At 36.3% G+C, this 72,089-nt stretch overlaps 2 protein-coding genes, 1 long non-coding RNA gene and 1 pseudogene across 8 annotated transcripts; 3 read left to right on the top strand and 1 right to left on the bottom strand.

Annotated features, from left to right (window-relative positions):
- The first annotated feature begins 16,337 nt into the window (after window positions 1–16,337).
- Window positions 16,338–28,520, top strand: LOC141665239 (uncharacterized; annotated as a pseudogene).
- Window positions 28,521–50,429: 21,909 nt separating this feature from the next.
- LOC141663654 (protein CDI-like) lies at window positions 50,430–51,618 on the top strand. The gene is made up of 2 exons (XM_074469444.1): window positions 50,430–50,577; window positions 50,672–51,618. Exon 2 carries the CDS (start codon window positions 50,691–50,693, stop codon window positions 51,453–51,455), a length of 765 nt encoding a protein of 254 aa, XP_074325545.1. The 5' UTR covers window positions 50,430–50,577; window positions 50,672–50,690; the 3' UTR covers window positions 51,456–51,618.
- Window positions 51,619–51,780: 162 nt separating this feature from the next.
- On the bottom strand, window positions 51,781–58,521 carry LOC141668852 (cyclin-A2-4). Of its 6 annotated transcripts, none has more exons than XM_074475875.1 (12): window positions 58,384–58,521; window positions 57,071–57,424; window positions 56,146–56,410; window positions 55,437–55,570; window positions 54,780–54,872; window positions 53,819–53,952; window positions 53,470–53,545; window positions 52,930–53,006; window positions 52,800–52,833; window positions 52,556–52,705; window positions 52,326–52,460; window positions 51,781–52,222 (listed from the first exon to the last, which is right to left on the bottom strand). In XM_074475875.1, exons 2-12 carry the CDS (start codon window positions 57,362–57,364, stop codon window positions 52,166–52,168), a joined length of 1,449 nt encoding a protein of 482 aa, XP_074331976.1. In that variant the 5' UTR covers window positions 57,365–57,424; window positions 58,384–58,521; the 3' UTR covers window positions 51,781–52,165. The 6 variants fall into 6 exon arrangements, with proteins under 6 accessions (XP_074331976.1, XP_074331981.1, XP_074331978.1 ...); XM_074475880.1 differs by having other exon boundaries at window positions 51,781–52,219; XM_074475877.1 differs by having other exon boundaries at window positions 57,071–57,475; window positions 58,384–58,503.
- A 7,271-nt stretch (window positions 58,522–65,792) lies between these two features.
- On the top strand, window positions 65,793–66,477 carry LOC141666563 (uncharacterized). Its single transcript, XR_012552288.1, has 3 exons — window positions 65,793–65,886; window positions 65,966–66,087; window positions 66,165–66,477. It is a non-coding gene; the product is annotated as an uncharacterized LOC141666563 (long non-coding RNA).
- Window positions 66,478–72,089: the final 5,612 nt, after the last annotated feature.

Genomic DNA, 72,089 nt, shown 5'->3' with positions numbered 1-72,089 from the left:
AAAAAGGAATTAGGGTTAGGGTTTCTGTGAAGAACAGGGTAGCATAATCAAAGGCGATTTTGATCGTGATTCCGGAGTCCAAATCGAGAGTGTGAGTATTCGTTTTGAAGCTTATGATCTGTAGTTTTCAATTATGTGATTCTTTTTAACGTTTGATTGATCGAATTGAAAGTTGTTATTTTCGGGTTTTAATCGCGAATTCGGGTTTGATTTTCTGTGTGTTGTTTGATGTTTTGGTTGTTAGAGTCGTTTAGATCGTTGATTTTGGAGTCGATTGACACCAGTTTCGTCAAATTTGGTTAACGTTTGGAGGAACTCGGTTTTCCGATGAAGTTCATCGGAGAACTTCGACTTGTGGTCGGAGATGGCGGAGGGGGGATTCTCTGATGGTGGTGACGCTGTGGGGCGACGGCTGAAACTCTAGGGAATCGAACGGAGTCAAAAAGGAGGAGAAACGATGATCAGGAGGCTCGTTTTTCGCCTCGCCGGAACCCGTCGCCGTCGCCGGATTCTGGGACGGTGACGGCTGTTCTTCGTGACCCGATAACCCGAGGTCGACCCGGTTTACAACCCGGAAACGACCCGGGTTTGATCCCCAAAACCTGAAACCAATTCCCTGAATTGTGTTTTTGATTTATTAATTATTTATTTATATTTTAGTAAATCAAAATCAGATTTTAAAAATTCTAATAATTAATTAAAAATTAGTTTTAAATTCTGAAAAATAGTATTATTAATTTCTAAATTATTTTATTAATTTATAAATTCGAATTTAATTATTTAATTAATTATTTAATTATTTATCTAATTATTTATTAGTTATCTAATTAATTAATAATTAGGTAATTAATTAATAATTAGGTAATTAATTAATAATTAGGTAATTAATTAAGAAATAAGGATTAAAAATAATTAAATAATATGATTAATAATTCGATAATTAGTTATTATTACGAGTAATGATTCGATAATGAGAATTATTATTCGAGCGATAGTTATTCGAATAATATTGTAGTGATTATTTGTATCGTATAATTAAATACCGATAATTAATTGATTAACGAATCGTATAAGTTTCAGTAATAATGTAATAAGTTCGATAATTATATGAGGATGGCGAGTAGCTCGTATTTATACGAGTAAGTAATCGTTGAGTTAGATTATAATTCGAGCACATAGTAGATATTCGATAAATAGCGTATCTGTTAATAGAATCGATCGATTATTTGTAAATAATCGATCTAATCGAATAAATATCGATACGTTATAAATATTATAATAAATTGTGATTAATCCTGATAATTAGAGATTTATTATTTTAGATTATTCAATAAGCAATTATTAATTATTTATTAGTTATTTATTTATTCAATATTTAAAAAGTGATTAATTATTTCGATAATTAATCACATAATTTTCAATAAACCGTAACTTCTTCATTTTAACTCCAAAAATTATAAAAAAAATTATTTTTGACTTTGATTTTTATTAAATAATTATTTAAAAATTATTTTAGGATTTAAAAGGTTGTAATAATTATCTATATTGAATAATAAATTGAATTATCAGTGTTTAATTCATAACAATTCAACCGTTAGTCCGATTTAAGTGAAACGAAGACCTCTAGACTCAGAAAAATGAGACGAATCCAATAAAAATAGTTGTAAGTTATAATTTATTCTGAAAAAGAGTGGTTTGGTGATAACTGATAGTTCGTAGGTCCTAGTAGGGATATCATTGAGCCGAATAAATCCCGAAAAATTATAATAAAATCAGATAAGACTAGTTATGCAGGTATAAGCCCAGAATTGATTCTAAAAATAATTATAAATCTAGAAATTAATTATGTGCTTTACGTGTTACGTGTTATATGTGATTATGTGCATAAATGTGTTGTGTAAATATATGTATATATATGCGAGTCAGATAGAAACGCATGGGTAGACTGATAAGGTTGCGTGATATCAATTAAAGATACACGTATGTAGTAAGTTATCTAAACACCTATATTTCCATGATTGTTCAGTGTTAGCAAGGCAGAGCAAGCTAGGGTCAGAAGGCAGTGAATTAAACCAGGTTAAGTACGCGCAAGGCAAGTTTTTCCCCTATTCTAAATTCAGAATAGTGATTTATATTTCCTTTCTATCGTATCAATTCTCTTTGATAATTATTGTTCATATACACTGTTACCCATTTATTATCACTTGTTCCATTTCATTTCAATTCTTGATTTACCCAATTTATTGAATTCCCTGTTCATATTTCAATTCCTTTACCCTACATATATTCTGGTATATCCTGGTGTTGGGATATATCAATAGCATACCGATTGTTCCGGATGCTCAGCCTTGGACTGGATGGTTACTATAAAGGCTGGGTTTTTCCCAGACCATTAATTAATAGGCCATAGTTGCCTGAGTACTCCTTATGTTGGTTGGGTCTATGCAGTTGGGTATAGATCCGCACTATATTCTGACTGATCAGCAGATTATAGTGCATATGTTGGTTCTTGTTTCCAGTCTTGTTCATTTGGCACTCGCCATCATTGGCAAATTATTATCATATACAGATACAGATGGTTGTTCAAACCAGCAGCTTATTGGTTCATTTATTTCTCTTTATTTCTCTCTCTTTATAATATATATATATAAATTGTTGCAGGCTTGTTGAGCAATTTTGGCTCATTTCTTTTATTGTCACTCCTATTGTTTTACAGTTAAGGTAGAGAATGAAACCCATCAGGACCCGCATAGTCAAGAAGCGAGTCAAGCAGCGGGACCCTCTTATACCAAGAGTGTTCCTTCCTATTCCCGAAGAGAGCTTTGAATTGCCAGATCAGGTGTAGCAGGATAAGTAGTAATGTTGGGTTGAATAAAAGTTTTGTGTAGTTTGAATAAAAGATTGCGTAGTGAAACTGTAGATAGAATAAAGTTTTGTAATAAAGAGAGTTCTTGAGACAGGTTTTATTTAGTTGGGTTTGTAATAAAGTGTAGTGCATGATTCTTGTTTCCAACCTCAACCCTTAAAAGATCCTGAGTAGTGATAGTTCGGGGTAATTATTATATTAATATTCCGCTTGTGCAGGTATAGTTGGTAATTGTTGTTAATAATGCCCCAAATCTATACCCCGGATTTGGAGGGTGTTATAAATCTGACATGGGAGAATCTCTTGACAATTTGGGCCATTGACTCGTCTTCCAATTGCTCCAGCTCTTCCAAGGAATAAAAATCATCACTTGATTGATTTGTAGTAGGAGGATCATATTCTGCTACTAACATATTTTCCTCAGCCTTGGAACACTGTACCATTCTCTCCAATTGTTGAGATTGCTGTTGTTGTTGACCTTCAGCTACAAGTGCAGTAGATGTGCTGACCATTCTATCCTTCCCGTAGACTTCCTTCTGTTGAATCTGCTCCAACTCATAGGTTTTTAACACTCCATAGAGCCTGTCCAAAGAAATCTCACTTAGATCTCTAGCTTCTCTAATGGCAGTGATTCTATGTTCAAGATGAGTTGGCAGTGTTAAAAGGAACTTTTTGTTGACCTCCCTGATTGAATAATATTTCCCATTTATGTTCAGGTTGTTGATCAACGCATTGTACCTCTCAAACACTTCAGTAATTCCTTCTCCTGGATTTGATTTAAAATATTCATACTCAGAGGTTAGGATCTCCAACTTGTTCTCCCTAACTTCCTCTGTGCCTTCATTAATCACCTCAATAGTTTCCCACATGTGTTTGGAATTTTTACAGTTCATCACATGTCTGTTCATCAGGGGATCAAGGGAATCAATTAAAATTAACTGAAGGCTGGCATCTAAGGAGGCTTCTTCCTTCTCAGCAAGAGAAAAATCCTCAGGATCTTTAGGATAGGTTCTGGCTTTGGTGATCACAACATCATCTACTATCACCTCCGGTTCAATAACCATCGGAGTTCTTATCCCCTTCTTTAACAAGTTTGAATATTTGGGATTTGCCACTTGTAAAAATAAGAGCATCTTCTTCTTCCACATAATATAATTCTCTTTATCAAATTGTGGAATTTTAACGGTTCCAACTTTTTGTGAAGTCATTATGAATTTTTGAATGAATAAAAATTCAAGGAGTTGAAAAATCACAAAAGTCTAGGATCTTGATTTGTTCGTTAATCAGAAGGCTCTGATACCAATTGTTAGGTCCCAATGTGTTTGTAGAAGGGGGGGTTGAATACAAACAGTACCGAATAATAGAATAAATGCGGAATAAAAAATATGAAACAAAATTCAAGTTAAATAAAAATATTATTAAACTTGAAAGGTGTTACAACAACTGTATCGATTACAAGGAATTAATCTCAAATTAATTATCACAAATCTAGAATAAATTCGACATGAACTTTTTCTATTTTTGTAATAAAAAGATTCAAATGCTAAACGCAATTTGAGATTAAGTTCTAGGGATTTTGATCCGCTAGATTGTTACACAAGAACAAGAGAATGATTTCTAGTTGATTGGATTTAACATTACAAACTAGAAATTGTGATCTTGAATTAGCAGATAAGATGAAATATTTGGCTGCTTTTTCTCTCTGTATGTTCTTGACTTCTTTTCTGTTGAATTATTAATTCTTGAATGGCTACTTCTGTCTTTTTAATCAATCGACAGAATGGAATGAACTGGAATGACAATCCCATAGCTGGTAGGACTTTCGGTGAGACTATCCTTTGAACTAGCAAGACAATCTCAACAGCTAGCAAGACTTTCGGTATGACAATCAAATGAACTAGCAAGACTATCAGAATGAACTAGCAAGACAATCTCCTCTCAGTGTAACTTTCGGTGAGACTATTGAAAATGGCCTTGCATGACAATCGGTATGACAATCCTGATTGTCATGCTAGTTCATTTTCAATTGTCTTGCTGATTTAATGTAGATTTTAATCCAATTAAAATTCTGAAAAACCTTAATATTAATTCAGAATTAATTAATCAATTAATTCAATTAATCAATAAATTAATCTTTGCAGATATAATTTATTTTCTTAATTAAATTATATGACTTAATTAATTAATAGAGAATTAATACTAATCTTGAGCAGCAACCATTCTTCTGAAAATCTTCTGAAAATCACTATCAATTATGAATCAATTCCACCACTTCAATGTTGACACTCGATGTACTGTCTGGTTCATGAGTGACTACTTCCGTGACGTTTCTTCATGTCTTGACTTTGACACTTTGATTTTCTTCAGATTAAATCCTTGTAATTATCTGATACCCTGACGAGATCTCTGTCACTTGATTAAATCCACAATCTTGATTTGCATCACTGAGGCTTGATCAATTTCTTGAACTTCTTCCAGTGAATTAATTCCTCAAGTCTGTAGATGAACCTTGTCTCTGAATCCTTTGACAGATATTACTTTGCGAGATTTCTTTGACGGTAGATCCACTATTTACTTATTACATTCTTATTTGAGTTGAGTTGAATCCTCGAATATACAAATAGGCTATGACATATGACTTACATTGTCCCTTAATAATAATACTCGACTAGGGACCTTTAGGAATATTGATACTATTCTCATAATCTCATTTCTAAGTCACGTACTTAGAGATATAGAATTCAAATCATATTTTAAGTATATTTATTATTCTAACATTTATATCACAGTAAATTAAGACATAATAAATTATAAAGAGAATAATCGATAGAACATAAACATTAATGATCCAAATATCTTAAACTAAAACATTATAGTGTTGTCTCCAGGGCACAAACAATAACAAACAACAGGACATCAAGTCCCTAATAGAGTCTCAAAAGTATTTTCAGATGCATACATGTGTGTCCATTAGAGCTATTATGGGTGCTTTGAATGTACCCCTTCAGGAAACACCTCAATTGGTAAGTGCCCAGATCCCTCAACATTCAACCTTGCCTGCTACCAAGCCTAAGGGGGAGATAATGGAGCCCAAGCTAAAATCCAGCCAACTATCAAGCAAAAATGAAGATGATATTGGACTTAAAAGATTCAAGATGGCAGCTGAAGACCCTTGCCTTAATAAGGAGTTTGCTGAGTTTTTAAAAGCCCGGAGAGTCTCCCTCAACTTCAATCACTTCACATATAAAAAGGTTGTGGATAAAATATTAATTTCCTGAGGGTGGCATTGGTGACAAGATAGAACTTTAAAGAACAGAGGGTGATTTCGAATGTCAATGATTTAGGAGTTGACAGATGTATGCAGGTGTCCCTTTCTTTCCTACAATCAAGAATGGAATCTGAGCTGGACATATTCATCAACAAAGTCAAGGTGATGAGTCCATAGGACACTCTTTTGCTATATGAGCTTAAAAATGGACAAATAGCTGCTTTTCGTGAGGCCTATCTACACCCAAGCAGAGGAGTGGCCTACATTTGTTCCACCACTAAAAGATGCAAGCACTAACAACTACCCAGGCATTGTGTCATGGCGAATAGAAAGTTGATGAAGACTTTGGAGACTGAGCTGAAGACAAAGAAAAACAAAACTCATGAGTATGTGGAGATGATCAAGATTCTTGCCATATTTTTGAAGAATGCTAAAACTATGCTACCAATGACATAAATTAATCAAAAAGATGACTTGGATGATGATGAGTAGAAGAAAGATGAACATAAATCTTTTGGCTCAAATTCAAGTCAATCTAGCAAAGGTAGTGGTAGTCATGTGGATGAGAAACAGAAAGGGAAGGATGAAAAGAAGGGAAATGATGATAACAAACAAAAGGAAATATGGAGGAGATGGGACGGATACTAGAAGACATTATTCACTCAAATATTCAAAACCTTACCAATCCAAACACAAACACCTAGCCAAACACAATCTCACACTATCCAAACCTCCAAGACCAAGTACCTGTTTAAACCAACTGTAAATTCTCTACTCAAAATCCCTATCATAGCAAGCCAAACCTTTCTAAAAAAAATTCAAACCACCTTCGTTCAAAACTCCAACTAAAACTCACTTCAAGTCTGCGGGAAGAAAGCCAATCAAAAATCAAGTTGAAGCTGGTGCACTTTGGGATTGCTTTAATCAAGACGACTTTCTACCAATTTTAGAAAATATCAGATGATGACTACAACAAGAAGCTAGCTGAAGAAATAGTCAAAGTCTGTGTTGTTTCTTTAGGATAAGACATGATCTACTTCAAAGATAGCATCTTCAACTTGTTGAATAGAGAAATTATTGAGAACTACTCAATTGTAGAACTTGAAAGGGTGATAAGTTTGATCAATGCAAGAGATTCTTTTACAAAGATGAGGAAGGATGAGTTGGTTGGGAGGTTGAGAGAGAGAAATATAAGACATGTAGGGGAAAAGGTTGTAAGGGAGAAAAATGAAAGAAAGTATGCTCGGGAGACTGATATGTTTGAGGAAAGGTCAAATGAACTGAAAGCTAAAGGATTGAGTAGGGTTTCTCCTAATGGTTTATTTCTGCATGTAAAAACTCGTAAGTTATCAAGGTACGAAATCAACTATCTTGACAGTTACTCATTGGATGAATGGCTCGAGTTAAGAGGAACATAAATCAGAGAAGAACTTGAAGTCCTGGTTAGACTTAAAGATCTAATTAGAGAACAATCAGGCTATGAAAAGTTTAGATAATCATGTAATTCAATTTTGAATGTAACTGCAAGAATGTATAAAAAATATACTTTATAAATTTGTTAGTCTCGTTTTATTTATTTTTATTTTGGGATTAGTCTTATTATCAAGCATGAATTTGTGACAAGTAATCTTCTCACAAATTGGGGGAGATTGTTCTGCAAGACATGTCTGTACATAATAAGACTAAGTCATCTTGACAACCCTAAGTATAAGTTGTAAGATAATCTAATTTTGTATTTTGTAATTGTATTAATTGAGTCTGTAAAAATATTAAGTGGATTAGACTGAAGGATTTTTCTGTGAACAGCCATCGAGATAAGGAATAAACTCTGGAAGAAAATCAAATCATGATCATATCTCAGAGCGAAGTGTAGTAGCTTGGATTTGAATAACACTGATCCAGTAAAAATGTTTTAAGTCGGATATCAACAAGTCACTGATCAAGGAATATCGAGAAGTCTGTCGAGAAGTCCAAAATGACTTGTAGAGAAGTCCCAAGAGATATTGATAAGTCAATATGCATTTAGAGATCTCAAATATCGACAAGTCAAAAAGTACATGTAGAGAACTGCAGATATCGACAAGTTATTTCTTCATGTAGAGATTTAGAGATATCGACAAGTCAAATCTACTTGTAAAGAATTAAAGATATCGACAAGTCAAAAGCTTGTGTATATTATTGGAGATATCAACAAGTCATTCTACAAGTAGAAAACTAGAGACCTCAATAAGTCATTAACACATGTAGAGAACTCAAGATATCGATAAGTCATTATACTTATCGATATGTGACATCTCTACATAATAAAAGAGATCTCGACAAACTACTTCATAATTCAGAATGCAGACAACTTAAAGATTCAAGATTATCATTCAACAAATAATTCTATCACCGAATTAGAAAGACTACAAATGTAGTTTGAAGAATACAAGATCAAGGGTCAAGAATCACTGGACAAAGGAGGGTCACAAACCTATTAGATTCTGCATAAATTTGCTAACACTGGAAATGAAAAATATACAAAGTAGCTTTAAAAACTGTGCCAGTCCATTTTAGTGCAAGTTCTGTAATCCCGTGCATGTTGATCTATAAAGAATGTCACGGGTCCTTTGTTGAGTAGTAACAAACAGATCTAGAAAATATCTTGTATTCTCTCTCAAGAATGACAACTGAGTTCTTATCTTTAAGAACACAGATTTTTAGCAAAACAAAATTGATTTTAATAAATCAAGTGAGTTTTTGATATTTGCTTGTGTGTTTCGCATTAGTACCTCTACAAATGCATAAAAACCGTTTTTTCCATAAGCAAGAAAGATAATTCAAATTTAAGAAAACACATTCACCCCCCCCCCCCGGTATTGCATTTCATACCTAACAAAGACCTATTTGTGATGACGAATGATTGTAATATTTTTTTTAAAATATTTTTAATTTATTTTGAGTTTTATTAGTTTTATGACAAAAAAAAAGATTATTATAAATATCAATTAACTTGACCAAATGCATCCTTAATCAGTGATGCTGACTTCTCTTCTTTAAAATTGTAAGTTATTTATTTAATTATTTATTTGATTCAGTTGGTTAATTTATTTATTTTTTTCGAGTTCTTTTATTTTTTACGATAAATTATTATAAATATTACTTATTTTTTTTGCATAATGTTGAATTTTAAATCAACAGCATGGTTGAACTTTGTGATTTTATTTTTACATGTATATGTTAGTTTTCTCATTTATATTTTAAAAAAGTCACACATTTATTTTTTGAACTCCATAGATTTAAAATCCTAGACTCGTCCCTAATAGAAGCAATTTTTTTAAAATAGAGCAATAAAAGTTGATAACTTTTTTGAAAATTTTATATTTTGACCAATATTTAAAATATTAGTATAAATTATGGCGACAATTATGATATTTAGTCTATTATAAAACAAAAAATAATAACACATATAACACTTATAAATATCACTAATATTCGGAAATTTTTTTCGGTTTTCTTTTTTCCAATTTTCTAAATTTTTCTCACATTTCTATTTCTAAAAAAACTATTAAAAATGAGAAAATATGTTCCAAATTAATTTAAACAAAAAAATATAATATATATGAATACTAATCAATTTGAATTATATAATTCTTTTATTTAATTAATGAACAATTGTAATTACTATTATTGTTAACAAAAATTATATTATGAAAACTTGTTTTTAAATTATTTAATTATATTTATATAGTTTTCAATATTTCTATTTTATATCAACTTTTATGTATTATTATGTTAATAATTTATTTGTGATTACTTGATTAATATAAAAAATTTAAATTTAAAGCGAGTTTATTTTGTCTTTATTTTAAAACAAATATATTAATATTAATAATATTAATTATATTACTATTAGTAATATTCATGTATGACTCATAAAAAAGTAATATATTAATATATTATGCATACCTTAAATAAAAAGTTAGTGAAAAAAAGGTATTGAATGTGTGTATATTAGGGTTAGAATGTGGTGAATATTGGGTATAAGATATTAGGTTAGAACGTGGTTGTTTTCTCTTTTCTTATATTAGAAAATTAAAAAAAAAACTGTTTTCCAAATTTTTCTCATTCCTAGTTATAAATCAGATTACGGTATTTTCCATTTTTCCACATATTCAAATTATTCTACTTTTTAAGAAAAAAATTCTAAAAAACTGGTGAAGTAAGTAAACAACCCCTAATTATAATAAAATATGTGGTATGTAACATTCACCCGAGTTAAATTAGTAAATTAGATTGTTTATATATACACAACTATGCAATGAAACTAATCAATTACTCAAACTACGGAGCCTCGCGGTGGAGCTGCACAAACTGGAAAGGAGTGGAGAGGCAGTATGAGTGTGCGTGTAACGTGTTGTGGGTTCAAAACGTATGGGGGATCCGTGTGTGTGCGTATATTTATTTGTGTGCGTGTTGGTTGGTGTTTTGTTGGCGACGGAGAAGCCGCCACCACAAAGGTAATGGCGAGTCGGCGGAAAAAACAAATAGGGAGAGAGATCGAGTACGAGGGAGAAGGGGAAAGGCGTGAACGAGAGTTGAGTTCGATGATATTGAGTTGTAGAGAGAGAGAAGGAGATTTTCCCCGGAATTTAAGTTGGAGTTTAAATTTTACAAAATGGAGAAGGTAGGGACGTAGATCGGGCCTAGGGGAGTAAGAAATAAGAAGAGAAATCAAGAATGAAGCTCGTCGGAATATGGCCAGAGCTCCGGCCGGCTGGCGGCCGCCACTGGCGGTGATGATGATGGACTGGGTGAAAGAATTAATAAATGGGTATTTAATCATTAATTGAATGTAAATAAAATGGTATTGTTTGGTTGAGGGTGAGTCGAACTCGGCAAGAAATCTGGGGTTCTGAGTTTGCCGGAATTTCACCGGCCGGCGGTGACGGCCGGTTGCTATCATGAAAGCTGGTGAGTGGTTGGGTGGGGACGAGGAAGGAGGTGGAGGAAGATTGAGGGCAAGATAGTCAATTGTAATTAATTTTTAAATTGATTTAATAATTAATCAATCAATTATTCGATTTAATAGATAATTTTAATGAGTGTCTTGATTGAAGGTTTTTACATGTATTTTTATTTTGGCCTTTTAGAGGAAATAATGTGCCAATTTATTTGGGTTCTCTTGGCCTTTTAGAGGAAATTGTGTGCCAATTTATTGGATTTGTTTTTGTCTAACTAAAGTTTTCTTTGGTTATATTTTATTTTATACATTATACGTATATTTATTTTATAATAAATTTTATAATCTTATAGAGTATTCTTTTTCATTATTTTTAATATTTCTTTTTGTCTCATTTGTTTTTGGGTAATACTTTAGTGGCATAATATTTGGCATTTCAGAGGTTATTGAGTGTCAACTAACTAAAGGAATTCCCTTTGGTTAGATTTTTACATAAATGTTAATATTTCTACCTATCATATAACTATGTTATTAAATTGAATTTCGGTATTAATTGAATCTATATCTCTGACTGAAAATATTTAAGTGATTAAATTATTTTTGTTTATTTTAATTCAGGTGTGATCTTTGAATAAAATGCTTGATAGACTAGATTCAAAAGTCAAAGATTTGGATTAATGTAAAAGTAGTCTGATCGAGCATATACTTCAGGTGGGTAATTTCAACGGGACGATTGATGGACGAGGTACGGAAATCAAAATGTTGGATCTCTCAACAAGCAATCTACTGGAGCAAAGATTTTAGATAAGTATTCGTATTTTATTTTATTTTATTTTTTAAGTGTTCTCTCTTCAGGCCTTAAGGCGTTATTGTCTAAGTTTCTGAGGCCGTCATACATGACATTTGGCTAGATGATAAACTTTATTGTATGAAGAAAACTCCTTTCTCTCTTTTATATCTCGGTACAATCTATATTCGAGATTACATATCTCACCGACAAAAAAAATAATCTATGGAATGAAACTAAAAAACCCTTTTAGAAGGTCTGTGATAACAATTTCTTGTTACGCATTGAGTTATAAACTCGGGCCTGAGTGTTCATGAAAAATCCTGTCACAGGGTGAGTTCATACACTTCGCAGTTCATACTATAAATATAAATGAAAACAAGTATTTAATATTAGTGGATTCAGGATCCGCGTTAAGGGCAGTACACAATATTTTTCATAGTTTAATATTTTTCATTTGTCGGTCCCAATTTTTCTATGGCCCTATTTATGCATTAGCAAAACAGTGCATTGATAAAAGAAAATCAAGTAGGGTTAAATGGAGAAGTACAATTTTAACCTATATTTCATAAATTAAAATTATTTTACACTTTATCAGTACAAATATTATTTTTATATAAAATTAAAAATAATAATTATTTTATGAAATTTGGCCATCTTTAATTGTTGGGATACATTGGAATATCTTGTGTATATATCGGGATGAACATCGGGTAATTTCGTGGTCGAGTAGTTTTATCCCCGGCCCCGATCTCTGATTCCTAACACACTCCCCGAACCCGCCTTGATCCCTAAACAGGGATTATTTTGCTCACGATTCTTGTACCGAACGGGGAACGACGATCCCTGCGAATAATCAGGAATTTTAATATTATTTAATCAAATAAAATTTTAATTATATTTAACACATTTTTAATAAAAATGGATTAGTAAATCATGGTACATAAATATGATTTAAATTTAATATTATATTTTTAAATACCAATTCAAATTTAAATGCATATAATAATTTATATAATTAAAACTATTTTAATATAACATATTCCATAATGAAAAATTAATATTTTAAAAAAATTTAACTTTAAGAATTTATATGTTATATTTACATATTAAATTTAACTTATATATATATATTATTTATATTAAATATAATAATCGACGATACCTTAATCCCCGACCACGCCTGATCCCCGAAACTTTTACTCGTTCCCCGTCCTGAACCTGACAAATTTCACGAATCCCCGATCAGAAGTGGCAGGGATCGTAGTAGGGTAGGCGGTTAGAACAGGGGTGGTGTGGGTGAAATGCTCGTATATCTAGAATACCTATTGTTGGTTATAGGCCCACCAAGGCCCATCGAACGAAGGCCCAATATGCGATTGAGCTACTGGGCCGAAGGACCTACAGGCCCGCGAGACGAAGGCCCACGGAAGCTCAAGCCAAGGCCCGCTGCTCGCAGACCGTTGGAAAGAACAAGGGACATAACGCCCCCTTTTCACTCTTGCCTTAATGATTGGTAACGGCTGAACATTCATGGCAGAATTGGGTATAAAAACGCTTGTGAAGTAAGACAAAACACACACATTCTCGCATACACTCTGCTTTTCTTGTATTATTACCACACCCTTACTACCAGATTCTTATTCTCACACCGGAGGTGAATCAGGGGTACAAACCATCACATTCTCTTCACTTTCAGGTATCAGCCGAAGCAACCTTCAAGGCACCCGAAGCCTGTTCAAACTCCCGAAGGAATCTGGGCGTAACATTTGGCGCCGTCTGTGGGAAGTACGAAAGTTACAAGCTGAGAATGAGAACATGACAGAAACATTTCACGAGCATTCACCACTGCCTGGTTTTACCGACAAACGACAACCATCCTCCCTAGTGGACGAGGACGGGGTTATTACACTAACTCCTGAAGAAGAGGCCTTACTCCTAAAGATCCGGGCAGAAAAGGCCGCGGAGAAGGGCAAGGCCAAAATTGATCAAGTCGACAAGGAAGCGGAAGCGCGAGCAAAGAAAAGAGAAGCTGATGCGCTCCGATTGAAGGCCCTGCAGCTCCCAAGGGAGGAAATTGAACTGCAAGAACAAGCCCTACGTGAAGAAATGCAGGCCGAAAAGCATGGCAGAACGAATAAGGATAGAAGAGAACATCGGGCGCATGACGAAGAAGATGAGTCAGACTCTGATTCGCATCCCCGAAGGAAAAGGACTAAGCAGCCCTTTTCTTCTGATTTGGATGAGGAGCCCTATAGATCCAGGCTCTCTCTTTAGCCCTATGTCTCTTATCCTCAGGCTCAATCGCCAAGAAAAGGCCCTGTTCAGTAATAGAAGGCCCGATCGTGAACCGGTCGTGACACAAGAAATCGAGCATTACCGACCCCCCCCCGGCGAAGAAAGACAATTCCCTAAGATGAGCGAGTTCAATGGAAAAGGGGACCCCGAGGACCACTGTAAAAATATGAACTCCTGATGGTTGGGATGGGCCACAATGATATTATGTTGTGCAAAATGTTCAAGACTTATCTCAAAGGGTCTGCGTCCATTTGGTACAAGTCCCTCAAGCCCCGGTCCATCGGGTCCTACGAGCAGTTGAAGAGGAAGTTTTTGAAGTACTACTCGCACCTATGCCGAAAGGCGAAGGATACTGAAGCCCTGGTCCACTACAGACAGAGGGCGAACGAAGAGCTAGGGGATTATCTCGCTCGGTTCAAGGAAGAAGCTGGGATGGTCACTAACTTGGACAAAATCAAAGCAACGGACTTCCTAACGGCGGGGCTGGACCCCTATAAAGGTAAAAAGCTTCGCTCATCTCTTTACGATTTTCCCCCGAAATCCCTGAATGATATATATGTAAGAGGCGAGAATATTCGCCGAAAGATGGAAAGTATTGTGGGGTATAAAGATTCAAGAAGAGACGACCGATCAAAGTGAGCCGACAGATATAAAGGCTCGAGATCAGGCTCTGACCGACGGGATAGCAGGAAAGAAGGAAGGAAAGAAACGGAACGTGGGGCCGAACGGCGACGAGATAGAGATTCGGCCGTATTCACCCCTTTGAATGCGCCGATCTCCAAGATTCTCCATGAGATCAAGGGCAAGCCAGGATTTATGCACCCCGCCAAAATGAAGGTCCCAAACCACAAGAAGAACCCTGATAAATACTGCGACTATCACAGGGACAAGGGGCATAACACCGATGAGTGATATCACCTCAAAAAGTTCATTGAGCGCATGATCAAAGACGGCGAGCTTAATCAGTTCGTCCGAGATCTGAGAGATAGGTTAGGGCCGAAGGAGAACCAAGAGGAGGAGGTAGATGCCGATGAGCCAGAGTGGTGGGACAAGATAAGGGGCGAGGTAAAAACTATATCTGGGGGAACCATCCTGGATAAGGATAGTAAGATAGCAAAGAAGAAGTATGCCCGACAAGTGTACAATCTGTATCAGTTCGGACAGGAAAAGCCCCATATGCCCATGACCTTCAGTACTGAAGACTACGAGGATGTCATTCACCCACACGAGGACCCTCTAATCATCAATCCCATCATCGGGCAAAACAAGATATGGAAAGTGATGGTGGATACAGGTAGCTCAGCCAACATACTTTTCCATAAAACCTACTGTAAAATGAACTTGGCTGGAGAGCAACTAGAGCCCTGCAACGAGGCTCCCCTTTATGCCATCGGAGGGCATCCCATTCAGTTCGAAGGAATGATTACTCTACCGGTCCTCCTAGGCAAGTTGCCGTATACCGTCGAAAAGCTGGTGAAGTTCTATATAGTTCGGATCGAAAGCCCGTACAATGCAATATTTGGCAGGCCCTTCTTATCAACCTTTGAAGCAGTGGAGTCTATACCTCACCTTAAACTCAAGTTCCCCATTGAAAAGGGGTAGGAGAAATGAGGGGCGATCAGAAAACCGCCCGAATCATAATGCTCGAAGACCTTGAGAAGGATCAGGAATATGAAGGACCGGACGGAACCGGGAAGAGGAAGCGGGTAGAGTCCGAACCCAGCGAAAGCCTGGAAACATTGAACATTGAGTTGGAGAAATTCGGGGCCGATCTCTCGAGCCCGATCGCCGAACCCGCCGCGGAGACCGAAGAAGTGGAATTATACGCGGGCCATTCGGGAAAGATAGTTCGGATTGGAAAAAACATGGGGTGGATCTGAAGACGAAGGTAATAGCTGTCATTCGGCAATACCATGATGTGTTCGCCTGGGGACCGGAAGACATGCCCGGATTGGATCCCAAGACGGCAAAGCACTGCTTGAATGTGCAGCCCGAGGCCAAGCCGGTAAAGCAGAAGAAGAGGACATTTGCAGTCGAACGACAGAAGGTCATAGAGGCCGAAGTGGAAAAATTGTTGGAAGCCAAATTTATCGAGGAAATTGAGTATCCCGGCTGGCTAGCCAATGTAGTGGTTGTCAAGAAGTGAAATGGGAAATGGAGGATGTGCGTGGATTACATGGACCTCAATAAAGCATGTCCGAAGGATCACTACCCATTGCCTAGCATCGACCAACTGATAGACGCCACAGCAGGATATGAGGTACTTAGTTTTTTGGATGCTTTTTCTGGTTATCATCAAATTGCTATGAATGATAAGGATATGCCCAAGACAGCGTTCATAACTCCGAAGGGGACTTATGCTTATATTAAAATGCCCTTCGGACTAAAGAATGTTGGAGCTACATTCCAGCGAATGGTGAACAAAGTTTTTAAAGAGCATATCGGAAGGAATATAGAAGCATATGTGGATGATATGATTGTAAAATCACTGTTCCAAGATCATGCCGAAGACTTAAAAGAGTGCTTCGAAATGCTCCGAAAGAACAACATGAGAATCAATCCGAACAAATGTACCTTCGGAGTCTCTAGTGGCAAGTTTCTTGGCTACATGGTCAGTGCCCGGGGAATAGAGGTGAACCCAGAGAAGATCGAGGCAGTTATTAATATGGAACCTCCCAGATGCATCAGAGACATCCAGAAATTGACAGGCCGGCTCGCCGCCCTTCGGCGTTTCATTTCCCGGTCAGCCGAGAAGGCACTCCCCTTCTTCGCCGTGCTCAAAAGGTCAAAGAATTTTGAGTGGAGGCCTGAATGTCAAAAGGGATTTGAAGAAGTAAAAGAATATCTTACAAAGACGCTACTCTTGATGAGGCCCGATCCGAAAGAAACCCTTCAGCTTTATCTAGCCATGTCCGACAGAACTCTGGGGGCAGTACTTGTGAAAAACTATGAGGGCAATCAGCATCCCGTGTTCTACGTGTCCCATGTCCTCAAGGATGCAGAGACAAGGTACCCCAATGCCGAAAAATTCGCATATGGGTTGGTTATGGCTTCCCGAAAATTGTAACATTATTTCCAACACCGGACGATCCAAGTTGTTATCATCCAACCTCTGAAGAAGATTTTAACAAGGCCCGAAGCCTCTGGAAGAATCGTAGCATGGTCCATCAAACTCGGGGAGTTTGATCTCGAGTACGTTCCCCGAACGACAATTAAGGCTCAGGCTTTGGCCGACTTCATGGTTGAATGCACATTCTCGGGTCCGAAGGATCTTACACCCGACGAACAATTAATCCGGATCCCAGGGAAGTGGAAACTTTTTGTAGATGGTTCGGTAGCCAGAAAAAAGTATGGGGCCGGCTTAATCCTTTAAAGCCCCGAAGGATTCGAGATATGCCAAGCCATAAGATTCGACTTTCCTTTGACAAATAATGAATCCAAATACGAGGCACTCCTCGCAGGAATGGAGCTGGCCCGATATAATACCCCATATTTTATTTGGTGCATTATTTGGTGCATTAATTAGTAGATATTTTATTAGTAAAGTTTTGAATTTTGAAATATGGATATTATTTAACTTAGATAAGTGTTTATCTACAATTTGAATTTTTAAGATATCTGTTAGTTTTTAAATTTTGAAAGTTACATGATAAGTTGGATAAGAAGTTATTTTACCTGGACGTGGAGAAACTAGTGGGCATTAGTTATAAGTCGTGGAGTCACTTGTTATATAAATAGATTTGCACTCTAGTGTCATGTACACAACTTATGTCATATAACTCCACAAATAAAAATGATCTATATTAGTTGTAGAACAACATACACTTATACATAGCTTAAGACGGGTTGAAAATCAAGAGTGGATACCAAGAGGTTGTGGTCTAGCATAGCAGGATAATCTATCATCTTGTCTGGGGGAGATTAATCGGTCAATTTATCTCTGGATTCTTATCAAAGGTGTTGGGTTTGGCAGTTTAGCTGTGTGCATGTTATTCAATATCCAGTCCATACATTTAGTTCTGACTATATATATAAAGGTGTGCAACTACTCTTTATTTTTATTTATATTTAGACATGTATAAATAGTTAACTTTTCATATTTATTATTATATTTGTTTTAGCATGTACCAGATTAGTTAGTTGTTATCATCCTCATGTTTATAATTTATGTGTAGTTTCAGTGCATTTTAGTTAGTTTTGAATGTTTTATGAGTACATAATATAATTATGGTGAGAAGGTGTGTTGATTACATGTGTTGCTAATAACATGATCTATTTTTATAAATTTGGCCATTTGTTCCTTATTGAGATTAAGTGATATATTTGATTTGATGGGTGTGTATATTGTTACTAAGTTATCATTTGTTTACGTGTAACATAGATTTTGAATGTAAAAATAAAAAATAAAATTTTAAGTTTCTATTTTAAATGTACAAAGTAAGTCATAATTTAATTATTTGAATCAATACTATGATTTCATCAAATTTGTAACAATATGAATATGTACTTCTTTTTATAAATTATTTATTCATATTAAGTAGGTGAGTTTTAATAATATAAATTTTGATAAATTAATGATATCATGATTAATTGAGTATCATTCTAGTATATGATTAATTATAATTTTATTTTATCACTTAAGTTATAAGGAAATTGTGTAAAAATAAATTGGTGTTAAATAATTATATTAACTGATGAAATATGAGGCATTAGTTTAATTATAATTATGCATGTGTTAAAGTACATGAGAATCTCAATTATTAATTAAGATTTATAGAATTTTTATTATTAAATAATTAGGTTAGTCATATAATTATTGTTGTAATAATTATTATTATTATGTTGCATTTTCCTTAAAAGTAATAAGTGCATTTTAGTGTTACGTTAAAATTCTTATACTTTATTGTCACTGTTACAAAATTTACAAATATATGAAATTGTTTTTATAAACTATTTAGTTATTACTTTACATATTTAATTAAGTATTATTAATATGTAGTCATTGTCACAACATTGAGCATACATATATAATTATATTTTTATATTGCTAAGCATTTAGAAAGATAGTGAGCATCTATTTATAAATATATTTTTTTATTATAGATTGATTTGGAGGTTGAATTGGAGTTGTGTCAGCATTATTAAATATTCTAGATTGATTTCAGGTACGGATATCTATTCCCTTTCTTTTTATTAAATTCTATACATTTTCCATTATACTCCTCAGTTATATTTCTATAAACTGTGACTTTTTGCTACACCTTGTATACCCCTCCATCATATATTTTCCTTGAGATTATAGCTGACTCTTTGTTTATTTATTGGATCCATCTCATTCTGACTACTTGGAAAACAACTTTGTAACCTATTTGTTAGGGCTCTTAAACTTATCTGTGTGGGTAAATCACAGACGAGACACATGGAGTTTTTGCAGTCTTTGGTGCTCTCGGCACTAACTCGTATAAGTGCTATGAGTATACGAGCATGTCTCTGGGGTATGAGGCATGATTAAGATCATGATCATTTTGTTTGTTTGGAAAATGTTTTATACATTTCATTTTATCCTTCTTGTGGATAACCGGAGAAGGAACTGTTTGCACTGTGCTTTGCTTGTTGTTTACTAGCAAGCAGAGGTTTTATAAGATGCCCTTATTAGTACCCACCTTACTTGTTCTCATCCATTTCTTTGATTTTGTTTGGATTAGTTTGTTCCTTGATTCTAAATAATTACTGTCATATTACTCATCTTCTTGGCTAATTGTTAAAATCAAATATATTCTTTTGCTTTACCTTTTATTGATATATTCGTACTGGGCATTTGGCTCACTCGTATTTATTTCTTTCCACAGGTAGTCGGGGGTAAAGCGGGGGTGTGATGAGTGCTGCCCAGATTTTAGCTTGTTATCTAGTTGAAAATAAAGTCAAGGACATGTTTTATTCCATATTATTTGGGATCTTGTTAGAGAACTTAATTTTGAAGATTTTGAACTTTTATTAGTTTAATAAATTATGTTTAGCTTGTTTTGCTTTCATTAATAAATAAGACTTAGCTTGTGTAGCATCTACTTGTTTAAGTGGGGTGTTACAACGTTAGTATCAGAGCTTAGGTTATAGTTTCTGTAGACTGTCCTTTAGGATTTGACCTATGAGTTTTGGGTTGACTCCATACGGGTAGATTTAAGATTTTGGATATGATTTTGTGATATATGTGTCTGTGCACTCATAAAATTTTGTGCAGGATGGCAAGAGGTAGCAGTAGTCGAAATACTGGGGGGAATGATAATCAGCAGATTGTTATGGATAGGAGTACTTTTATGGAGTTGTTACGGGAAGTTCAACGTGGACAGAATCCCACTGCTAACGGGCAAGATCGAGATGGTCAAACTATGTTTAATCATTTTATGAAGCAAAGACCCAATTGTTTTAAGGAGGCAAAGACTCCCATGGATGCTGAAGTTTGGATAGATCACATGGAGAAAATTTTCAGGGTCTTGGAGTGTTCAGAGGTGGAAAAGGCTCGATTTGCTACTTATCATCTTGAGGGGGATGCTAATACTTGGTGGAAGTCTGTGGTAGCGTTGCATGCACCTGGCTATGAAAATACTCTCACTTGGCAGATATTCAAAACTCAGTTTGACCAGAGGTATTTTCCAGCCAGCATACGTGAGGAATATGTAAGGGAGTATCAGAGTATTACTCAGAGAGATGATGAGTCGGTGGCAGGCTTTCAAGTCAGATTTCAGAGGTTAGCTGGTTATGCAAGATCTGTGGCTGGGTCAGAAGCGGATAAAATCATGAAGTTTAAGTGGGCATTGAAGAATTCCATCCGCAACCGTATCATCTCAAACCGCTATACATCTATGGACACCTTGGTTGACAGTGCCAGAGATCAAGAGCTTCATCAGGCTGACTTTCTCAAGAAACGAGACATGCAAAATCAGAAAAGAAAAAGAGAAGATGACTTTTCCGAGCGTCGACATGGATTTCAGAAAAATGGTGGTTCTTCGGGTGGATTCAAACCAAATGATCAGAGGTATAATACTCAGAATTTTCAGCAAAAGAATGGAAATCAAGGAAATGAGCAAAAAAGGTCTTTCAACCAAATTGGAAATAAGGAAGCATCTAAGTGTGAGCATTGTGGAAAGATGCATGGAGGAAGCACTTGCTATTGGGCTACTAGAGCATGCTTCAATTGTGGAAAGAAGGGTCACACTATTCGAGACTGTCAGATGCCACCAAAGAAGCCTTGGGATCGTAAGGATCAGGGAGAGAAAAGCAACCAGAAGACTTCCGGTCGTGTGTTTTCCATCACTGCAAAAGATGCTGCAAGTACTCCAGGTACCATTTCAGGATCACTTTCTGTCGGTAATAGAAATGCTATAGTCTTATTTGATACTGGAGCTACACATTCATTTGTCTCTACATCTTATGCTAAACACTTAGACATTGCATCCACTGCACTTATATCGGATTTTTCTGTTGGCACTCCTATGGGTGTAACTATACTTATGAATTCTCAATATCTTGATTGTGTAGTTAGAGTAGACGATAGAGAACTACTTGTAGATCTCTTACCTATTCAGATGAGGGACTTTGATATTATACTGGGGATGGATTGGCTGGAGCGACACAAAGCTACAATTGATTGTCCAGGAAAAAGAATAATTTTTGGCGACTCCAATTCGCCCGAGTTCGTGTTTCAGGGTTCTAAGCCTAGTGGTTGTGGAAAATTCATTTCGGCCATCAAGGCTAAGAAAATGATTGCTCATGGATGTGAAGGATTTTTGGCTCATGTGATTGACACGTCCAAGGTGCAGCCAGACTTAGAAGATGTTCTTGTTGTTCGTGAGTTTTCAGATGTATTTCCCGACGATTTGGAGGGTCTTCCTCCAGAAAGAGAGGTGGAATTTTCTATCGATTTGTTACCAGATGCACAACCTATTTCTAAGGCACCTTATAGAATGGCTCCGTTAGAGCTACAAGAGCTGAAAGAACAGCTGGAGGAGTTACTTGATAAGGGTTTTATTAGACCCAGTGTTTCGCCTTGGGGAGCACCAGTTCTATTTGTGAAGAAGAAGGATGGTTCGATGAGACTCTGTATTGATTATCGAGAGTTGAACCGAATCACAGTGAAGAATAGATATCCATTACCAAGGATCGATGACTTATTTGATCAGCTTCAAGGAGCAAAATACTTTTCGAAGATTGATCTACGGTCAGGTTACCATCAACTAAGAGTGAAGGCACGTGATATTCCGAAGACAGCATTCAGGACTCGTTACGGACACTACGAGTTTCTTGTTATGTCTTTTGGATTGACAAATGCACCTGCAGTTTTCATGGACCTAATGAACAGGGTATTCAAGGATTTTATGGACAAGTTTGTGATTGTGTTTATTGATGATATATTGGTGTATTCAAAGTCAAGGGAGGAATATGAAGAGCATCTTCGAATTGTGTTGGAAACACTACGGAATAACAAATTGTATGCAAAATACAAGAAGTGTGAATTTTGGCTTGATCAAGTTGCATTTTTGGGACATATTGTATCAGCAGATGGAATCAGGGTGGATCCGGCCAAGGTTGAGGCTATTACCAATTAGCCAAGACCTAGCACTGCGACGGAAGTGAGGAGTTTCTTGGGACTCGCGGGCTACTATCGCCGATTTGTAGAAGGCTTTTCGACAATTGCGATGCCATTGACACAGTTGACTCGAAAAAGCAACAAGTTCATATGGACCAATGAGTGTGAGACTAGTTTTCAAGAATTGAAGAAGAGACTTGTGACATCACTAGTATTGACACTACCATCAGGATTGGGAGGCTATGTGATTTATAGCGATGCTTCGAAGAAGGGACTTGGCTGTGTATTGATGCAACATGGAAAGGTGATTGCCTACGCTTCAAGACAATTAAAGCCTCACGAGGTGAATTATCCGACACATGACTTAGAGCTTGCAGCCGTCATTTTTGCATTGAAGATATGGAGACACTATTTGTATGGTGATAAGTGTGAGATCTTTACTGACCACAAGAGTTTGAAGTACATATTCACGCAGAAGGAGCTTAATATGAGGCAAAGACGATGGATTGAATTATTGAAAGACTATGATGTGAGCATTCAGTATCATCCCGGCAAGGCTAATAAGGTTGCAGATGCTTTAAGCAGGAAAGATTTTGGAAATTTGGCCGCTTTGGTGATGCAACAACAACCTCTTCAACGTGAGATTGAGAAATTTGGTTTGGAGTTTTATCATCAGAATACAGTTGGTATGGTAGCAAGTTTGCATGTCGAGCCTAGTCTTATCACTAGGATTAAGGCAGCTCAGGATGGAGATGGAGAATTGTGGTCTTTTGTCCAGAATATTGATCCTGAAAAGCAACCAGGACTTCATTTTGATGATCATGGCATTCTATGGATGTATAATCGTCTATGTGTGCCTGCTAACAAGGAACTCAGGGAGGAATTGATGGAAGAGGCTCATAGATCACCATTTTCTATTCATCCAGGTGAGACAAAGATGTATCGAGATTTAAAGGAACACTTTTGGTGGAGTGGCATGAAACGAGATATTGCCGATTTTGTTTCGAAGTGTTTGACTTGTCAACAGGTGAAGATTGAGCACCAGAGGCCAAGTGGCTTATTACAACCATTGGAGTTACCTACTTGGAAGTGGGAGAATATTTGCATAGATTTTGTCATAGGACTGCCTAATACTTTTAAGAAACATGATGCGATATGGGTGATTGTAGACAAACTCACTAAATCTGCTCACTTTTTGGCAATCCATGAGAACATGAACTTGGAGAGCTTAGCGCTATTATACAGGAATGAGATTGTTAGACTACACGGGATTCCAGTTTCGATCGTGTCCGACAGAGATCCCAGATTCACTTCAAGATTTTGGAAAGGATTTCAAAAGGCATGGGGCACCAAGTTGAACTATAGCACAGCTTTTCATCCACAGTCGGATGGGCAGTCAGAGAGGACAATTCAGACCTTGGAGGACATGTTGCGAGCATGTGCATTAGAGTGGTATGAAAATTGGGATGACTATTTGCCTTTGGTTGAATTTGCTTATAATAACAGTTGGCAGCGCAGCATTGGTATGGCTCCTTTTGAGGCACTATATGGGCGCAAGTGTAGAACACCTATTTGTTGGAATGAAGTAGGAGAGAAGCTTTTAGAAGGTCCCGATCTAGTCCAAGTCACTATAGATAAGGTAGCAGTTGCTCGAGAAAGACTTGAAGAAGCTCGATCTAGGCAGAAGAGTTATGCTGATAAGGGTAGGCGAGAATATGAATTTAAAGCAGGAGACAAGGTCTTCCTTAAGGTATCTCCTCAGAGAGGCATTCAACAATTTGGTAAGAAGGGTAAGCTAAGTCCGAGGTATATAAGACCTTTTGAGATTCTTGAGAGGGTTGGAGTTGTGGCATATAGAGTCGCTTTACCGCCATAATTGTCACGGGTGCACAATGTGTTTCATGCATCAGTTCTGAGGAAGTATGTATATCATCCTAATCATGTTGTTCAGTATCCCTTAGACGCATTTCGTGAAGATTTGTCTTGTGAAGAAGAAGCTGAAGCTATACTGGCAAGGGAGGAGAGAGTATTGCGCAGGAACACAATCCCTTTTGTTAAAGTTTTATGGAAAAATCATGATGTTCGAGAAGCTACTTGGGAAACTGAGGATTCAGTTTGTGCAAGATATCCATACCTCTTCGAATCAGGTACATCACTAGAATTTCGAGGACGAAATTATTTTAAGGGGGGAGAATATAATACCCCATATTTTATTTGGTGCATTATTTGGTGCATTAATTAGTAGATATTTTATTAGTAAAGTTTTGAATTTTGAAATATGGATATTATTTAACTTAGATAATTGTTTATCTACAATTTGAATTTTTAAGATATCTGTTAGTTTTTAAAATTTGAAAGTTACATGATAAGTTGGATAAGACGTTATTTTACCTGGACGTGGAGAAACTAGTGGGCATTAGTTATAAGTCGTGGAGTCACTTGTTATATAAATAGATTTGCACCCTAATGTCATGTACACAACTTATGTCATATAACTCCACAAATAAAAATGATCTATATTAGCTGTAGAACAACATACACTTATACATAGCTTAAGACGGGTTGAAAATCAAGAGTGGATACCACGAGATTTTGGTCTAGCATAGCAGGATAATCTATCATCTTGTCTGGGGAGATTAATCGGTCAATTTATCTCTGGATTCTTATCAAAGGTGTTGGGTTTGGCAGTTTAGCTGTGTGCATGTTATTCAATATCCAGTCCATACATTTAGTTCTGACTATATATATAAAGGTGTGCAACTACTCTTTATTTTTATTTATATTTAGACATGTATAAATAGTTAACTTTTCATATTTATTATTATATTTATTTTAGCATGTACCAGATTATTTAGTTGTTATCATCCTCATGTTTATAATTTATGTGTAGTTTTAGTGTATTTTAGTTAGTTTTGAATGTTTTATGAGTACATAATATAATTATGGTGAGAAGGTGTGTTGATCACATGTGTTGCTAATAACATGATCTATTTTTATAAATTTGGCCATTTGTTCCTTATTGAGATTAAGTGATATATTTGATTTGATGGGTGTGTATATTGTTACTAAGTTATCATTTGTTTACGTGTAACATAGATTTTGAATGTAAAAATAAAAAATAAAATTTTAAGTTTCTATTTTAAATGTACAAAGTAAGTCATAATTTAATTATTTGAATCAATACTTATGATTTCATCAAATTTGTAACAATATGAATATGTACTTCTTTTTATAAATTATTTATTCATATTAAGTAGGTGAGTTTTAATAGTATAAATTTTGATAAATTAATGATATCATGATTAATTGAGTATCATTCTAGTATATGATTAATTATAATTTTATTTTATCACTTAAGTTATAAGGAAATTGTGTAAAAATAAATTGGTGTTAAATAATTATATTAACTGATGAAATATGAGGCATTAGTTTAATTATAATTATGCATGTGTTAAAGTACATGAGAATCTCAATTATTAATTAAGATTTATAGAATTTTTATTATTAAATAATTAGGTTAGTCATATATTTATTGTTGTAATAATTATTATTATTATGTTGCATTTTCCTTAAAAGTAATAAGAGCATTTTAGTGTTACGTTAAAATTCTTATACTTTATTGTCACTGTTACAAAATTTACAAATATATGAAATTGTTATTTAGTTATTACTTTACATGTTAAATTAAGTATTATTAATATGTAGTCATTGTCACAACAGTGAGCATACATATATAATTATATTTTTATATTGCTAAGCATTTAGAAATATAGTGAGCATCTATTTATAAATATATTTTTTTTATTATAGATTGATTTGGAGGTTGAATTGGAGTTGTGTCAGCATTATTAAATATTCTAGATTGATTTCAGGTACGGATATCTATTCCCTTTCTTTTTATTAAATTCTATACATTTTCCATTATACTCCTCAGTTATATTTCTATAAACTGTGACTTTTTGCTACACCTTGTATACCCCTCCGTCATATATTTTCCTTGAGATTATAGCTGACTCTTTGTTTATTTATTGGATCCATCTCATTCTGACTACTTGGAAAACAACTTTGTAACCTATTTGTTAGGGCTCTTAAACTTATCTGTGTGGGTAAATCACAGACGAGACACATGGAGTTTTTGCAGTCTTCGATGCTCTCGGCACTAACTCGTATAAGTGCTATGAGTATACGAGCATGTCTCTGGGGTATGAGGCATGATTAAGATCATGATCATTTTGTTTGTTTGGAAAATGTTTTATACATTTCATTTTATCCTTCTTGTGGATAACCGGAGAAGGAACTGTTTGCACTGTGCTTTGCTTGTTGTTTACTAGCAAGCAGAGGTTTTATAAGATGCCCTTATTAGTACCCACCTTACTTGTTCTCAGCCATTTCTTTGATTTTGTTTGGATTAGTTTGTTCCTTGATTCTAAATAATTACTGTCATATTACTCATCTTCTTGGCTAATTTTTAAAATCAAATATATTCTTTTGCTTTACCTTTTATTGATATATTCGTACTGGGCATTTGGCTCACTCGTATTTATTTCTTTCCACAGGTAGCCGGGGGTAAAGCGGGGGTGTGATGAGTGCTGCCCAGATTTTAGCTTGTTATCTAGTTGAAAATGAAGTCAAGGACATGTTTTATTCCATATTATTTGGGATCTTGTTAGAGAACTTAATTTTGAAGATTTTGAACTTTTATTAGTTTAATAAATTATGTTTAGATTTTTTTGCTTTCATTAATAAATAAGACTTAGCTTGTGTAGCATCTACTTGTTTAAGTGGGGTGTTACACCCGAAGCCTTGAGGCAAAGCACCTAAGGGCCTTCAGCGACTCCATGCTGGTTGTGAAACACTTCACGGGGGAATATGAGCAAAGGGATCCCCGAACGAAAGCCTATGCCGCCAAGGTACGAGATGCTTCTTTATCATTTGAAACCTTTGAACTAAGTCAAATTGGCAGAGAGAACAATTCTAGGGCGGACGCCCTTTCCAGGCTAGCTTCGACCGAGACACAGAACTTAACTGGTTCTATTTACCTCACCGAAGCTAAGATGCCTTCGATCGAGAAGAAAGAATGTCTTGAAATTCACCAGGGGAGCGACTGGATGACCCCCCTCAGGAACTTTCTGTAGAAAGGCATTCTACCCCAGACTGAAAGGAAGCGCTGAAAATTAAATACAGAGCATCGAACTACACAATCATTAACGGGCGGATGTACCGACGGTCAGTCAGTCAGCCCCTTCTGCGATGTTTGAACACCGAAGAACAACGACATGCTCTAGAGGCAGTGCACGAAGGAATTTGCGGCGAGCACTTAGCTTGTCGGTCACTCGCCTTTAAGATTCTCCGACAGGGATTCTTCTGGCCCACTTTGAAAGCCGACGCCAGCGACTATGCAAAAAGGTGTGTACAGTGCCCGCTGTTTGCCACTGTCCCGAAACAGCCCCAGAAGAAATGACCTCTATACTAAGTCCTATTCCATTTGCCGTATGGGCTGTGGACATAGTCGGCATACTCCCAACTAGCACGAAGCAAACAAAGTACTGCATAATCTCCATCGACTACATGACCAAGTGGGTCGAAGCCCGTCCTTTGTCATCCATAACCGAAGAAGCCGCAAAAAAGTTCTTCCTGGAACAGGTCATTCTCCGATTTGGCACGCAAAAAACCTGCATCTCAGTTAATGGAACTCAGTTTATTGGGAACAAGTTCCGCAAATTTCTGCACCACTTCGGAATCGAACAAAAATTTAGCTCAGTCGCCCACCCGTAAGGAAATGGGGCAATCGAAGTGGCAAACAAAGTGATATTTCGAGGAATAAAAAAGAGGCTGAGCGAGGCCAAAAGAAGATGGGCGGAAGAACTCCCTTGGATCTTATGGGCTTACCGAACGACCCCTGGGACATCAACAGGAGAAACTCCCTTCAGAATGGCCTATGGAACCGAAGCCCTAGTTCCTGTCGAAGTGGGCCTGGAATCATACCGAACTGAGACCTACAATGTGGAAACTAATAGCTTCGGGCTGAGGGCAAACGTAGACTTATTGGAGGAGGAAAGGGAAGCCACCCACCAAAAGAACATGAGGTATTTACTTCAAGCGGCACAACACTATGACTCCAATATGAAGAAAAGGTCTTTCGGAGTCGGAGACCTAGTCCTAAGGGAGTTGGCCGCATCTATGTTGGCCAAACAAGGAAAGCTTCAGCCTAACTGGGAAGGGCCCTATAAGGTGATCGAGGTCGTTCGCCCCGGAACGTACAAGCTTGAGACGTTGTCGGGCGAAGCAATAAAAAACACTTGGCACGCCAGTCGCCTTCAAAAATTTTATCAGTAAGAAATTTCTTTAAAGTTTGTATTTGAATTCTATATGAAGAATGTAAGCAATCCAATTATAAATAAAGATGCATTTCCTGTCACATTTCTTTATTTACCAAAGCCGTGGTCGCATGAGTGTTATCTGAGGGCGATCCCGAAGAAGATAAACCCTGCGGCCGCCGCCCTTGTCTAATTTACTAATGAAGCATGTAACTTAAGGGGCAATCACCCAAAATTCAAACATCCTTCACTACACTATTATGATTTAACTTGCACATGGTAAACACGAATTAAGGGCCTTAAGGGGCAATCCTAGAATAACGCCCTATCATTCGTCTTTCCCTTGTTTGCGTGGTATTAAAAAGTCCAAAGAAAACCCTGTCTAGGGGCAATCTAAAAGAGGAACATGGTCCTTCAGCCTCAATCATGAGTTCTTAAAAAGACGAAAACCTGGTCTAGGGGCGATCCCGAAGAAGACCTCTTATTGACCGAACGAACAATGACATGCTGACCTAGGGGCAATCACTGAACGATCAACATCCCTGTTCCTTCGCCCAAATGCAGTAGAAGAATTAACAGCCTGAAGTCACCTTCGGCCTTTAACCCTTGGGGTCATAGGGGGTAGTAAGGCAGCGATTCATTTCATTAAAATTGTTAAGGCAAATAAAGCCGAAGATACAATTCATTTTATCAAGATCGTTAAGGCGAATGAATATGCCGATGATGCGATTTATTTCATTAAAATTGTTAAGGCAAATAAAGCCGAAGATACAATTCATTTTATCGAGATCGTTAAGGAAAATGAATATGCCGATGATGCGATTTATTTCATTGAAATTGTTAAGGCGAATGAAGCCGAAAATACAATTCAGTTCATTGAAATTGTTAAGGCGAATGAAGCTGAAAATACAATTTATTTCGTTAAAATTGTTAAGGCGAATGAAGCCGAAAATACAATTTATTTCGATAAAATTGTTAAGGCGAATGAAGTCGAAGATACAATTTATTTTATTAAAATCGTTAAGGCATCAGCAATGTCAAAGAGGAGATTCGTTTTAATTGTTAAGGCGAATGAAGCCGAAGATACAATTATTAAATAAAAGAGACAATGCTGACAAAAGATGAAAGATGCATTAAAATATAAAACCCCGAAGGCTAGTTAAATTATAAAAGCTCGAAGGCAGGAGTACCAATTACAAAAAATAAAAATATAAGTCAAAAAGATGAACGAATAATGCCGCTACAAGAGTTGGGTATGACCATGGAAACACCAACGGCAAACTTCGCAACAAGATCATCTTCCGTCATATCAAGCACCTCAGTGCTGAAGGCTTAGGCATGAGGGTCTTCATCCGAGAGCTCTTCGTCTTTGACGGAGGAGACAGGAGGGACTTCAACTGCTGGCCGGCCGATAAGATCCTCCAGGCTGTCGTCCAGCAACTGCTTATAATCCCAGTTCAGGCCATGGGCCTTTTCCAGGACATAGTCAACGCCAAACTGAAAGCAGCGCTCCTCCGTCCGGTCCAGCTGCTTCTGCTTCTTCCGAAGCTCCTTTCAGGACCTCTTCAGCTGGACGTTCCGGTGGGAGATCCTCCGGTTCGCCTTCTCTAATTCCATCTCCAGCCGGGACTTATCCCCCTTCAGCACGGTGGCCTCGCCTTCCAGGACCTCGTTCTGGGCTTTCACCCTTACCAATTCCTCCTCGGCCACCGTGGCCCTCCTCTCCAACTCCTTCACCTCAGCCATTTGAGTCTCCATGTCCCTAACTTTATCCTCCACAGCTGCGGCCCAGGGAGCATCCTGCAAAAAAGACAGGCAAAAGCATTAGAAAAGGTGATGAAGAAAAGGATGAGCGAAAGGAAAAATGAAAACTTAAAAACATATCAGGGACAAAAAGGACAGAAGCTCAGTGCAAGCCTCGGTCGGAGAAGCCGAAGCAAAGGCCGGCAGATCGGCCGGGAGCTGGAGGTCGTGGCACATATCCGAAGTAACCTCCTTCGTAGACTGCCTCTCCGGGTAGACAGTGTGGTCGGATGTCAGCACACCCCATCCAGGGAGATAGGAGTGAACGACCCCTTCCCGGCCACGGGTCCTCTTGGAAGAGTTCCCTTCCCTCACCACCACCGGCTCGTCCTCGTCCCTATCAGAGGCCGTCGGAGCCTGACGGAGCGGCGTGACCCTCTCCTCCTCCGATCTATCCTCCGTCTCCTCGGAAAGATTCAGCGTGGACCCTCCATCGACAGCCTTCTTCTTCGCCGCCTCTTCTGCGGCCCTCTTTTCGGCCGCCCTGGCCTTCTTCCTCTCTTTCAGGGCCTCTCTTAAAGACACTAAAATATAAACATTTAGAAACATTTAGACAAGTCAACACGAGCAGGTATGACAGAATGCATAAAGAAGATAAATCATATAGGCGGTGGAACAAAATAAATAATGAAAGAATGAAGGAGGAAGTTTTGTTACCCCCACCCCACAAGCTGAGGAGCCAATCTCTATCCTGAAACTCCTCGGGAATCAACTTGCTCACGTTGACGTCTACCAGGGCCGCGTAGTCCTTCTTCTCCCTCTCTGTTAGACTCGGAGCGAGGAGCAGCGAAGGGTTCACGTCCCGCCAGACGCCCAACGGAGCCAATTTCCGACCACTTACAAAACACCAGTGAGTATGGGTCTGCTTGTTGCTGGAGTTGGTGGTCGTCCAATCTGCTTGGCCAGCCCGACGAGCAATAGTATAAAAACCCGAGCTCTTCGGGTTCTTTCGGAAGTCATAATGCCACCAGAACAGCCTCGGAGTTGGGCGGACTCCGGCATGAAGGCACCTGTTCTGGAAGCAATTGATGTGGATGAACCCGTTGGGATCCATCTGCCCCAGGGCAATCCCCATCTGTCTGAAGAGGTACTTCACCATCTTCAGAATCGGCACTCTGAAGCCACATTTGAAGGCCGCCTTCGAGATCCCGACGGCACAACCACCGAACCCTTCGGGCACTCTAGGTGTGTCATAAATCCGTTCGTGCTCCTTAGGGGCGTAGAGCCAAAAGAAATTCCGAGGGACGAAGAAGTCCGAGTACATTTGGACTATTCTCTCTTTCGTCAATTCCGACCGGTTATTCGCCGCCGGGTAATTCGCCACCGAACCATAAAGATCCCGACCCGTTCTCTCGGGGCGGATAGAAGAGGTTCCCACCAAAGAGCCCGACCTTGGATCCCAAGTCTCTGGGGGGCGATTCGCTCGATCTATCTCCCTGTATTCGAAAACAGAGTGACGTTAGTCCATGTACTCGGGACACGACAAAGAAAAAATAAAAAACATTCAAAGGCCGAGTACATGTCCCAGAACCGAGCGAACAGGAAAAAGATCCGGAGTCGGCTCCCGAAGACTGTTCTAAAGGGCAAGTCTCCCGAAGGACGTACTCGCCCCCCAGAAAAACCTTCGCCTGCCATCTTTAAACTCCGAACCGCCCATCAGCCCCCAGGTCGGCTCCCGAAGAGTGTTCTTAAGCTAAGGACCCCCCGAAGAGAGTTCTTGGCCAAAAAACGCCTCGCATGCCATCTTTAAACCCACGGAGAACCCAGAAAAACTTCTATTTCCTACCAAGAAATGCCCAGAAAGTTAAAAACTCCAAAAAACACAACAACGCATGCGTAAAACCCAGAAAAACCCCATAAACTCAAAACCCCGTCAAAAACCATTGAGCCCACATGCAAACATCATAAAACACAGAAACTTGCATGCAAATGCACCAGGAAACTGAAAAGAAAGAAAAGGGACTTACTGATTTGAAGGTGTTCTTGGATTGAGATGGGATGATCTTGGAAAATGGAGTTGTTGTTGCCCGTAATTGAAAAACTCGCCGCAGTTAGTTGCTGTGTGTGGAGAAACTGAAAATGATGAAAAGAAAAGGAAATGCACAAATGGGCTTATACAGGCGCCTAAAATGAATTTGTAAAGGCGACGTTTGGGGGTTTTTAAAATAAACGACCCAGATTAAAACGGCTGAGATTGGGCCATGGAAAGACGTGCCAACAGCTGTCGAGTTAATGCACTGCAAGTTCCCACAAGCTTGCCACGTGTATGACCGAAGATCGGGGCGGAACTGAAGCGGTCGCCCTAGGGTTTCTTCACCCCAATATGGGCCGAGACCGGTGTCCGTCGGCCAGCCCGAAGGCCCAGCCGAAGGACAAGGACATGTTGGTTATAGGCCCACCAAGGCCCATCGAACAAAGGCCCAATATGCGATTGAGCTACTGGGCCGAAGGACCTACAGGCCCGCGAGACGAAGGCCCACGGAAGCTCAGGTTAAGGCCCGCTGCTCGCAGACCGTTGGAAAGAACAAGGGACATAACGCCCCCTTTTCACTCCCTCCTTAATGATTGATAATGGCTGAACATTCATGGCAGAATTGGGTATAAAAACCCTTGTGAAGTAAGACAAAACACACACATTCTCGCATACACTCTACTTTTCTTGTATCATTACCACACCCTTACTACCAGATTCTTATTCTCACACCGGAGGTGAATCGGGGGTACAGACCATCGCATTCTCTTCACTTTCAGGTATCAGCCGAAGTAACCTTCAAGGCACCCGAGACCTGTTCAAACTCCCGAAGGAATCTGGGCGTAACACCTGTAAAGTGAGATACACAACTACTGGTACAATATTTAAACAATCAATGTACAATATTTAAACAATCAATGGCGGCTGATCAAGAGCTCAATTTATATGGGGCCATCGTATACTTAAATAAGTATGTTATGTTGGTGGTTAAACTTCAGATTTTTTTAGCCATTTTTATAGATGTTTCAAATTTTTTTAAAATATAATTTTAAAAAATTAGTATTTCAACTACGTAGTCTTCAATTTATGATCATAAAATTATAAATAAAATTAAATATGATTCAAATTATAAAAAAATTACTAATATATTATAGTGATACTTGACATTTTTATGTGAGAATATTTTATAAAATATATATATTTATATATTAATATTTTAAAAAAATAGTTATTAATTTTTAATTTTATGAAAGCATGTATCCCTTTTGAGCCCTACATGAATTGGCACTTGAAAACAGTTAAGCAATACCCACGTGAATCTTGATGGGGGTCTAAAAATATCGATCATTATTTTTTTTTCTCTCTCTTCTTTAAATAATATAAATAAAATTTAAATTTAATATTATAATAATAATATAAAACCAAAAATAAGAATCGTTATTGTAACGATCCTAGTTACTACAATAAATTTTATCAACGATTTAATACAAGAACGAAGTCTATTATAAATACCAACTTATTATTTCGTAGTTTTACTTATCAAACCTTATAGATGATTTTATTAACTTGTAAGCTAAACAGAAATTGTTCTCTTGTGATTATTTAATTTAAAAGAGACTCGCATTACATTATTTATCATAAATCGTAAGAGCATTTCTCACTGGGGTGTATCAACACTGGACCAGAAAATCAGATAACTAGATTGATTTTGGATCTGATTAATTTTGGATAGATTTCATTTTCGGAATATGATATAATTTGAGGTAATTCGGATCAGATCGATGTGGTTCGGGTCTAATTCGGATTAAGAATTGATAAAATTTGAATAAAAATCGGATAAAATTCGGTTCGGATATTTTCGGATTATAACTTTTTTTTTCATTTTGTAAGACTTAAAAAATATATATATTTATTAACTTTAGTATTTTTTATTTAATATAATATGATTTATAATATTTTGATTAAATAGTAATATTATCACGAACATAAAATATTTTTAATTATGAATTTTATTTATGATCATATTCGGTTCAAATAATATATAATTCAGTTTTGTTCGGTTCCAATTTAATTTCGGATCTAATATTTCAAATCATTTTTGGTTAAATTTTTAATTCGGTTAAATTTCGGACCATTATAATATAATTATTTAATAACTATTAAATTATATGATTCAGATTCTGAATCAAATCTCAATTTAATAAATTTCGATTCAATTTTTCAGATGGAGACTCATTTTGACAGGTCTCAACACCACATCACGCAGAAGCTATCGCAACTAAAAAAAATGACCGACCCTGTGAGTAAGATGGTCAACAATTTTGAAGATGAATTTTTATTTCCCTAAATACGAACACAATTTTCTTTTCCCTAACTACGAATACGATTTTTTAACGGTTACAAGCAAATTACATTTTGTACTTTTTTCTTTTATACTTTTTCTCTTTTTAAGTTTCTTTCGTCCTTTACAATGTGTTTCTTTGAAAGAAGTGAAAAGTAACAATTTATATTTCCAATAAATCCTAAATATATGATTGCAATCTGCAGGAAGAATCTCTCACATAAGTTAGTTATTAATTCTCTGACCGCAATATAATGGAGAGAGCTTGCCATAAAACTCTTTTAACATTTTGTTTCTTCAAAAAGATCCTCTATCTTTCAACTAAAAACTCAGGATCAATCCTGTCAACAAAATGCATATAATTCACTTTCAATTTATTCTTACGACAGCATGTGCTATGCACTTTCATGGGGTGGTCAAAATAATTTTCTTTGTTAAATTATTATATATATTAATATTTTATTTTTACTTAATTTCCTATAAATTCGGTAACATTCTATTTCAATAATTAACAATCTTTAAAAAAAATTATTTGATCCCTGAATTAAATTATAGATGATTCAAAAGCTAAAAAGAGAATTATTAATATAAATTTTGAGGTAATTATACTTTACATCCCGTAATTTTTTTCTCAAAAACAAACGTGTATAAGAAATTTAGTAAAAACAAATTTCATCCATTATGTTAAATGTTATGCCCAAAATTTGGTATAAATCTTGTTCGGGTCAAAACCGGGGTCAATTGGTCATAATTGGGATATTGGTGCCTAAAATTAAGGAAAAGATAAGGCATTTATTTTATTACGAAGGAAGAAGGCGCGCCCTACAGGTATGGGGAGGCGCGCCCTTATGCATACAAGAAGAGTAATGCTGACGCCTTACATAATCAAGGTGCGCCCTCATTGGTGAAGGAGGCCTCCTCCTGTAGTCAATGGGTGTCCTCATTGGGGATGTGAGGTGAAATCTGGTGTGTGCTTTGGGAGCTCTGTCTCTGTAGTCAACGGGTGTCCTCGTTGAGAGACTTTGGAGTATCCTGCACTTTGCACCCAAAAGCTTGAGATCACTTGTCATGTAATCTGGTAGGGGCTCCTTATCGGGGGGCAATGATGCGTCCAACATTTGAGATGAACCACGGCTATACCTGCGTCCACGGACTAGAGAAACAGCTGATAGCGGAGGGTTATCCTTGGCCAGGGAGATGCCTTATCCGTGAAGTCTCGAAGCCGCGGACGAGGCTTGGGCCTTTGTGATTGGGCCTCATCGGCGGACATTCCTAAAGCTAGTAGAAGACGGTTTCCAGTGGGTTTCCCATTGGGCCTCGGGACAAGAAATCTAAGCCTGTTAGGTTTCTTGTTCCCCAAGAACTACGTGGGCTTGATTCCCTATAGATAGGGATACGTAGGCAAATTGTAAGGGGTCAGAAGCGAGAGCCTAAAGAGCCACCACTAACCCTAAGAAATCTCAGCCCCCAATAATCTCCACCACCAAAAACTGTTCATACTTCCCGACGAACACTGTTCATCGGATCCACCGGGTACTGTTCACGTTTTCGACAAAGAACCACCGTCACAGATCTTGTTTCCGGCTACGAACCTCAAATTTTGTTGTTACCAAATTCCTCCGTCAACAAATTGGCGCTAGAAGGAGGGGTGCTGATCAAGATCATAATCTCAGGAGGAAGAGATGTCTCGTCACGATGAAGGTTCTTTGACGCAAGAATTGAGGGATAGCCACGGAGGAGTTGTATACAACGGCCACGATGGAGACCCGGGAATAACTGTTTTCGGCAGGGGGGTCGAAGGAGATTTGAGTGTGGTATCCGGGGCCACAAGGGAGATCCAGGGATGATGATATCCATCCATGGAGGTTGAAGTTTGCAGCCATAGCCACGAAGGAACGAAGTTGGATGGAAAATTCGGATTTGATGGATTAAGCGATTTGTTTACACTGTTTGGGCCGTATCTCGAGTTCCGTAAGTCAGATTTGAACGATCTTACAGTCTACGCGAAGCTTGTTGAATTCTCTTTAATTCAGAGATGATATGATTACGAGAATAAAAGTTGAGCAGTCCGAAAATAGAGGAAAACAGTAGCTGCGAATTTTTCCAAAAAATCCTATTTGGTTTAGAAGATTAGGAGAATCCTATTTGGTTTAGAAGATTGGGAGAAACCTATTTGGTATTGAAGATTGGAGTACCCTATTCTAATTAGAAGATTGAAGAATCCTATTCGATATAGAAAATTGGGGAATCCTATTCCAACAAGAAGACTGAAGAATCCTATTTGATTTAGAATATTTGAGAACACTATTCAGTTCAGAGGACTTAACCAGGAGCAAATCTGAGGAGGATCGGGAGGAGAACACTCCAAGAAGAAGGCATTACTACCATGAGCTAGTCATCGCCGTTAAGACGATTCCACGAGGTAACACTCGACTAGTTTTGTTGTATTTTCCGTTAATTATTTCTGGGACTTGTGCAGGAAGAATATTGTGAAAGAGATTTAGCACGGAGGAGATCCCCACGAACACTTAGAACGCGCTTTGATGAAAACATCTGAGGGCCAGGAGACTTTCAACAAATTTCAGGAGAGTTCGCTGATTGGACACGTCTGTCCCTCTAGGACGCGTCCTCCAGGTAATATTTAAAGTTCCATATTAATTATATTTCTTGCAGGTAGGAAATCTTAACTGGAAAAAATCTCATGATTTGCCAAGCACAGTATCACAATCTATTAAGGGGCGCCCTCTGCATGTGGACATTCAGCGAAAAATTTCCTTCCGAGGGTGCGCCCTCAGAAGAAAAAGTCTATGCAAGTTTTCAATGAAGATGTCTTGATGATCAGATGAGTCATAATCAATAATTGAAGAATGGCTCGACTGTAACTAATTCCTTGTCTTTCAAGACGCGCTCTCAGAGAAATATTAAGAGTGAGATGCCCTTTATTGGATGACACTTCGTGAGATTCCGAAGTGATGTTTCTACATGAGATGGTTTCGGCATCCCTTGAGCTTTGTAGAAGATAGAAGCCTTCTAAGAATATTGATCTTTGATTTGGTTTAATTACATGAAGATTTTGTAGAAGACCCTTGTCGAGGTAGATGCTCCTTTTACAAAGGACGCGCCCTCCAAGGATGATTTCCTTTGTCGAGGTAGATGCTCCTCTTACAGAGGACTCGCCCTCCAAGGATGATTTTCCTTGTTGAAGTTGATGCATCTCTTACAGAGGACGCGCCCTCCAAGGATGATTTCCTTTGTTGAGGTTGATGCGTCTCTGACAGAGGACGCTCCCTCCAAGGATGATTTCCCTTATCGAGGTGGATGCGTCTCTGACAGAGGATGCGCCCTCCAAGGATGATTTCCCTTATCGAGGTGGATGCGTCTCTGACAGAGGACGCGCCCTCCAAGGATGATTTCCCTTGTCGAGGTAGATGCTCCTCTTACAGAGGATGCTCCCTCCAAAGATGATTTCCTTTGTCGAGGTAGATGCTCCTCTTATAGAGGATGCGCCCTCCAAGGATGGTTTCCCTTGTTGAGGTTGATGCGTCTCTGACAGAGGACGCGCCCTCCAAGGATGATTTCCCTTGTTGAGGTGGATGCGTCTCTGACAGAGGACGCGCCCTTTAAGGATGATTTCCCTTGTTGAGGTTGATATGTCTCTGACAGAGGACGCGCCCTCCAAGGATGATTTCCCTTGTCGAGGTGGATGCGTCTCTGACAGAGGACGCGCCCTCCAAGGATGATTTCCCTTGTCGAGGTAGATGCTCCTCTTACAGAGGACGCGCCCTCCAAGGATGATTTTCTTTGTCGAGGTAGATGCTCCTCTTACAGAGGACGCGCCCTCCAAGGATGATTTCCTTTGTTGAGGTTGATGCGTCTCTGACAGAGGACACGCCCTCCAAGGATGATTTCCCTTGTTGAGATGGATGCGTCTCTGACAGAGGATGCGCCCTTTAAGGATGATTTCCCTTGTCGAGGTGGATGCGTCTCTAACAGAGGACGCGCCCTCCAAGGATGATTTCCCTTGTCGAGGTGGATGCGTCTCTGATAGAGGACGCGCCCTCCAAGGATGATTTCCCTTGTCGAGGTGGATGCGTCTCTGATAGAGGACGCGCCCTCCAAAGATGATTTCCCTTGTCGAGGTGGATGCCTCTCTGACAGAGGACGCGCCCTCCAAGGATGATTTCCTTTGTCGAGGTGGATGCGTCTCTGACAGAGGACGCGCCCTCCAAGGATGATTTCCTCTTGTCGAGGTGGATGCGTCTCTTCCAGAAGACGCGCCCTCCAAGAATGAATACCCTTGTCGAGGTAGACGCGCCTCTTACAGAGGAAGCTCCCTCCAAGGATGATTACCTTTATCGATGATGATGCTCCTCGTAAAGAGGACGCGCCCTCTAATTCAGAGATGTTAATTTTATTTGAGGAAGACATCGCCACTATAAAGGGCGCACCCTCTAAAAATATATGATTGTAGAAGATCGTAAAGGTTTTGACTTTGAGTGAAATAAATGAATCACACTATTTGTGGAAAAGACGAGATCAACGATTTAGAGTTATGATTTGACAAGGAGCAAGAAATCAAATATGGAATGGTGTTGTGTTGTTGATGAAAGGATCACTCTCACCAACAAAGCACGTCCTGCTTTCATCAAAGATTATTTATTACTTGGAGATCAGAGAAATGGTCTTTTATTCTGGTTGTGCCTTCCCTTAGAGAGCGCCCTCTAATGATGACCCTTTCAGTTTAAGGCGCGCCTATAGGAGACCAATATTGGGATAAAAAAGTTTGAGAACCCTCGAACCTTTGTTAATGGATCGTGCTTTTCCAAGGTATGTGAGGTCCACACTTTTGTACAATTTCTCTTGTTTCTTACGCTGAGTTAGCTCATATAAGCTTAGAGATATGGTGCATAAGTGGTAAACCTCTCTAGACACGCCAAGGTTAAATCTATTAAGATAAGAAGTAGTAGAGAGTGACAGATGTTACGCTAGGAGGTGTAAAGTTATTGTATAGATTCATGAGACGCGCATTCATCCAGGGCGCGCCCTATAATGTTTAAAGAAGAAAAGAGCAGGATGAAGAAAGAGGAATGAATAAGTTCATAAGGGAATACCCTCAAATTGGTAGATGCTCATACAAATTTTATAAGTTTGCTAGGGGGGTTGAAAATTCCAATCCCATTTTCAATGGCATATGGAATTTGGGGGGTAGTTGTTATGCCCAAAATTTGGTATAAATCTTGTTCGGGTCAAAACCGGGTCAATTGGTCAGAATTGGGATATTGGTGCCTCAAATTAAGGAAAAGATAAGGCATTCATTTTATTACGAAGGAAGAAGGCACGCCCTACAGGTATGGGGAGGCGCCCCCTTATGCATACAAGAAGAGTAATGCCGACGCCTTACATAATCAAGGCGCGCCCTCATTGGTGAAGGAGGCGCGCCCTTTTGATATATGAAGAAAGGAGTTCAACTGATTCTTAGAGCTATCCCTTAAGGTATTAGAGCGCGCCCTAAGTGAGAAATATAGCTTGGATGGGACTTTAACATGGTTATTTGGACGGGCTCTTTGGAAGATTCAAGGAAGATGGAGATTATTATTACTAACCTATTTGATGCAGGTACTCTATTGAAGAACTCCTTCCTGTAGCACATCTACAGGAAAGGCGGTGTCCGTGGTCAGAGACCTCCAGGGGTATGCCTGGACTGAAGGCCTCCTCCTGTGGTCAATGGGTGTCCTCATTGGGGATGTGGGGTGAAATCTGGTGTGTACTTTGGGAGCTCTGTCTCTGTAGTCAACGGGTGTCCTCGTTGGGAGACTTTGGAGTATCCTGCACTTTGCACCCAAAAGCTTGGGATCACTTGTCCTGTAGTCTGGTAGGGGCTCCTTATCGGGGGGCAAGGATGCGTCCAACATTTGGGGTGAACCACGGCTATACCTGCATCCATGGACTAGAGAAACAGCTGGTAGCGGAGGGTTATCCTTGGCCAGGGAGATGCCTTATCCGTGAAGTCTCGAAGCCGCGGACGAGCCTTGGGCCTTTGTGGTTGGGCCTCATCGGCGGACATTCCTAAAGCTAGTAGAAGACGGTTTCCAGTGGGTTTCCCATTGGGCCTTGGGACAAGAAATCTAAGCCCGTTAGGTTTCTTGTTCCCCAAGAACTACGTGGGCTTGATTCCCTATAAATAGGGATACGTAGGCAAATTGTAAGGGGTCAGAAGTGAGAGCCTAAAGAGCCACCACTAACCCTAAGCAATCTCAGCCCCCAATAATCTCCACCACCAAACACTGTTCATACTTCCCAACGGATACTGTTCATTGGATCCACCGGGTCCTGTTCACGTTTTTGACAAAGAACCACCATCACAGATCTTATTTCCGGCTACGAACCTCAAATTTTGTTATTACCAAATTCCTCCGTCAATATTAAACTTCGGCATTCATGCACCTCATTTTATAGTTTTATTGAATTGGGCAGGACTAACTGAAACTTCAAAAAAATATTTAATCAAGATAAATTTCTCTGATAATAATAAAATTTGAAAATTTTCCTTATACCAGTTATAAAGTTGTTATGGATAAAAAAACATGTATTTTTTAATGCGGATGTTTAATATCTGGGTTTGATAAGTTTCGAGCTTTAATGGCTGCGCTTGTATTTCGTGGCTTGAATCTGCCCTCACAAGATGCCTACGTACCTTGGCGTATGCCAGGGATCAAGCCAAAATGTAGTTCTTGGTGATACTTTCCCTCGGGGCTATGGCGGTGAGAGCTCACCAAGGACGTAGTGACTTTCATGTGACTAAGTCTAAAACGCCATTCCATGTAATTACCTTGTGGCTTGTAGGATGTCTTCGCAACTTTGTGACGTGTGGAACCCTTGTCCAGAGAAAACGTCATGCTGAAGTTGAAGGGTAAGACCCTTTATATAGACGTTGAGAGTCTGAGAATTCAGGTAGAATTGGGAGACTTGATGGGCAAATCTCCACCTCAGATTGGACTTTGGAGTCCTAGAAAGCAGGAATTAGTTTCCTTCTGAATTTGGGTTGTTTGGAAGCTACTTCTTGTAGAAGTAGTTACTTATTTGAACACATTTATTGGGATGCTTAATTAACCCCTTTATTAATTATAAATTTAATAAATACTTAGGGTTTTCGGCCTCATTAATTGGGCATTCCCTTTTAACCAAATCAGGTCTAATTAATGCGACATTAACTCCGCAATTAATGTTATTTTTATTCCCTATCAAAAGTAATAAATTTTGGAATTTCTTTTCATACTATTAATTTCAGTTTCAATTTTTTGTTTATAATGTTAATTTCAATATTTTATAAATTTACTAAAATAAAATTTAAATATGTAATTAAAATTATTTTGTTAAATTTTTTCAGTAGAGTTATAAAAATATTGGCATTATTACTATATAATGAAAATCAAAAATAAAAATTTAGTATTATTTAAAATTTAAATTTATTACTTTTTATCAAAATACATTTTTTAGTATTATTTGAAAAATATATAATTTATTTTAAATATTGTTTTGCTGAAATTTTGGATTTTGCCTTGTTTTAATTCAGTAATTCTATGCATAATGAATGTTCAAATATAAGTTATGGAGTGCAATTCGCTTTTACCAAATTTTCGTTATACATTTTTTTAATGCAAATTAAGGGGTGCATATTGCAGTTATCTCATAATTTTTTTTATATTTTTTAATTAATTGGAAATTGTCAACCTATTGACAACCATACAATTTCAATAAAATGGCGATCAACGTACATGTTTGGGTGTAACGTATTTGAGCTTATATGGGCCATTAGCACATTTCAAATTATAGGGGACTGTTTGGCAAATGAGAATATTTGACTTATTTTATTCATTTTCTTTGATAATTGAAAAGTTAGGAAGTCGAAAAAACTTAACTTACAATTCTTGGATCCCTATAAACCTGAATAAACCTTAGCGACGTCGAGAGGATTAACGAGGACGGCGGAGAGAACGGCGGCGCCGGCAGCGGAGAAAGCTCTCTCACCAAAACCTAAAGTAACATTTCTAGCTATTATATTATGTTGAAATGAAGAATCCATATCGTGTTTGCTTTCTTGTTTGTGGATTGATATAGTAGTAAAATGAATTATGAAATTAGAATATGATTCAATTAATGTCTTGTCTTTTGACATAGTGAGAATTGTTATGGTCCAAGTCTTAGTTTAAAGCGAATTTCTTGTCATCTTAATCATGTTTTTAACAGTTTTCGTTTGTATCAAGTTTTGGTATCATACACTAAATTCTGAAAATGGCTGGTCTAAGAAACACATTGCAAAAATGGAAGAACAGTTTGTCATGATTTCTCTGGAAGAAGAATAACAAGGCGATATAACTTATGCTGACATTAATGAAGGATTAAGTGAGATCGACATAAGGTGGTGCCTCGTGGGTAGATTTCTGACTGATTCATCGATCGATTTTCAAGCCATGCAACACAAGATGGCTTCTCTTTGGCGCCCTGGTAAAGGAATGTATGTAAAATAGGTAGAGGCTAATCGCTTTTTTCCAGTTTTATCATGAACTGGATATCAAAAGGGTATGTAATGGGAGTCCTTGGACGTTCAGACGCTTTCATCTGGTATTTAAAAGGCTTAGAGAAGGGGACAACCTATGAACAAAACCAATCAATAACCTGGAAGTATAGGTGCAACTGTATGATATGGGAGCAGGGTTCATGTCACAAAGGGTGGTCACTGATTTTGGCAACTATATCGGAAAGTTTGTAGAATCGGACGAAAACAATTTTGTTGGAGTCTGGAGAGAATTTTTAAGAGTCAGAGTTGCGATTCTACTAGAAAAGCCTCTCAAAAGAAGAATGAAGTTGAAGAAGAGTGAGTCTAACTAGTGCTGGGTAAATTTCAAATATGAAAGCATCCCTACATTTTGTTTCATCTATGGTATGGTTGGTCACAGTGACAAATTCTGTGAAAAATTATTTGATACACCGGAAGATAAGACTGAGAAGCCATTTGGGACATGAATAAGAGCAGAGTCAAGACGCCGTATGCATACTATGGGAAGTAAATGGTTGAGGTCGGGCGACATATCTCCGGCGAGGAGCACGGTGGAGCAAGGTGGAGATAAGATGGAAACTGGTGCATCTGTGGCGGAGGGCAATCCCATAAAATCAGGGATACGGTTAGAGAGCAATAAGGGGGATACAGTGCGTTTCGGGGGAGAAAAATATTGGAATCACCTAATCAGAATAATATTATCCAAAGTCCGTTACCTCTAAATCAGGGAGCAATATCTGTCACAATGGATAATGATACAGATCGGATCAAAATGAATTAACAATTACTGAACCAAAAAGATGCAGGGTTGACAACGTAGATGGGCCAGAAATATCTGCGAGTTCAGACTTGGAGATGGATTCAAGCCCGAATGAGAATGTGTCGGTTCCAAAAAACTTGTTTTTGGCGGGTGCTGCATTGCAGGCCCGCCACTCCTCATGAGCACCTTAAGTTGGAACTGCCAGGGTATAGGGTCACCCTGTAAGCTTCAGTTCCTGTAGGACGTTGTCCGTAAAGAAAGACCTTCATTTGTTTTTTTAAGTGAAACGTTAAGTAACAAGAAAAAAAGAAGGAATGGGTTCGTTCAAGGTTAAATTTTCAAGGGATGGTAGTAGTTGAAGCTCAAGGTCGTAGTGGTGGCTTAGTTTTGTTGTGGAAAGAAGCATATTCTGTCAAGCTCCTTAGTCTTTCTTCTAACCACATTGATGTACAAGTTCATACAGAGGGGTTTCAACCATGAAGGTTAACAGATTTTTATGGAGAGCCAGATAGAAATCTGAGACAAAGAACGTGGGACTTGCTGAGAAACTTGTCGCGGGATTCAAACTTACCTTGGTGTGTTATAGGTGTTATGAACAACATTGTTAGTCAGGAGAAGAAGAGAGGGGGTGCTGCTTACCCTCAACGTCTTATTGATGGTTTTAACAAAGCTCTTGAAGATGCAGAGCTGAAAGATCTTGATTTATATGGCCACCCATTTACATGGGAAAGAGGTCGTGATACTGAAGAATGGATCGAGATTAGACTTGGTCGAGCACTGGTAACTAATGTTAGGTGGGATATATTTCCACTAGCAAATTTATATAATTTAGAAGTTTCTCCTTCTGATCATAGTCCAATTTTGTTGGACCCAAAACCTGGTCATCTGCAGCGCTCTAAAAGGCATTTTCGGTTCGAAAATGCTTGGTTGTTGGAACCTTTATGCTCATAGATTGTTAAGGATAACTGGGAGGTTGACATTACTCATAATGTCATGCAGAAAATTGCTCTTTGTGGCGAAAGTTTAGAGGTTTGGGAAAAAGAAATCACTGGTTGTTTTAATCACAGAATCAGGGATTGTAAGGAGAGACTTCAACAGCTCTGAAGTGCACGTGATGCCCAGTCCTCGAGGATGTATAAAGAGGAAAAACAAGAGTTATTCTTGATTCTGGATCAGAGGGAAATTTTCTGGAGACATGGGTCTAAACAACTATGGCTACAGTCAGGTGATTAAAACACGAAATATTTTCATGCATCCTGTAATGTTAGACGTCGTACAAATAACATTCAGAAACTCAAAGATACCGACGGCAGTTGGGTGGATTGGCAGACTAATTTGCAGCAGTTAATCACAAGTACTTTCAAGACTTATTCACTGCTATTGCTACTAACAGTTCAGAGGTGATTGATTGTGTAACCGAGTCAATGAGTCAAGCTCAGAATAGAGAGTTGTTAAAGGAAATCTCTGATGATGAAGTAAAGGCAGCTCTCTTCCAAATGAATCTAGATAAAGCGCCAGGCCCCGATGGCATGATGCCAGGTTTCTTTCAGAAGCACTGGAGCATTGCTGGGAAGGATATCATTAAGGAGACTAAAGAATTTTTTACTACTGGGGATCTGCTGCAAGGCCTAAATGACATTAACATTGTGTTGATACCAAAGAAGAAAAACCCGGCAGTCATAGGTGAGCTTCGACCTATAGCTTTGTGTAATATTTTGATGAAGATTATGACAAAAGCTATGGTCAACAGGTTAAAAGAAGTGATCAATGATGTTGTGTTGGAAACACAAAGTACTTTCATTCCCGGTCATTTGATTTCGTATAATATCATGACAGCCTACGAAGTTATGCATTATCTCAAATGTAAGAAAGTAGGGAAAGATAGTTTTATGGCGCTGAAATTAGACATGAGCAAGGCCTATGATCGAATTGAATGGGATTTTCTGCGAGCTATCCTTCTAAAGATGGGGTTTTCAACGTGGTGGGTGCACTTGGTTCTTCAAAGTGTTACTACGGTTCAGTATACAATGATGCACAGTGAATACGAAATGGGTCCAATAATTCCTACGAGAGGAATTCGTCAAGGCGATCCCCTCTCCCCTTACATGTTTATCATTTGTGCTGAAGGTCTGTCATCTTTGATTCGAAAGTACGAATTTAAAATTTTGATCCATGGAGTTAAGATCTGTCGAAGAGCTCCCATAATCTCGCATATGTTGTTTGCCGACGATAGTTATTTCTAATGTTAAGCTGATACTTCTGAAGCGTCGAATATATTACAGTTGTTGAATGTGTATGAGAATGCTTCAGGTCAAAAGGTGAACATTGACAAATCATCAGTATTCTTCAATACAAATGTTATCGAGTATAATAGTAAAAATATATGCATGACATTACATATGAGAGAGGCTGATACTCATTGTAAATATTTGGGTCTGCCAAATATTATAGGGTGAAATAAATCAGCAATGCTGGGCTTTTTGAAGGATAAAGTGTAGTCGAAAATCAGAAGTTGGGATGGTAAAACTATGGCCCGGTCGGGAAAGAAGATTTTGGTGAAGTCAGTGGTGCAAACCCTTCCATCCTACACCATGTCTGTCTTTTTATTGCCTCTCGAGATCACCAGGGACATAGAGAAAAGCCTGTCAAAATTTTGGTGGACCTCTAAGCCAACAAATTCATCGCACATAAGTTGGATGAGCTGGGAAAGGATGTCAAAATACAAAACTGCAGGAGGCTTGGGATTCCGCAATTTCAGAGATTTTAACTTAGCCATGTTGGGTAAACAAGGTTGGCGTTTCATCACCAATCCTGAGAGCTTAGTCTCAAAAATTTATAAGGCCAAATATTTTGCTGGTGGAGATTTTCTTACTTCTAGCTTGGGCCATAACCCCGGTTTTATTTGGAGGAGCATCCACGCAGCAAAGTAATTACTATTGGAGGGAGTAAAATTGAGGATAGGCAAAGGAGAAAGCATATACATCTCAGGTCAGCCTTGGTTGCATGATGACACCAACCCGTTTATTACTACAGAGTCTCCAGCAATTGAAAATCAAAAAGTCCCATCTTTGTTCTACTTAGATGAAAAAGCATTGGATGTCGGGATTAATGAAGATATATTTAATAATAGAGACTAGAGGCATATTCTAGCTATCCAGTTAAATGAAGCAAGTCATGAAAATGTGATGTATTGGTCACTTGAAAATTCTGGTAATTATTTTGTAAAGAGTGCGTACAAATTTCTTTAGGTGCAAAAGGGTGCTTGGAGTGATTAATATAATTCTGGTATTTGGAAACTTTTATGGAGCGTGAAAACTCCTCCAAAGGCGTTGAATCTAATTTGGCGTGCGCTTTCACAATGTTTACCAACATTGTCTCAACTGTAAAGCAAACGAGTCATAATTCAAACTCTCTGTCTAGTCTATCGGTGAGGAGGAAACTATTCTGCACAGTCTGGTAATATGTCTGTTTGCAGCCCAGTGTTGGAGTCTTCTCAGAGTAGTGATCAGCCTAGGTCAAAACATGAATATTATTAGTTGGATGGAATTGATGTTGAGTTCGGGCTCAGTACAGCAGCGTGCGGAATATATAACGCTGTGTTGGGCCATCTGGAGGGCTCGATCTAGTATGGAACCAGAAATTCTCATTTGTTAACAAGATAGTAGCAGCAGTGAAACAGTACCTTACACAATGGACAATCGCCCAAAACAGGTCTTCTAACACTCTTCTTCAACCACAGGCTAATGGAGATTGAGTGACTTCCTGGGTAAAGCCCCAACCAAACACAGTTAAGGTGTCCGTTGATGCAACTATTTTTGAAGATAGGTCTGAAGCTGGTTTTGGAATGGTCGCTAGAGATTCAGATTGAAGATTGATAGAAGTAAAAGTATTGACTGGGTCGAAGTGCACTAGCCCAGTTCTTGCGGAGGCCATAGCTGTGAAGGAATCCTTAAGCTGGATTGATCAGAAGAAATGGTTATCAGTTACCCTGGAGTCTGATTGCTTGGTTGTGGTTCAAGCCATCAGGTCTGCAACTCCAATGCGGTCTCATTTTGGAGTGATTATTTCAGAATGTCGAAACTTTATGCAGCGCCTAAACAATGTTTAATTGTTATTTGTCAAACAGTCTGCAAATATGGTTGTATTTTTATCCAGGTCGTAGTTTTGATAGGTCGTCTATTCCTATCAATATTCAAACTTGTATTGAGATGGATTTAAATTAATAAAATCTTCAGCCTTTCGTCAAAAAAAAAGTTAGGAAGTCTAACATTCCCCGTCCCATTCTTTGTCGGCCCATTTTTGTTCATTTCATGTGATACTATTTTGACGTAATTCTGTTATTTTTATTTTTTTATGGTGATTATTCATTTAAAATTCTTGAAGTTTATTGGCTACATGGTTTTTTAAAATCAAATAATTTGTTTAATTATTTTAACTTTATTATGCTCTACTGATTTATTTTTACTTTATTATGCTCTTTATATTACGTAAATGTTATAATTTTTACTTCATAATTTTGTCCTGAACGACATAGTTTAAATGATTTTAATTTTAAAAAAAATCTTTAAAATTATGCATTGATAAAAAATTTCTCTAAATTCAATATAATTTTTTATGTTTTTCTTGTAAAAAAAAATTAATAACTTATAAATTAACACTTATCTAAATTTATAAGTAAACTTATTCAAATCCCTAAATTAATTATTAACACTCATATGATACTGTTTTTGTCGCTCTTATTTTTTTACATTCCGGAGAGTATTTGAACCGAATTTTAAAATTTGCTATTCAATTATATTATATTTAAAATTTTAATTTTTTTAAGAAAATTTGTACTTAAAAATAATGATTTACCAAACACTTGAACAACTCATAACTAATTTGTAAATAAAATTATTCAAACACCATTGTTGATATCATGAATTTTTCGACTTTAAATTATAAGTTATATTTTTAAGAAATCTCAAAGAGCCCGATATGTTATGGCATAGTCAAATTTGACACGCAACGGCTGTTAACAATGCTCTAATATTTGAATACAAAATGGCAGACAGGAGGAGTATAAAAAACAGTTTGGTACTTGTGTACTACTTTACGAGGACTATACGAAAACAGAGCATTGTAAGTTAAGTAGACCGTGGACTGGTAGGTGGATATATCATCATTTTTGGTTCCAGTTTGACGCACTTCCGCAATGTATTTCATTTTATTATGTCCAGTAGGCAGGATTCACGTAAGAGCAGGGCCTTACCCAGATATTCAGATGTCCTAATCCAATTTCTGAATAGTGCCCTTGTTTTTCAGGACAGTAAAAAAATATTGTATGTAAAATCATCTTATGTACTAATACATACTTATAATTGTTTGGTTGCTCCTGTCTAGGCATTCGGATTGATCGTCTTACCCAAAGATCAGCACTACATAATAGTAGCACAACCGTGTAAGAGTAGCACAACTGGTATTCAAAAATAATCAAGGACAAAAATTTGTAATATTGAAATGTCTACTAACCAATACAAGAATCGTAATAAGTTGTAAAAAATAAATCCGTGCGAAATCTTTGCTTAGGTGTTAAATGAATAATATATTGATGCGAGTTAAAGTGTGTTGAGTAGCTCAGACAGCGGCTATAGTTCAGTCATTGCAGGCTGCTGCAGCAGACTAGTAGGTACGCAAGCAGGGTAGCAGTATCTCATATTTCTGCACTATGAAGTAGGTACATGTTACTGTGTCATTTCGGTTCCTAAAAGTCAGGGAAAAGGGACAATTTAGTTAGGTGATGTATAGCGTTAGTATTAACGTAATCAGCCAAACAAAAAACAACATGTTCATTTACGACAGTCGACTCCATTAAATATTAAAGCTTATATGATTTCCATCTATTATTGCTTCCACCAAATGTATTGAAAAATATTCATGTGGGTCCAAAGTGCCAAACAATACTACATTGCTGCTTCTTTGCTACACCTCTGCATGACTTGAAATTACTCTATATATTCAACCACATGCACACACTAAAATTATACTCCTCTTTGTTCATTATATAATCTACAAAGAGAATATCAACATCTCCCCAAGAAAGGTACACAGTTTCTCTACAACACTACATGTTTTTTGTGTTTCAAAATGTGTTACTATAGCTAAAGATTAATTATAAGTTTAATTTGTTTGTGCAGAATCAGATATTTCACTCAAATGGCACCAACAGTCATGGCTACAGCTAATGACAATGGTCATTCTGCTAATGCTAAGCCACTCAAGATCTTTGTGGGTTACGATACCCGCGAAGATCTTGCTTACAAAGTTTGTCACTATTCGATTTATAAACGATCTTCGATACCTGTCGAGGTCATACCTATTAAGCAAACTGAAATGAGGGAACTTGGACTGTATTGGCGGCAGAGGGAAAAGGTTGAGAGTACTGAATTCTCTTTTACCAGATTCTTGACACCATATTTGGCTAATTATCAAGGTTGGGCTGTGTTTGTTGATTGTGATGTCTTGTACCTGGGTGATGTTAAGGAACTATTTGATTTGATTGATGATAAGTATGCTATAATGTGTGTTCAACATGATTATTCACCTAAAGAGACTACTAAAATGGATGGAGCTGTGCAAACAGCTTATCCAAGAAAGAACTGGTCATCTATGGTTTTGTACAATTGCGGGCATCCTAAGAACAAGGTTTTGACTCCTGAGGTTGTGAATTCGGAGTCTGGTGCGTATCTTCATAGGTTCCAGTGGCTTGAGGATCATGAGATTGGATCAATTCCATTTGTTTGGAATTTTCTCGTGGGGCATAACAAGGTTGTCGAGGATGATCGAACTACTTTTCCTAAGGCTATACATTACACGCTTGGAGGGCCTTGGTTTGAGGCCTGGAAGGACTGCGAATTCGGAGACTTGTGGTTGAATGAGTTGGAAGAGTATAACAAGACGACTGAGAAGAATGTATATTAGCTTATTATTCGTTGTTTGTGTCCGGTAAAAGTTATCTTGTGCACACTTGTTAAAGAATCATATATACTTTGTGATTCTTGGTATGGAGTTGTAATGCATTTACATTTGGTTTCATATCTCATCAATAAGGAATAATAAAACTGTGGCTCTCTGTTACTAATTACCACTCCCTCCGATCTCATCCCATTTTATGTGAATCACAGCACATCGAGTAAGACTTGAGGGTCACACACTTCCCTGCCCAACCAATCAATAACCAGTTAATATTTCTTAAGATAAGTGTAGGAATGAAAATAAGTATGACTTCTAAAGTTTCAAAAACTAGTAAAACAGAACGGAGTAAAGACTGTTATTTGCATATTTCAAAAGACAAGAACTGAGGAGAATGAGTTCAATAGCATTTAAATTACAGTTGCATAACAATAAGCTTGCTGTGATCAAGCACTTCATACTGGTTCAGACTGATAAGACAGGTTTGTGAGCACCAAACCAAAGACTCTGGGTGTTGCCAATAATTTTATGAACATAAATGAATGAACTAAAGAAATGGACTAAACCGATTTGTAAATGCAACATACGAAAGTTATATAGATTAGCTCTTTTAAGTACAACCCCCCCACTCCAAGAGGGTGAAACGCCGGATATCCATAGACATCATTATTATGCGGTAGGATAAGATTAGTTGCATCTGTTAGCACTCCAGGGCATTATTAGAATAGGGTCTCTAGCAGTTCCGGAGAAGACAAACTTGCCACTGATTTGAACTGCTATGCAAAAATAAATTAAGGAATCAAGCTGCAGAAAAGTGAAACAGTGCATAATGACCGTCAAAGATTTGAATCTAATGTTTATATGCTAGAGATCTCTTACCTTGTCTTGTTGGTACTTGGCACGTATAGCATTGAGATGGCAATTACTGGTGTTTAATTGCAAAATTTGCATCTCAAGAATTGTGGCTTTGAGATCCGATGCCACGTAAGAAGTGTAATGTTCCAGCGTTGGATTCTGCATGGGTAACAGGTTTCAAGTCAAAATCCCTGGCACAACTAAAGCTGAAGCGTTGTAAAAAGTTGATATTAACATAAAGTTCAAAAGCAAACCCATGGGTGGCTTGATTGATCTAAAGTCCATTTGGCGAGAAATACAGCTGATGCTGCAACTGTCGATGGGATATATTTCAGGAAGCTATTATCAACCAATGTCAGTTCTGCCAGATAATTGGACAGGAACTCCAGCTCAAGACTTGGGCTCTGCAAAGTTAAGAGTTCCAGGTCAGCCATTCATTCTATTATAGGCCAGTAAGTAGGGGTCCATCTTGCAAAGGACCTACTCTATATGTTTTACCTTGTAAGAAGCTTGCGCTGCCCTCAAAAATCTCCTGTAGACATAAACTGTGGTTAGCAATTGTACTAGAAGCTTATAAACTAAAACTAGTTTAAGAGACTACATAGCTGATTCACGTTTTTATTTGTACCTAAGAAAAGTTTTGATAGTGGGTGCAGAAAGTCTAAACCTCAAGTCTTTCAAAACTTTGCTCTCCATTACAAGGACCTGCAGGTTTACTCATCAGCTACTGCTACATCAAAGAATTACGCGCAGGAAGGGCTCTCTTAAATTGTTATACGAGTTTAAGTAGAATATTTGGTTATAGCTAAAAAGTGCAGCTAGTGACTGCAATAGCAATGGCTAAACTTTGAAATGCATCTTAAGAAAGAAAATTTTGTCAGAATTTACCAAAGTAACTTAAGATTATGGTGTATCAAATCTATGAAATTTGCATCAAACAAGAATATCAGATTTAACATTGAGTAGAATGAAGCAAATAACTTAGCAATACAAATAGTTTTACAGGGGGCTTATTAAGAGATAGAATTGATAAAACCTGCATCAACCTATTGCGGAATGCGGAGAAAGAATAAAAATATTTTGTCCGATGCCAAAAGACAAGATTACTTTTATACAAATACCAAGTGTTTCAAGATCCATAATGTGGAAGCTTAGGAAGATCACAAACCTCTGTCCTGGAATAAGTATTGTCTGTGATGAGGCAAAATTCCTCAATGCGCGGTGCACAAATTTCTTCATACTTCCTTTAAATCATAGAAAGGAAATGAATATGTTACCAATGTAATGGAGGGACAAGAGCGTAATTTAAAGAATGGAAAAGTGGAGAACAGAACAATTAGGAAGAAAAATGTGGTAGAACTCCAAAACATAGCTACAGAGTATTTAAATCAAGACTCAGTAGATGGTGTACTAATTCTCGGCAATTAACACTAGTACACTACATCTTCAAAATTTTGGCAATTGGCTTAAAGATTAATCAATAATTATTGTACAGATAATAGAGCTTAGTAGCTTACGAAGCAATTAACATGCAAGTTATGCCCAGCAACTGAAGTCTTTTCCTTTCAATGTAGTACTCGGAAAGAAACAAATCAATGAGATGCACGGTGAGGTAAAGTGTGTCCGGCACCAACCTGTACTCCTCAGACACCTGAAACCCAAATGTGTACTTTAGAATGCACATTTCTTCAACACACTGTATGTCCCGAATCCAGATAGTCAGATATGAGTTATAGAGCAAGACAGTGGAACTAGAGCATTCACACAAAGATAATAAGTTAAAAAGGGAAAAAACAAAAAGAGTAAAAGACGTGGGATGGATTAACAGTAATGTGTAAAAATAGAAAATATCTAGAGGATCGTTTTTCCCTCATTGTGAAGACAATACTACTGCTAATTGCATTTGTATCAAATGAAGTCATGTACTACAAAGAGCATCGTATACTACAAAGAGCTGAGATGTAATATTAAGAGAATGAAGAGATATGACTTTTATAAGTTAGCGAAGGCAACACTCACAGAAACTACAGTAAGAAAGATAATTGTCTCCTAATAAGAAGAAAATGCAAAAACCAAGTCCATTTTGGCGTTTTGTTCTTACTAAATGTATCGATGTCATGTTGACATATATAAGCCTCCTTAAGGAAAGCCATGGCAGAGTAATACGGACAGAATAGACTTTTACTCCATTTACTTTGATTAACATCAAAGGAGCATGAGCATATTCATATTTGGTGCAAACTTCATACCCCCGCAAAAGGATACTTGTTCAAAATACTCTGTCGATTTACTGATGAAAAACAATATTATAAGATAAAGATTGGAGATACTTAGTTTGATAGGTTGCACCTTAATTTATATAATATATTGTATTTTTAGTACAAAACTACAACTTCAATCTCTTTTCAACTACTCTCTGAAATAAGCAAAGATTAGAATGATCAACTACGAATATTAAGAATAAAAAGCATTACAAACCTCCACAAGCCAATCAACCAGAATTCCACGCATGCCCTTGGTAATATCTTGTTGAACAATTTCCATAGATTTGGAATCTGGTCTTCGCATGAGCTAAAGAAAGAGAAAGTTGTACCACGACTCAGTATAGGTAGTGAGTAGTCTTGTCTAGTGTGAGAGAGTCACAATGACTAGCTTCTACATTAGGAAACTAATAACATGAGCCTATATTGAAATATAATGTCAATATATACATAACATTCTTAATACCAACATATCTTTTTGAGGCTATTGTGTGAAATATGTTACATATTTTCGAGCCTATATAATTTTAACATCGATGACTAGTAAAGGCTTGAAGCCCAAAGGCTTAGCAGAGGTACAGACAAAGAGATAGGCTTCTTGGCCAACTATTTTACAATCGGAGTCCTCTCCCCTTGTATGCCTTTGACGTGTTGGATTCCAACTTGTTACTGTGCAAACATAATCCAGTATATACGACTTTTTAACATCAAATTGACAGACGTACATTACTTCAAAGTTGCATTCTTCATAAAGCATTTGTTAACATGAAGTTCTACAACCATTTCACAGTTATGCTTGAAGAACAGCTAGATTCAAAGAGGTAAATAGATATTAATATATAAATATGACGAACAACAGTATTTAAACACAAACCTCAGCGACTCTTAAATTGCTATAGATGTCTGGAGCATACTGTCTGCACAACTGAGGATCCTTATAATCGGCATCGATGTCTACAAATTCTGGCTTTGAACAGCTTGTCAACATCACAAGACCTGTTTTTTCTTCTGCATTCATCAAAATTTATTCTTACGAACAAGTTACAAGTTTACAACATAAGGCATCATTATTCATATACTTTAAATAGAGAGAAGTAGAACAATCTAGCCTTGGTAAAAAATTTGTAGCCAATAGTGGTGCACAAGCAGCTAGGTTACGCAGATTCATCAAGCGGATGTACGAAGTTAACAGAGCAACCTAACTACTAAAAGAGTAATGCTACGTACGCCAAATTTTTTCCTAAAATAATTACAAAATGACATTGCATGACAAGTGTCAAAATTTAATTCATGGGCGCATAGTATGCACGCGGGTTCTCATATTATTATCAGGAAAGTTACCATTTTTAATATAATTTGGGGAAAATTTTGTAACAATCTTTGGGGTCCCTAGCATTTTCCTAGGAAAAACATGTTTTAACCTTCATAACTATGTCACAGAAAGCTAGAGCATGGAGCATTAAATTACGAGGAAAAAAATGCTCAAATCATTTAAGACAGTAAGGCTTTTATACATGACCTTAACCTGTTTATCATTTTTAAGAAGTGTAATGTTTCATAAGAGAATTTTACAAAAACCAAACCTTTGTTTGGGGGCACTCCAGATTCTGGTACATCATGCGAACGAATATCTTCACATGAATCTTTCTCAGCAATTGGCTCAGGATGTGCATTTTTGTCCAACAACCACAAACCTGCGGACTCAGCTTCTGTTTCTGTCAATGCAACTAACTGACCAGTTTTTGTTTTTGAATTATGTTGAACCTTCAGTGCAACATGTGATGCTACAGGCGACGCTACCTTGGAGACATTAACTGCACCTCTTCTAGTTTGACTCGCATTCTTTTTCTGATAATATGATTAAAAACGAAGTAATGATTATAGCCTAGCAAATTGAAGCTACCGCATGGTTGGAGGGAATGGAATGAAATTTGCAATATTTTGTGGGTAAAAGAATCATAATTTGTGTAAATTTTTATTTATCCAAACAAAAACGAAAAAAATCATTATAGTCATTTTTTCCTTCCATTCCATTCATACAAAATAAAAATAAAGCTAGAATCCCACAAAATTGTAAATGAATGCTTCATTCCTACTATTTTTTTCTGAGATACATCGTCAAACACTTCAACCTCCCTGTTTTCTTTTAATTCTTCCTTTCTTCACATTCATTCAATGTCACCATTTTTCTTTCCAATTTCTCGAATCATATGGAACATAAAAGAATATGTCAGTAATTTATGATTAAGATGTATTTGAGGGCCAACATTTAAGCAGTTAAAAGTCGAGATTTCTTTTTTACATTAAACTACTCATATTAGATTTGGGAAACAGGTTCAACTTTTTGCTCAAATTTACATCACATAATATGGAAGGATAAGGATGCAGTGCAGATAACACAATAAGGGAATATTTGAACCATCACTTCACCTTATCAAGCAGTACACAAGCAAGATCGATGTAAGGAAAATAGAGTTACGCACTCGTTAATAAACAAAAAGTAAATACCGTAATTTTAGACGCATTGAAGCAGTTTGTATTCAAATTATCTCTGTGAACATTTGATACATCTTTGAGCACTGCCCTTCTTTTGTGCTGGTTAGTAGGAGCACAACTATCCTTTTCAGCCCGAGCTACTCTTTTAGAGGTTATCCGTATATCCTGCTGCTGGCCTTGCTGCTTCGATGAGTCTGAAATAAGAAGTCCTTCGGATGATAGTGAGGAGGCAGCAGCAGCTTGTGCTCTTGTCACTCGAGCTGTTGGTTCTCTAACAGTAGCAGCTAACAGATTTTCCTTCTTCATCTCTAAACCTTAAGCAAAGAGCAAAGAAGGCTTACTAATTTGAAATAGTAGCCTTCTTACCTGCAATAACTTGGCCATGAACACTTGCAGAAATTTACAGTGGCAGCCATACTGTATAAAAACACTTAAAAATATCACTAAATTTATGTAAGCTCCAGTTATTATCGGATATCACAATAACATAATAAGATGATCAATGATGGAAAAAATCATGACAAAAATTTTAAAATTTTACAATTAGAGGCATGTGAAACAACACTAATTACAACAAATTAGCTTGCTAATAGTAGATCCTGCTAAAAAAATGACAAACATCTATGATGAGAAATAACTTGGAAAAATGCTGCAGCACATATACAATGATAAACAAGACACATACGCTGCAGTCACTCGTTAGCACAAAGAAATACAAATCATCAACCTGAAAAATTATATAATTTAAAAGCCAAATCAAACTCTTAAATACAATAACTTCAACAAAAATCCCAAAAAATAAAATTAAAAATCAAAAATTCCTTTAAATCACCATCAAATGAGGTACATTATCAAAAAACTTCGCCCACTGTCAAGAACCGCAAACAATCACCACTACAAAAAAAAACCCATCAGATCAAATCTTTTTCTTCAACATTAATCACATTGAGCTTTTCAAATTTTTAATTTTTTCTTCACAATATCAAGAAATACACACATCTAAAACCCCTCCTAAAAATCTCATCTTTTTACAAAATTTATGTTCCAAGATTCCATACATTTAAAATTCATAACCAGTATAAAAACCCCACCATCAAATCAAATTCTTTTTCTTCGTCTCCTTGTATTAAGCTCTTAAATTTTGTAATTTTACTTCACATTATCAAGAAAGACGCATAACTAAAACCCCACATAAAAATCTCATCTTTTTAACAAATTTTTGTTTCAAGATTTAATAAATTTGAAATTCATATGAAAATATACAAACCCCGCAAGATCTTTTAAAAATGACCCACAAAAAAGAGAGAGAGTTGAAATTAAAGTACCTCTTTTTGAGCTCAAAGAAATGAAAGAGAGAGATCAGAGAGGGATAATCAAAAGATGAGGAGAGAGAATAAGAAAACACATCGCACTATTCAAGAGCGGGACTATGGAAAGTTCAAATTTCACAAATACACACACAATACATACACGCCCGTATTTTTATATATAAGTAAAATAATAATTCTGATATGTTCAGTCACTTTGTTGACAGGGATGGCTCTTTGGTTTGACTTACGTTGATTACTGTGTTAATTTTTGTTTAATTAAACTACTTATGTTATTTCCTTTTTTAATTCTTTTGTCAGGTTTCCTTTTATATATTTAATTTAATTTAATTTAATTTAATGGCCCCATTTGTTGATTTTATTTGGTAATAGTTCCTGTTAAGGGATGTTGGATATTTTAATATTTCGCTAAATTTGTAAAATATTCCACTAAATTTGTCTGGATGTCAATAAATTCTTTGTTGGAAACAATTTGTTTATTAAGTTTGAACATCAGTTAATTATAGTAATTCATTTTATTCCAGGAGTATTAGATCTGTAATTTGAATTCAGGGAGACGTTAGATATCCAAAATTTGTTTCCAAATTTTTGTATTGAGCACTTGGGTATCAGAAATTTTTATTGATCGATAATATTCTAATAAAAATAAAATATGAATCTTGGTGGCATGTCTAGTTAACAAATCATGTCATGTAAACCTAACCTAGATCGAAGGGATGATCATGAAACAAGGACGACCCAAAGTAGGGATCTGATGCCTTAATTGAGTAAATCTGTATGGAAAAAGAGATGTCTTGATTGAATCTTGACAGCTGGTTTGAGCCTAGATTAATTATAATAGTGCTTATTAGTGTCTTTTAAGTTTGGTAGAGACATTATTTATTATGACAACATTTTGAAAAATCGGTTAGGAGCCGCGGATTTAAAATTAAAATATGTGAAGATGGGTGGTACTCACAATGTCCCCTTCAGTTTTATACATTTTTCTTTTCTAAATGTCTCGTTTAATTTTATACATTTCAAAATATACTAAAAATAGTAAAAAAATTATAATATAAAAATTAATTACACCCACTTAGCTCCACTACCTTCTTCCACTACACTAACTTTATCTATATAATCTTAAAGGCTACTATTGCTCATATAAAATTTACCCATAAATTTACCCATGATTCATGACCCATTTTATTTTTTTACAAATAAAACTTTATATTATACACATATCCATGGATATTTCACATTTATATCCATTATAACCCATATAGAAACTAACCTAATATATCTATCTATACATTCCTTGATTATAGCAACTGAATTATACGTTCAAATTTTTTTGAATTTTAATCATCATAATCTTTGTTACAAACTCAAATAAACAATATCTCTCATATCTATCATTAATTTTTTTTTCTCCTTTCTCCTTCTTAACCCTTTTTCTCTCTCAATTTCGCCATCGTCTTCTTTAATATAATATATATATATATATATACATATATGTACGTAATTTATGTGTGATTTGTTTAATTAATTTGATTTGTGCAGGATGAATATCAAATTGATTCTACACCTATTGCTTCGAATATATAATCAGTTTTGTGTTTGTATTTGTGATTATCATTATATTTATTTCAAAATTGAATCTTTATAATGCTTTATATTCTATTTTTTACATGTTTGAGTGATTTTTTATAAGCGTCTTCTTATTAATTTATTATTCATAATCCATATATACAGTATACTACAATTTCAGACGATTATCAAGACTTAAATTACCCATCAACGTTTTAGGCGATTGAAAGTTCTGATATTCCCCACTTTACCGGTATAGCTCCTTTTGTATATTACGAATATGTAAACCTCTCATGGAAAAGGGGTAACACCGTATTTGGTTAACTGATTTAAAAGTATGGCTAAGTTTTAACAATAATTTCTTGGATATGTTTTTGTATCGCATTTTACACTCCAACTGTTTGATGTTAGTTCCAAACAACTTTGTTTTGATTTATTTGTTATTTTTTTGCAGAATGTTATACTTTTGTTGTTTAATTCGGTTTTTTTAATTTTTTGTAATTGTGGAACTTGAAGTATTTTTTCTGATTATATTATTCTCCATATTGGTTTGGATTTGTGCAGACGCTGGGGATGAATCTCACCATGTTTTCAAAATATTTAAGCCATGTATGTATAACTATTTAATTTCATCGTGTGTTTGTCGAGTTTGAATCTTTTTATTTATTTTCAATATCAATAAATAGTTGTAGGTTACTATTTTCATAGTAGTGCACTTAAATTATGTAATTTGATCATTGGTGAGCTATTATGTTGATACTCACTTATACCGTAGTTTTAGACCTTCTGAATTGCAGATTGGGGAAGGTAAAAATCTGTTTCTCGCCGATGAAGCAGTAGCTATTAGTGAAGATGTGACTTCATTTGCTGCAATATCGCCATTTTATGTATGTAAGTATTAATTTATGGCTTTTTATTTTAATCTTCGATGTTTACGGATGATATTTGACCTGATTTCAAAGGTTGTATATGTATGTATAGTGTTGATAATGTTTTTTTCTCTTTGAATGCCTAGGTTATTATCCAAATCTGACTTTATTGATCCTCTTCATCACCCAACACAAATGTGGTTGATTCAGGTTTTTTTTTACCATAACAAATTTATTCGAAACTTATTTTAGGCCTTCCATGACACATGACTAATTTTATTTTATACGAAGGTTTACTAATAGTAAATATAAATTTAGAATTCGGTTATATAACTGTATATATTAGTAGCATCACAAACATCTCATACTAATGATTTTGTACTCAATAATTATTATTGTATTTGGCATATAAGAAGTGCATTAGTTATATACTCTCAATGTAAATTTAACTACCAGCAATCCAATTCTGAGAAAACAAGTGTTAGGCGTCGAGGCTGTGGATCAAGTATTAACATAATTATGCAGAGAAATAAGAAAATGTTTCTCCAATCATCGGTAGTCAATCTTTTTACCCTACTTTACTATACCTCCATTATGTTATTTGTAATTAATAAAATTGAAGTTATTGTTTTCTTTAGAAGTTCAGGGAATATTAAAACTCTACTTGCACAGTCATTGCATATTTACAATCCAAAGCACTCTAAATGATCAAAGGACGATGTTAATGATACAGTTCCTGAAATCAACAATTCTCATCAAAATAAAAGTTCAAACAGAAGTGAAAACATTTATCCTCAGCAACTAGAAAATTATAAATGATCAAAGGATGGTGTTATCTTTTATTTTTTAGTTTTTGTTGTAATTGAGTTCTTGATGTTTGCTGATTTTGTTTGATTGGTGAATTTGTAATTGGATTGTTGCGGTACTGCAATTTGTGATTGTGGATGTTGGTTTCATACTTTTTGATGTGGGTCTTTGTTTGTGATTGTAAAATGTGTAGTGTTGAGTAGTTTTTGAGTTTTTTCGATGAAAGGCTGGATTTGTAGAGCTGAGTATTAGATTAAGGATTGAGAAAATAGATGATTGTAGATGATGTTTTTATGTGAATCTATCTACTTTTGACTTTCGAGATAATGTAGTGATGCAGAGGAACTGATGCAACGATTCAATGTAATTCAGATTGTGTTGATAGTTTTACCCTTGTTTTTATTTATACTTCAATATTTTGATAGCAGGATTTATGTAATTATATCTCAATTTTAGGAAGCGTCCATGAGGGTAAGACATAAGGCTGAATAAAAATGTAAGTGCCTTTTTAAATAGTTTATTTTGAGATGACTTATTTGCAAGTAATATTTACTTTTAATTTGATATAATGTTTAGAATCTCATACATGTTCGGTGAATGGTTTTTTACTGAGTATATTAAGTATGAGAAAAAGAAAAATTCCTTTTGGGGCAGGCATTTATATTGCATTAATAATTCACACCCGTAATTTTTCTTAACGATTTCGTCCTTTTAGTATGATCCAGGTATTTATTTTTTACCACAAATTGATGTATTAAAACTCATTTGTTTCATTCATGCAGCCAAACTAGCTCAGGTTGCCTTCGGAAGAGACGGTGAATCTTCTATGACATCATACGGTGCTTTAAAAAATGGTCAAGTGACTCGAGCTACTGAAGGTAATTCAACTTTTTTATTGGCTCTCATTCAGCCGCGTTAAAATGATTGGTGAATTTGAATAAGAATGTGTTTCCTCATGTGATGGTGTCGCTTCAGGTGAGAGAGAGATGACAGAATACAAGGAACCATGGGTAGGTACAGCAATAGCAGTGTGCTAGATACATAATTTCTTTTGGAGTTAATAATATTCCTTGCTCATTGGCTTTCTCTCCATACATGTATAGGATTAGAGTTGTTCGCGAACCGAGCTGTTCGAGAACAAGCTCGAGCTCGGCTCGTTAAGGGCTCGGTTCGGCTCGGTTCGTTAAGGGCTCGAACTCGAGCTCGAACACAAAAATGTGTTCGTTAAGAAAACGAGCTCGAGCCGAGCTTTTGACATGTTCGGCTCGAGTTCGGCTCGGTTCGGCTCGAGCTCGGCTCGGTTCGGCTCGAGCTCGGTTCGGCTCGGCTCGTAAAAAAATTAAAAAAAAATAAATTATTTTTTATATATTTAATTATTATGAATTTTATTCATATTTTTTATAAATATTTTTTAAATTATTGAATTATACGAATGTCAAACTATATTTTGAAAAAATTCAGATATTAAAAATAAATTTTTTAATTTGATATTTTAATAATTAACAAGTGATTTAACTACTATTTGTAACTAGTATTTATTTCCTGATTGGTGTTTCGATTTTTTAAATATTTATGAATGATCCAACCGTACGAATGTTAATATCTATATATTTTAGTGACATGATAAAAATTTTAGAAAAAAATAAATTTATTTTGTTTGTTATTTGGACAATCAACCAATTGTTTGAACACTACTTGTAACTAGTGTTTAGTCTCATATTAATGTTTCAATTTTTTTAAAAATATTTATGAATGATACAACCGTACAGATGTTAATATCTATATATTTTAGTGACATGATAAAAATTTTAGAAAAAAATAAATTTATTTTGTTTGTTATTTTGACAATCAACCAATTGTTTGAATACTACTTATAACTAGTGTTTAGTCTCATATTAATGTTTCAATTTTTTAAAAAATATTTATGAATAATCCAACTGTACGGATGTTAATATCTATATATTTTAGTGACATGATAAAAATTTTAGAAGAAAATAAATTTATTTTGTTTGTTATTTTGACAATCAACCAATTGTTTGAACACTACTTGTAACTGGTGTTTAGTCTCGTATTAATGTTTCAATTTTTTAAAACATATTTATGAATGATCCAACCGTACAGATGTTAAGATCTATATATTTTAGTGACATGACAAAATTTTTAGAAAAAAATAAATATATATGATTTGTTATTTTAACAGTCAACCGGTGTTTTGACATATACTTGTAACTAGTGTTTAGTCTCATATTCATGTTTTGATATTTTTAAAAATATTTATAGATGATCCAACCGTATGGATGTTAAAATCTATATATTTTAGTGATATGATAAAAAATTTAGAAAAAAATAAATATATTTGATTTGTTATTTTAACAGTAAACCGGTATTTTGACATGTACTTGTAACTAGTGTTTAGTATCATATTAATGTTTCGATTTTTTTAAAAATATTTATGAATGATCCAACCGTATGGATGTTAAGATCAATATATTTTAGTGATATGACAAAAATTTTAGAAAAAAAATTAAAAGTATTTGGTTCGTTATTTTAACAGTCAACCGGTGTTTTGACCAGATTTTTTTAATTCAGCTCGGCTCGGCTCGGCTCGTTTTGATGGAGAAAGCTCGTGTCCGGCTCGTGTTCGGCTCGGTTCGACTCGGCTCGATTTTGTTCGATAAAAGCTCGTGTTCGGCTCGTTCGTTAACGAGCTCGAGCTCGAACATGAGTTTTTGTTCGTTAAGAAAGCTCGGCTCGACTCGTCAGAAAAAAAATAAAAGCTCGGCTCTGTTTGATCAAAACTCGGCTCGGCTCGGTTCGTGAACAGCTCTATATAGGATTACTATACCAATTACCCTGTGACTCTTCCTCTGAGAAGACCATACTCCAGAGATCCAGGTATACTTTAAGGTTCTTCACAACTTGGCAATATAAAGACTACTCTTGCAATCACATCTTTCATTTAATATTTTCTATTACAAACTTTGTTAACTTGGCCAAATTTTTTAATACATGAATTTATTATAAGTATTAAATATATCTACTGTTGACTTTTGAGATAATGTAGTTATGTTATATGATGTGGTTAATGATCTCAAAGGAGGGTATTAAGACAAGTTGCTCTTTACTGTATTTGGCAATGGTAAATTTGCTAAAATGTCTGAATAGTTGTTTCATTACACTTGAGCACTGTTTTTCTTTCTTGCAATTTTTTAGAGCGTGTTTTATATTTTGTGTTAAGCTACATTGTCAAGCAGCCTTTTCCTGGGTATATTCAGGCCATCATAAAATAATTTATCATATTACATTATGAGACTTTTGATATAGTGTTATGTTTGCTCAAAAGATCTAGAAACATGGTTCCACAGATGACTTCAAGCAGGGAGTCTTTACTATGTTACTGTCATCAATACAGGAAATCGACATCTTTAGAAATCGGTGATAAAATTTGTCTAAGATTATCTGATCTTTCAATATCACGCTTTGGATCTTCTAAAAAAATAATAAGTTATTGGGTACCAAGACAACTTATATATATTGGGTTATGATGTAAATTTGTTTAATGCGGTAATCCAAATAATGAGCTATATGGTCGAACAAGTTTTTGGGTAAGGATCATTTGCAGTGCTATTTCAGGCTTGTTTCTTCTTTTCAATGTTGCACTAAGTATTATTGTATTTTCCTTTTAATGAGAGATGTTCCTTGATTGTTTATTTTAGTTAGTTATTATTACTATAAACTAAATTTAGTTTATGCACGAAAAATGTCTAGAGATCGGTGAGGCTTTCAGAGGCAATAGATTTCCTAACCTCATTTAAATTGTTTGGATTTTCTAGAGTTTTTACCCATGCCAGGATTATCCAATTCAACCGAGTTTGACCCATATGTGTAAGTAGCACTATGTTCTTCTCAAGTTTTCGAACTGGAATTCGTTAACTTCCGAAAATAACTCTTTTATCTCCCATAAACATGGAAACTACTACATCCCTGCCTTTTCTTATGATCATTGTCCATTTTTCATTGACTATTATATTATGTTATTTTCCATTTAGCGGCAAAGCAAAAGCATTGTAATTTTTTGTTTGAATTGATTTGATAAAGTGATACGCAGTGGACAAATCAGGGATGGCTTCATCTCATGTACGATACACATTGTATTTACAGTGTCTCCGAATTCAGGCTCAACCTTTGTCTCTCCTTTGTTGTAAAATCCGAGACGAATAGCGCTAGGTCCATTGTCTCCTTCTTCCCAAAAATGGTCAGCCTACATGATTACATATAAAGATTGTATTGTTAAATATTTGTATCTTCATATTGATTTTATTATCTTACGGCAGATTTAAAGTGACAAGGTTAGTCACAATCATGACTTCAAAAAATGTCGGACATGCCTCTGAATAGAAAGGAATTTACGATCCATACAATTAACTAACCAAGAATTGCTCATCATTTTCTAAAGGTAATAATAATCTCAATATTTTGAAGAAGACATTTTATGCTAGAGGTGTTTAATTTTTCTTTTCTATGTTAGTACAGAGCAATATGAATTGTTATCGAGTGCGTTGAAGTGTTTATACTAAAGGCTAAATTTATTCTGAAACATTAAAGAAGCACCCTCAGCAGTTTGGAAAAGTGAAGACAGGAAAGAAAAGTGCAGCAGCACAACCTACTAACAAATACCAACAATGTAGGTTTCGTGCCTCCAGCCAAGGCACGCCGTTTGACAAGTGCATACATGTGATGGTATGATCTTTCCATGCAGTGCTTACATTGGTGATGCTTCCTTCTCATACGTAGTATCCTGCAATAGGTCACAAGGCCATTGTACAAGTACAGCAGTATGAGTTCACCAACCAATCATTATGCTTATTTATCTGAAGCATCAGCTACTCATTTAGCAGCCTCATATCTAAGAGTTTCAGCGGGTAATCCCTTCGCGTGAACAAAATTTAGAGAAGTCACTTATATCTTCGATAGAAAAATATTTAAATGTTGCAAATTATACTAAATAAGATACTATAGATGCACATTGTCAAGATCTTAAATGTTAGTAGCTAAAAATTGACGTAGATACAAATTATAATTTTATTCTTTCCTTTCAACGGTAAGGTATGGTTAGTGTAACCACAGAGTGATTTATTTCATTTTCTAAACATTATTATCATTTAATAAAACTTTGGAATGTGTTTCTAAAAAAAATTGATCACTAGGCAATGGCGATACACACTATCAATCAATTTTCAAAATTCAAAATTGCAACTAATTTTCACATATCTCTCAAGAATGGCGATACACACTATCAATTAATTTCTTCTTCTTCTTTCTCTTCTTTTTTCTCCTCCCTTTCATCTTTATTCTATCTCAATTTTCTCCGTCTACTTTAATATATATACATATATATGTATACGTGATTTGTTTAATTTTAAATGTTTGTGTAGGATGAAGGGATAATCGGTCGTACACCCATTACTTCAAAATTTATAGTTCAGGTTTGTGATATGATATTTTCTCTATCTTCTTCTTTTTTTTTATTTACTATAGTATTTTGATTTTTAAATGATGTTGTTTTGTGAATATAAGTTTGATTTTTAACTGATATTTTTCTCATCCTGTGTGAATAAAAGTTTGTATGTGTGTATGTATATATATTTGTATGTGCGTATAAATTTGTGTTTGGATCTTGAATTTAAGATTTACGTGGTTATGTGAGACTATTCTTTTAAGTCACCGAGGAGAATTTTGATAATTCTTAGGAGGAGGATAAATGAAAGGCGATGGAAGTAGTTGATGAAGGTATTACATTATTTTTTATTTTTTATTTGTGTCAGTGTACCCATTGGAGTGTTTGACACAAAAATTATGAACATAAAATATTTTTAGAACATTAGGTGTCATGTCCTATACATACATACAAATCAAAGTTTTCTTAAAGAAATTTATGATTTTTCTTAAATATATTGGCGATGCAGAATGTGAAAAAAATGATGGAGATTAAAGCCAAATGTGCACCTCCGCAAAAGGCAGTATATGACAGAGTTGGACTACTTGATAAATTGATAAACCAAGCAGTCATCTGGAATCCTTGGTGTTATTTGGCGCACAAGTGTTTTTAATTTGGGTGCCATAGTTGCTAATCTTGGTTTACAATCTGTGAATTCTGCAGGAATGCATGATCAATTTTGCAATCTCCAAAGGCTTGAATCTGCATATTACAAAGTCATACTGCTATTATTCAAATTTATTCCTCTAACTATACTTTCTGAAATCTGGTGTGGTGTATTTTATTAATATGTGGTTAGTTAATATAATGGAAGCCCTGGTGTGTGATATAAGCATTTAGTATTTAGTAATTGTAGTCGGTAAACGTTCTGAATTATCATACTTATCATGCATACTTAATTTTTCTGAAGTATATACAAGTATAACTCTTTTTTGCATTTTGCTGGTCTGAATATAATGTGGTGGATTGAGAATAATCAGATAATATCGTTTACAATTATGTAAACTTTTCATTTTCATACTGATTACATTTCAAGGTTACCTATTAATTCTCATTGTTTATCACATTGATGATATATATTGAAAGTTCATCAGTTTTTGTTTGCACCTTATCTCCTCTTCATTCTTATCTTCTGTATTTATGTCCTGAATATTTTTTTATGCATCTAACTTTCTAGGTACTTTCTTTCCTTTTACCCCTTTCCAGCCAACTAACCATAATGTTATTTTTGCTGCAAGTACTTCATATTTGGCCATTTTTAGAAGAAAATGTTCATACTGGTATGCTTGATCCTAATAAGTAAACAAGGTTGTACATTTAATTTGTAATTGTTAGGAATGTATGTGCATTAGTTTGATGATATGTTTAACAAAATACTTAAGTAGAAATTTAGTGTCTGTAGCCTCAACGGATAAGACCACTTTGGCTATCCGTTGATGGTGTAGCTTTACTTAGAAATAAGTCTAGTGTTGTAGCATATTTCAGTCTCTGTATTTAAAATGTAATTCTTGGAAGTTGAGAGAAACTATGAGTCATGTTGACTACTAGATGATATGCAGATAGGAAGGCCAATTGTAAATACTTCATGCCTTGTAATTTTGTATAAGTGAAGTGGTATCAACGGATGACTTAAAGACCTTCAACGGATGAGAAGCTAAGCTTCAACGGATGTCTCTAAAGCTTCAACGGATAAAGTCATCAACGGATAACATCCTTCAACGGATGAGTGCATCAACGGATGAAAGCTTCAACGGATAACATCCTTCAACGGATGAGTGCATCAACGGATGAAAGCTTCAACGGATGTTCTGATGATTAGCCGTTGATAAGGGGTAGTTGTACCTACAAACAGAGGCACATGGGTTGATAGAGACAACTGAGATGTGGTAGCCGAATTTCAGGAATAACAGAAAAAGCAGCCGTTCTTCTCTAGTACAAAGATGCAATAGTCAACAAAGTACTGGAGTGAACAGGAAAAGAAGCAAGTGAAGATCTTATTTTATTACTGTATTTTATATTGTTTTTCACTTGTACACTTGGTAATATATAAACCAAGTAGAAGCTAGTAATTAGATGTGAGATTTTCCAGAGCTGTTTAGAAAAATATTGAGAGAAAATTCATCTAGTTTGTACTAGGATGCAGCTGTGATCAACATTGTTTAATCACAGATTTTCTAAAATACCATCTCTGGTGGAACAACAAATCCACCAGAAAAGTTTTTAAGGTCTGTTGTGTTCTTTACATTTGTGCTTGAATATATATCTGTCTGTATTAGCTTAAAGCAATTCACACACTTGTTCTTCTTGAACACACAACTTTCATAAACTGCTCAAAACTTGAAAAAGTTTTGAGATTTACATTCAACCCCCCTTCTGTAAATCTCATTGTTAGTCCACTAGGAATAACAATTGGTATCAGAGCAGGCTCTTGACATACAAAGAGTTTAAAGATCTTGGAATCTAACAAAGATGAGTAAGAAGGATATTGGAGTAAAGATCCCAGTTCTTGACAAAGACAGTTATCACCATTGGAAGGTGAAAATGCACCTTCATCTACTCTCCCAAGATGAAGGTTATGTAAACTGCATTGAGAATGGTCCTCACATTCCCCACAAAGTAGCAACAGTTGCTACAGCCACAGTTGCTGTTGGTCAATCCATTCCAAAACCTAGAGCAGAATGGACAATGGAAGACACAGAAGAAGTCCACAAGGATAAGAAGGCTATGAACATTTTGTTTAATGGTCTTAACATGGATATGTTTGATAATGTGATAAATTGCACAACTGCCAAAGAGGTTTGGGACACAGTTCAACTACTGTGTGAAGGTACAGAACAAGTGAAAGAAAACAAAATGCAGCTTCTCATTCAACAGTATGAATACTTTCATTTTGAAGAAAATGAATCTTTAAATGAAACATTCAATAGGTTCCAAAAGCTGTTGAATGGACTGAAGCTGTATGGAAGAGTGTACCAGGTGAAGGATTCAAATCTTAAATTTTTAAGATCCTTGCCAAAGGAATGGAAACCCATGACTGTCTCCTTAAGAAACTCTCAAGATTATAAGGACTTCACTCTTGAAAGATTGTATGGAATCTTGAAGACTTATGAACTAGAGCTGGAACAGGATGAGGTATTGGAGAAGGGGAGAAAGAAAGGAAGTTCAGTTGCATTGGTAGCTGAAGATGAGAGGAAATGCAGACAAGAAACTGCGAGATCTACATCAAACTCCAAAGATGGTATAAGAAATCAGGAATCAAGCAAGGGGAAAGAGCAAGTTGCTGAAAATGAAGACAACTCCAGCCAAGATGACTCAGATGGTATTGATGAGCATCTTGCATTTCTGTCCAGAAGATTTGCAAAGATGAAATTCAAGAAAAACACTAGAGCCACTAAACCTCACAAAAACACTGTGGACAAATCCAAGTTCAAGTGTTTCAATTGTGGTATAAGTGGACACTTTGCAGGTGAGTGCAGAAAGCCAACTTCTGAAAAGAAGAAATTTGAACAAGTAGATTACAAAAAGAAATATTTTGATCTACTCAAGCAAAAGGAGAGGGCTTTCATTACTCAAGAAAGGGACTGGGCAGCTAATGGAGATGAAGAGGATGAAGATGTGGAGTATGTCAACCTTGCTCTCATGGCTGATTCTGAAGAAAATGAAGTTAGTTCATCAAGCAATCAGGTAATCACTACTGACTTAACACAGCTTACTAAAGAAGAGTGCAATGATGCTTTTAATGACATGTCTACCGAATTGTATCATTTACGTGTGTCTCTTAAATCTCTTGCTAAAGAAAATAGTAGGATTAGAGAGAACAATCTGTTTTTAAGTAATAGAAATGCTTTGTTAGAAGATAAGATGATTGACCTAGAGAAAACAAAGTTGCATTGTATATCTGTTGAAAATGAACTAGCTGAATCTGTTAAGAAAGTAGAAATACTTTCCAATCAATTAGAGAAAGAGCAAGAGGTGATTAAAGCCTGGAAGACATCTAGGGATGTAAGTGCTCAAATTGCTAAGGTCCAAGGAATTGAATCATTCTGTGAAACTGCCTGGGATAAAAATAAAAAGAAACTGGAATTAATTGATGGGCTGTCAACGGATGTGGAATCAACGGATGATGAAAGTTATCCGTTGAAGGAAGAAAAGGAGCATCCGTTGAAGGTTCCTCAATCAAAACAGGCAGATGTTTCTAAAAGAGAGAATCTAAAGAAACTCAACAAAAAGTTTGGTTCAACTTCAAAGAACTTTGTCAAAGAAGAAGCAAGCACATCCAAAGATGTCAGTAAGGTGAATGTAGGGCACATGACCTTAGAACAGTTAAATAATAGGCTCAAGATGGTTGAGGATAAAAAGGAATCTAAAAGAAAATCCAACAGAAATGGGAAGGTAGGAGTTAATAAACACAACAATTACACACCTGATAGGTATGCTCCTAGAAAAAGCTGTGTGCATTGTAGTAGTGTTAATCATCTATCTGCTAGTTGTAAATCCATTAAGAAGACTCCCATAAATGTACCCTCTTCTATGCCTAATATGTCTGCATCACCTCTGCATGCTATGCCTGTTATGTCTCAACAAAATCCTTATGCACATTTTGTAAACATGCCATATTTTAACAATCCTTATCTTGCTGCATTTAGTATGCCTCAAATGCCATACAATATGCCCATATGGAATAACATGTTTGCACAATCAATGCCTAATAATTTTACAAATGTGCTAAATGATTCTGTGACTAACCCTACACCTCAACCAACTACATCTAAGACCAAGGTTGACTCAAACTTACCTAAGTCTAAAGATGCAGGAGGAATGAAGTCTAGGAGAAAGGCTAACAAGAATGGACCCAAGGAAACTTGGGTACCAAAATCAAATTGATTGATTTTATGGTGTGCAGGGAAATGGAAGAAATCTATGGTACTTGGACAGTGGTTGTTCAAGACACATGACAGGAG

The sequence above is a fragment of the Apium graveolens genome, chromosome 6 (assembly GCF_009905375.1).
Source record: "Apium graveolens cultivar Ventura chromosome 6, ASM990537v1, whole genome shotgun sequence".
Taxonomy (NCBI): Eukaryota; Viridiplantae; Streptophyta; class Magnoliopsida; order Apiales; family Apiaceae; genus Apium; species Apium graveolens.
This window is presented reverse-complemented; position numbering and strand designations above follow the sequence as displayed.

What these genes read in the sequence shown, in the direction of transcription:
- LOC141663654 (XM_074469444.1), top strand. Translation starts at nt 50,691, where the DNA reads ATGGCACCAACAGTCATGGCTACAGCTAATGACAATGGTCATTCTGCT.
- LOC141668852 (XM_074475875.1), bottom strand. Translation starts at nt 57,364, where the DNA reads ATGAAGAAGGAAAATCTGTTAGCTGCTACTGTTAGAGAACCAACAGCT. An exon ending in TCAATGCGTCTAAAATTACG is followed by an intron (nt 56,411 to 57,070) that starts GTATTTACTTTT and finishes TCATATTATCAG; the next exon opens with AAAAAGAATGCGAGTCAAAC. An exon ending in ATCAATCAAGCCACCCATGG is followed by an intron (nt 52,461 to 52,555) that starts GTTTGCTTTTGA and finishes TTACCCATGCAG; the next exon opens with AATCCAACGCTGGAACATTA.